The 72,089-nt window shown below is 45.5% G+C and overlaps 1 protein-coding gene across 2 annotated transcripts; it reads right to left on the reverse strand.

Annotated features, from left to right (window-relative positions):
• Positions 1-29,507: 29,507 nt before the first annotated feature.
• INSYN1 (inhibitory synaptic factor 1) lies at positions 29,508-50,499 on the reverse strand. Of its 2 annotated transcripts, XM_075345556.1 has the most exons (4): positions 50,159-50,499; positions 49,531-49,807; positions 38,227-38,668; positions 29,508-30,534 (listed from the first exon to the last, which is right to left on the reverse strand). In XM_075345556.1, the coding sequence occupies exons 3-4, from the start codon at positions 38,380-38,382 to the stop codon at positions 29,947-29,949; spliced, it is 744 nt and encodes a 247-aa protein (XP_075201671.1). In that variant the 5' UTR covers positions 38,383-38,668; positions 49,531-49,807; positions 50,159-50,499; the 3' UTR covers positions 29,508-29,946. The 2 variants fall into 2 exon arrangements, with proteins under 2 accessions (XP_075201671.1, XP_075201670.1); XM_075345555.1 differs by having other exon boundaries at positions 49,531-50,499.
• Positions 50,500-72,089: the final 21,590 nt, after the last annotated feature.

Below are 72,089 nucleotides of genomic sequence, written 5' to 3' on the forward strand. Positions count from 1 at the left end.
CTGATCCTCCTTCCTACCACCAGGCCGAGTACACGTCCACGGACATTACTGATCCCACACTTGTACACTCGGAAGAGCTGTTCGTTCACGTTTCCATTCACAAATTCTGGCCTCTCGCCAGCTCCTGTTGAAGTGGGCCATGACGAGATTGTATGTACAGATGCCCAAATATTTGAGCAGCCACGTTCTCACGAAGTTGGCAACGTGTCTCAACAAGGGGTGGACGATGATGAGACACAATTGTCAGGAAGTCAGGAGGAGGAGCAGGGTGCGGAAGAGGAAGACGACGTGGTGGATGATCCAGTAACTGACCCAACCTGGCAGGAGGATATGCAGAGCGAGGACAGCAGTGCACAGGGGGAGGGAGGCGTAGCATCCCAACAGGCAGTAAGAAGCAGAGTGGTGGCCCCAGGCAGACGTCAGGCAACTGTTCCCCGGAACAACACGACACAAGGTGCCTGTACAAATGTTAGGTCTTCCCGAGTCTGGCTGTAATACTATTGTATGTATTGAGGATTTCGATTGCGTTAGGGCAATGACAACCAGAGACGAGTTCTTGGTGCAAGACGTTTATAATATGCAACCAGCAAATATGTACATAAACGGAACAAAAACACAGTAGAACATAAATACAGGAAATACCTTCCAGGGACGGAGCGAAAGGGAATTCCCGGGACCGCGCACCGGACTCCCCCAGGGAGACCACCAAGAGCGAACCCCTATACAGGGACTGTCTGGCAATCACCCCAGAAGCCCTAAATGCGCAGCAGCCGGGACACAAAAGGGCAATAGGTAAGTCCAAAAATGTCCGTACGTGATGTGAGTCCAGAGTGGTATTAAACGGAAGGAACCGGGCAGAAGTACCGACCAAAGACGGCAAACGGAGTCCGGGCACAGCTAGATGATACCAGATGAAGTCCAGAGTCGGTGTCGGTTGTTTTCCAAGAGGATCCGAATAACAATCAGGAACCAAAAGCAGCAGGGCAGGAGCACACAGGAAGCAGTATACTCAGGCACTGGACTAAGCTTTAGGGGCGGCTTTTAAACAGATGGACAGGAAGTAGGGCAACAGAACAGAAAACTCCATGTTAACAAAGGGCAAGCTCTTTCAAAAGAAAACTGGAAAACCCGGAACTCTGACACTGGCAGTTTTTTAAGTTGGCTCCAGATGATTCTAAAAAGGCCATTTGCAACACCTGCCATGCCAGCATCAGCAGGGGTACCAAAACTAGCAGCCTGACCACCACCAGCATGATCAGGCACATGTCAGCCAAGCACCCGACTTTGTGGGAAGTACAACAGAGTCGAGGAGCAGTGCTTGCTGATGTCACTGCTACGTCTTCGCTGGTTGTGCATGCGAGCCAATCCCCTGTCCATGCTGCCTGCGAACAAGCCTCCTCCACTCCTGCACCTGCAGTTGCCTACGCAGAAAGAACACCATCATCAAGCACGTCCTTGTCCCAGCGCAACGTTCAGTTATCCATTCAGCAAACCTTTGAACGCAGGCGCAAATACACTGCCAACACCCCACATGCCACAGTTCTAAATGCTAACATTTCGCGACTGCTTGCGCTGGAAATGTTGCCTTTTAGGCTGGTTGAGACAGAAGCATTCCGCGACCTGATGGTGGCAGCTGTCCCACGTTACTCGGTCCACAGCCGCCACTATTTCTCCCGGTGTGCCGTCCCCGCATTGCATAACCACCACGTGTCACAAAACATCACACGTGCCCTGAACAACGCTGTTTCAGCCAAAGTCCACCTAACCACAGACACGTGGACAAGTGCATGTGGGCAAGGCCGCTACATCTCGTTGACGTCACACTGGGTTAATATTGTGCAAGCTGGGACCCAGTCTGAGCGAGGGACGGAACACGTCCTTCACACACCAAGTTTTGCAGGCCCTACCTCAGTCAGGGTTTCACACACACTCTACAGCTCCGGAATGTCATGCTCCTCAGCCTCCTCCTCCTCCTGCGCATCCTCATCCACTTTACCCTCCACACCAGTCCCAAGCTGGAAGTGTCGCGGGCGGAGGAGGGGACGGTGCGCTCTCCCACTGCTCGGGTCCGGCTGACGCTGCTCTACGGCTGCTGCTATCGCTCGTTGGCTCGAGCGATGGCCGGATCCCGGGGACTCGAGCGGCGCTACTCGCCCGTGAGTGAAAAGGGGTGGTTTGGGTTTTGGGGATATTGTCCGTGACGCCACCCACGGTTGTGGTGATTGTGTGGACACCACCGCTGCTCTGGACGGGGATCCCGGGAGCCTGTGACAGGGAGCAGCTTTGTTGTTATTTCTCCCCTCCGTGGGTAGGGGGGTTGGTTGTCCCGGGTGCTGGTGATGGGGTAGAGATGGATGACAGGCGGGTTGTGGGGCCTGATGAGGTGCAGGGTCGCAGGGGCAGCGCTGTGCCGCACGGCATGGAGGTACTCACTCAGCCCAATGATGATGACACAGTTCACGGTAAAACAAGTGGCTGGATGGACGGGTCACTCGTACGGCTGCGGTTGTTCCTCCCTGCAGGTTAGTGATGACTGTCTCTCCCTGCACCTAAGTTAAGTGTTGGTAGTGATGGTTTCCCAACGGTAACCCGCTCCCCGACCTGGATATGGGCCGGAGGAGCCCCTTTTGCCCACAGGCGCTGGCCCTGGGAGACGGTTGCCCTTGGCGGTGGCGGTGTCTCCCCTTCACGGTTGTACGGTTGCCTTCTATCTGGACTTGGCTGTTTGGAAACCCTGAGGTTCCCTTCACTAACGGATTTGGCAAATTCACGGCAACACCAAGCCTTGCCGGGATCCGAAAGTCCTCTGCCAATGGTGCTGGCTTCTCTTTGTATACCGGTCCGGTACGGCCGGGTCACCACCCGTCCACGGTCCTTACGGCAGACTCCAATCGGCCTCAACTGCAGACGGTCACCACATCCTGCCAACCTTGCTGTCCTGTCCGGTCCACACACCCGGACCAACTTCAGGCTCTTTGCTGTCACTTTTCTCCTCTCTACTACTTTCCTCCTTCCACTTCCTTAGCTTAACTCTCACTGCCTGTGTTTTCCCTCCTCCTCGGTGGGTGGAGACCAACCGCCTGGCTCCACACCCTGGTGTGGACAACAGCCCCTGGGGAAGGCAACTAGGATTTTGTGTTTTGACTATGATATGCCTGCAGGGAGTGTGGGGTGTTTAAGTGTTGTGCTCTGTGGCCCCTGGCTTGTCCAGGGCGACACAGAAGCACTGCAGCACTGCCTCGGCGAAGCGGCAACAGGCAGTGCTGAAGCTAATCTGCATAGGTGATAAACCCCACAATGCAGAAGAGGTGTGGACAGCTCTGAAACAGCAGGCAGATCACTGGCTCACAACTCTGAACCTAAAGCCAGGAAAGGTCGTGTGTGACAATGGCCGGAACCTGGTGGCGGCTTTGAGGCGAGGCCAGCTGACACATGTTCCATGCGTGGCCCATGTGCTCAACCTCGTGGTTCAGCGGTTTCTAAAGTCATACTCAGAGCTGTCTGATCTGCTGATAAAAGTTCGCCGCCTGTCTGCACATTTTCGAAAGTCACCTACTGCTTCAGCCGGCCTTGCCGGCTTAAGACGCCGTTTGCATCTTCCGGCACACAGACTGGTGTGTGATGTCCCCACGCTTTGGAATTCAACTCTGCACATGTTGGTCAGGATATGTGAGCAGAAGAGGGCAGTTGTTGAGTACCTGCATCACCTAAGCCGTCGGGAAATGGGTCAAACTCCACACATAACACCTGAGGAGTGGAGAGGGATGTCCGACCTATGCACCATCCGCCAAAACTTTGAGGACTCCACCAAGATGGTGAGCGGCGATGACGACATTATTAGCGTCACCATACCGCTTCTCTGCCTTCTAAAATGGTCTCTGCTCAAAAAACAACCATGATGCATTGCAGGCGGAGCGCGATGAGTTTGAGCAAGAAACAGTAGTGGGTGTGGGTGATGATAACACACAGCCCAGCCTCGTCTCATCACAACGTGCAGTGGAGGACTATGACGAGGAGGAGGATGAAGACATGGAGCAACTCTCTGGCCAAATTGAGGATATGACATGCAGTCATATCCTCGGTTCAGCGTGGCTGGCCAGAGGACAGGGTAGATGATGAGGAGGAGGAGGAGGAGGAGGACAGCATGTTCAGTCATCGTGTTGGTCAGGATACTGAAGTGATGGCTGTTAAGAGTCTGGCACACATGGCTGACTTTATGGTAAGCTGCCTGTCTCGTGACCCTCGCGTTAAGAACATCTTGGCCGACAATCATTACTGGTTGGTAACACTGTTAGACCCACGCTAAAAGGACAACTTTATGTCTCTTATTCCCGAGGCGGAGAGGTCAGGCAAAATGCAGCAGTTCCAGAAGGCCATAGTCACGGAAGTAGGCAAAGCATTCCCCTCACAAAACGCTAGCGGCATAGGTCAGGAATCAGTGGACAACCAAGGCGTACAGCCGAGAGGGGCACAAGTCCAATCCGCCAGAGGTAGGGGAACAGTCTTTAAGATGTGGGACAGTTTTCTCAGCCCCTCACATACCACAGCCCCTGAGGTGAGGGGTAGTGCCACAAGAAATCCTAAGTTTGCCCAGATGCTCAAGGAGTACCTTGCAGATCAAACAACTGTACTCCGACATTCCTCTGTGCCTTACAATTAATGTGTATCCAAGCTGGACACGTGGCATGAATTGGCTCTCTACGCCTTGGAAGTCCTGGCCTGCCCTGCCGCTAGTGTTTTGTCAGAGCGTGTTTTTAGTGCCGCAGGTGGAATCATTACAGATAAACGCACCCGCCTGTCAACTGTAAATGCTGACAGGCTGACTCTGATCAAGATGAACAAGGGTTGGATTTGGCCAGACTTCACCACACACACCAACAGCAAATTACAGCGGAATTTAAAGTTTGTAACGGGAATTTGCCATGTACCTCCACTCACCCATGGTAACACACTTCTGGACTTTGGCTAATCGCTGGACTGCTCCTCCTTCTCCTCATGCGCCATCATGGTGACCGTTACAATAGTTAAGCCGTTGTTTCAGGTATACCCCCAGTGGTAAATTTTTTCGCCCATTCTTTCTGAATGGGCATTACAACGACAGGAGACCCGCTCCTTTGCAATGGGAACAATGTTTTGAGGCCCTCATGCACATCTCTATCCAGGGACAATGTGGAGCCTCCCAATTTTTGGCTGCCCTGCCTAAGGGCTATACTACAAAAGACCCACTTCCTTCCAATGGGCACTTCATGTTTACAGGCCATCATGCACGTCTCTATCCAGGGACAATATGGAGCCTGACGCTGCCACCGACTGCCACACACGTGCTGTTTTTAAATGCAAGCACGGACGCAATAAGAACCTAACTGGTTTTTAGGAGCGACAATTACTGAGAAGTCTGACACTATCAGACACTGCTGACTGACGTGTATTATACACTAGACTTGTGCGTTATATAATAGTTTGTGCAAAACGCGCACCTGTACGCTGCCACCGACTGCCACACACGTGCTGTTTTTAAATGCAAGCACGGACGCAATAAGAACCTAACTGGTTTTTAGGAGCGACAATTACTGAGAAGTCTGACACTATCAGACACTGCTGACTGACGTGTATTATACACTAGACTTGTGCGTTATATAATAGTTTGTGCAAAACGCGCACCTGTACCCTGCCACCGACTGCCACACACGTGCTGTTTTTAAATGCAAGCACGGACGCAATAAGAACCTAACTGGTTTTTAGGAGCGACAATTACTGAGAAGTCTGACACTATCAGACACTGCTGACTGACGTGTATTATACACTAGACTTGTGCGTTATATAATAGTTTGTGCAAAACGCGCACCTGTACGCTGCCACCGACTGCCACACACGTGCTGTTTTTAAATGCAAGCACGGACGCAATAAGAACCTAACTGGTTTTTAGGAGCGACAATTACTGAGAAGTCTGACACTATCAGACACTGCTGACTGACGTGTATTATACACTAGACTTGTGCGTTATATAATAGTTTGTGCAAAACGCGCACCTGTACCCTGCCACCGACTGCCACACACGTGCTGTTTTTAAATGCAAGCACGGACGCAATAAGAACCTAACTGGTTTTTAGGAGCGACAATTACTGAGAAGTCTGACACTATCAGACACTGCTGACTGACGTGTATTATACACTAGACTTGTGCGTTATATAATAGTTTGTGCAAAACGCGCACCTGTACGCTGCCACCGACTGCCACACACGTGCTGTTTTTAAATGCAAGCACGGACGCAATAAGAACCTAACTGGTTTTTAGGAGCGACAATTACTGAGAAGTCTGACACTATCAGACACTGCTGACTGACGTGTATTATACACTAGACTTGTGCGTTATATAATAGTTTGTGCAAAACGCGCACCTGTACGCTGCCACCGACTGCCACACACGTGCTGTTTTTAAATGCAAGCACGGACGCAATAAGAACCTAACTGGTTTTTAGGAGCGACAATTACTGAGAAGTCTGACACTATCAGACACTGCTGACTGACGTGTATTATACACTAGACTTGTGCGTTATATAATAGTTTGTGCAAAACGCGCACCTGTACCCTGCCACCGACTGCCACACACGTGCTGTTTTTAAATGCAAGCACGGACGCAATAAGAACCTAACTGGTTTTTAGGAGCGACAATTACTGAGAAGTCTGACACTATCTGGACTGTTTTACACTGTGTACACCAGCCCCAGATATGATGAAGGCTGGTATACGGTCACCACTAGGAATGGCTATATACCCTGCCTGCCTGCCTGTATACTGCTACAATAGTCCTGACAAGGACTCTTCTGGTCACTAGCCTGTATTCCGACCTGGCTATACCCTGCCTGTATATAGCAACAATAGTCCTGAGAAGGACTCTGCTACTGTACTCCGACCTGGCTATACCCTGCCTGCCTGTATACAACTAGAATAGTCCTGAGAAGGACTTCTGGTCACACTGTTTGCAGCCCTGCTCCGGAACTAACTATAAAGGGCCGCAAAGCTTTCCCTGAATCAGCGACACTCTCCCTACACTGAATGTCTGAATAGCTGTGAGCAGAGCACAGCGCGCCGGCCGATATAAAGGCTCGGTCACGCTGTGCAGGCCGGCCAATCACTGCAATTCCACAACTAACAGGGCTGTGGCATTGCAGTGGTCTGCCAGCCAATCCCCGCATGAGGGCTGGCTCTCAAAAGAGCGCCAACATGCAGAAATGAAGACCACGAGTACAGCACGAGTATCGCGAGATTACTCGGTCCCCGCCGAGCAGCCCGAGTACAGCGATACTCGTGCGAGTACCGAGTAGTGACAAGCATGCTCGCTCATCACTAGTTAGAACACATAAATTACCTGACAGGTTCCCTTTAAATAACATGATCTGCTGAGATTTTTCTATCCCATGATTAGGGGGTGCCAACATATTTGTAGACTTCAAAAAGGGGTGCTACAGGTAAATTGTTCCATTTGGCATATTCTTTCATTGTTGAATGTAGAGATTAAGCCATTAGCGCATGGCAGTAAATCTGCCAAGAGAGGTAAACTGTTCAATAAGGAAGCTTCACAGCTGGGACCATTACAAGTTTTAGCATTAATATTTCAGATGGAAGAGACTTTGCATGTAACTATTTCCTGAAGGCTTCACCAGCTGCCTGTAGAAAACAGTGACAAAGAGAATGCAATTTTTGATAAAATAAACTTAGATGCTAAAATAATAAATACCAATTACACTACATCACCAAATAGAGAAAAAAAAATCAAAAGGATTTTAATAGCAGCATCAGGTTGTGAGGATGCTTTGATGTCAAATATGTGTGAAGCTAAAGGGTAAAATGCAGCATCCAGCAAAATCTGGAGATTCTGAACCCCCTCCCCCAAAATACTATAGTGTCAACATATGAAAACCACGTAGAAACCTATCACCTGTTTTTTTTTTTTTTTTCCAAAACGTTTTTTATTGATTTTTCAAATTTGTAAAAACATGACAAGTATCATTGCAAAAAAAGAACATTCGTCTGACAAAATGTGACATAGAGGTGGGTGATACCCCAATTTGGAGTTCCATGTTGCTGTTCGATTTAAGATAGTATACAGTAACATTAAACCAAAACAGAGGTAATGAAATATAATATAACATATGCAATACAATTCGTTAAATCTCTGTGTCGTCCCTGAATGATTTCAATTTTGCTAGCGTGTCTTGGTATTCCCAACCGTCTCGTCTCCCCCTCCCGCCAGAGCCCCCTCCTAGGTGATTCTCAGTTTACCCAGGCTGTCCTGGATATCGCTCAGGATATACCACTCCGAGTGAACAAAAGGTGCCATCAGGTTAATTATTTCTCCCTGTGTGAATTGGCTTTCAATAAAATGTCTCCATCTCACAAAAAACTTGGCTGTCAACCCATCTTTATCCCTCTCCGCTTCTAGTTTTTCCCACTTCAGAAGGTTGTGTAATTCGCCCACAACCTCCTTTATGGATGGGCCCTCCCTTTGAATCCAGTGTTTTAAGATGCAACGCTTAGCTATCATGACTATGTCATGCGTTATTGCGTATTTCCTCTTTTCCTGCGTGCTCGGTCCTCCTCCTACTCCTCCCTCAAAGGAGTGGAAAATCCACACCATTAAGTCTAGTTTGCTGAAAATTCCCCATGTTGACTGGGCAAATAGTCTGACTTGGTTCCAGAACCTAGCGATTGTCTCACATTCCCATAGCCCATGCAGCATATCCGTTTTTTCTTTTTGACACTTAGGACACCACCTATCCCTACCTGGTATGTTGAAACCTATAATGGCCCTATGTAGAATTCTGAATTGAGTGTCTCTCCATCTCTCATTGGTAATATGTTTCCGCACTTGTACCCATCCTCTCAGTATATCATCCACCACTTCTTCCCTTCCCAATTGTTTCCCCCACGCTTTTAAAGTCCGACTATCCTCCCGTGAGATAAGCACCCCCCTTAGCGATCGATAAATTTTAGAGACATTTATACTTGTTACATCACATTCCAGTAACTCATCAATCGAACTTCTGTTCAGCTCTCTTCCAACCACACCCAGGTCTCCTATTATTCCATGTTTCAATTGTTCATACTGGATGACATGTGAGCTATTAAGGTTGTACTTATCCAACACTTCCCGACCTGTCATCCACCTCCTGTCCTCCACATTCATAACATCTATCATTCTCCTGACTCCCCTCTCTTTCCATCTAGTAAATAGCTTGTTTTCTCGTCCCAGGGGAAAATTTGGGAATGCCCAGGGGTTCAAGTACTTGGACACTTTCCATGAGAGCCCCAGTTTTTTCCTTACCGACTTCCATGTTAGCATGGTGTCTCGGAATATAATTGAGTTCCTTATGTGCCCTTCAACCCTGGATAGTGGGGAGTGCAGAATGGACGTCAGATCCCACGGTGACGCATATTTAGTTTCCATCGCATGATCTGAGTGCCTACTCGTTCCTCTCACCCAATCAATTACATGCCTCATGATACATACAAGATTATACCCTTGGACATCTGGAAAGTTTAGACCTCCCTCCTCTGCTGACTTCATCAGCGTACGCAGCTTTATTCTGGGTTTCCTTCCCCTCCACAGAAATTCTGTATACGCGGAGTTGAGCTTATTCACATCCTATAGTTTTAGCAATAGCGGGATTGTCTGGAAGGGATACAGCAGCCTAGGAAAGCTCATCATTTTTATCAGGTGGCATCTTGCCAGTAATGGAAGTGGCAGACCTTTCCATCCCTTTAATTGAACTATAATTTTCCTGATTAGCGGTCCATAATTCAAGTTATAGATTGTTTCCACCGATCTTCCTATATGCACTCCCAGGTATTTAATTGAAGATTGTGCTATAAAAATTCCACATAGACAGCCATCCCTTATTTGTCCCCCCATTGTCCCATGATGCCCCTTTAGGAACATGATCTCGCATTTTTTTTTGTTCAGTTTGAAACCGGAGAATGAGCCAAATTTTTCAATCAAGGCAAGAGTCTGTGGCAAATCCGCACCGGGGTCCCCCATATAAAGTATGATGTCATCAGCAAAAAGCGCTGTCTTTACTTCTGAACCCCTTATCTTGATTCCTTTAAAGCTATTTTGTCCCTGTAGTATTCTTGACAACGGCTCGATTGCCAGGTTGAATAAAAGAGGAGATAATGGGCAGCCCTGTCTTGTTCCCTTCATCAAAGGGAACACGTCTGATAGAAAGCCCGGAGTGTGTACCCTAGCTCCCGAGTTGGCATAAAGGTTTCTAATGTAAAGTCTCATCTTGCCTACAATCCCTATGGCCTCCATTACCCTGTCTAACCACCCCCAATTTACATTATCAAACGCTTTTTCTGCGTCAAGTGTAACTAGGGCAGGTCTAGCCCCTCCCTCAGTGAGACCCAGTCTAACCGCGTCTACCACTAGAATTGTCTTTCGGATATTGGTAACGGCATTTCTCCCCTTAATAAACCCCACCTGGTGATTCGTAATGATCCTAGGTAAGATCTCGGCCAGTCTATTAGCCATGATCTTGGACATAATTTTTAAATCCTGATTTATGAGCGATATAGGTCTATAACTAGAGGGATCATCCAGGTCCTTGGTTCCCTTGGGGAGTAATTTAATATATGCTATGTTGGAATTTTTGGGTATTTCCGCCCCTCCCAGGAAAGCATTAAAGACTGAGGTTAGATCCGGCGAGATCAGATCCTTCAGAGCCTTATAGAATTCACTATTGAAACCGTCAGGTCCCGGTGCCTTGTTGGTGTTAAGCTCCCCAATTGTTCTCGTCACCTCCTCTACTGTGATATCTGCGTTTAAGGCACTCAAATCTTCCTCCGTCAAGCTAGGCATTTGGGCTTGTCTTAGCCACTCTGCCTCATCAGTCATGTCGTTATTCCCTGACCCATATAGTTTTCTATAGTAATCTCCCAACAGTTTATTAATGTCCTTAGGATCCGTAGTCACCTCTCCCCCCTTTGTTTTCAGTTTAGAGATCACTGTCATCTTTCTGCTGCCCCTTGCCAGATTGGCCAACATCCTTCCCGCCTTGTTGCCAAACCTATGTAAGTCAACCTCCTTGTGCGACCAGAATAGTTGTTCCTTTTTTTTGGCCCATTCGTCAAATCCCTCTTTTGCCTCCAGCCATCTGCCTTTTGTCATGGGAGATCTATTTGTCACATAATTTGTATATGCTACCCGTACTGCTTCACTATGGAAATTATAATTCTCATTGGTTTTCCGTTTGATCATTGCTGCGTACCCCACCAGACGGCCCCTTAGGACCGCTTTTGCCGTTTCCCAAAATATCACTGGGGACTCTCTATGTTCCTTATTGTCCTCTGCGAATTCTCCCCACCACTCCTGTAGCACCTTGTGGAAATTTTCTTGCCTGAGAAGGAACGATGGGAATCTCCATATGATATCTGTACCTCTCCTGAATTTCTCTCTAATGCCCAATCTCACCGGACTATGATCAGAGATCACCATATTCTCTATCACACAATCTTGCGTACCACTCAGTAAGTCTTGCGAGATCCAGAACTGATCAATACGTGACCAGCTATCATGAGGGTGAGAGAAGTGTGTATACTCTCTGTCATGTGGGTGAGTTAGTCTCCAGATGTCTTTCAGTCCTACGTCTTCTAATGTTACATCCCTATTGTCTAAACTCCTGCCCACATTAGCTGTCCCCTCCTCGCCCCTCCTCCTATCTTCAGCTGAGTCTGGGACGGTGTTAAAATCGCCTCCCACTATAATGTTAGCCTCCCCATCTGCTAATATGATGGCCTTTATGTCATCATGAAATGTGATTTGTTGTGAATTTGGGCCATAGACATTATAAATACTGAGTTTACCCGCTGGACTAACGATTGTTAAGTGCTGCCACCTTCCATGGTCGTCTGCCTCATGTGCCACTACCTCATGACTGAATTGTTTATTTATTAGAATCATAGTGCCCGCTTTTCTACCTTGTGCCGCTGCCCCGTAAACGGTGCCCACCCAATGTTTCTTCATGCGGAAAAAGTCCTCCCCCCCAAGTGGGTTTCCTGTAATAAGGCAATGTCTGTCTTTAGTCTTTTCAGATGTCTCAATATCATTGCTCGTTTGTTAGGTGATCTCAGCCCTTTAACATTCCACGTAGTTATCTGTATCATGTTTACCTGTGTATTCTGCTTTTACTACTCCCTCCCCTATGGGCCCCTGCATCAAGGAAGACGAGATGTTCGACACTAGAATCACAGTTGGTACCACAAAATCGACACTCCCTTTCCCCACCTTGCAAGTATAACAAATACAACAAAAAGCATGTAACTGTAAAACATATTTTCCCTTCCGAGAAATCCACGGCGCTTCCCGCCACGTTGGTGAGCTCCCCTATTCCTAGCCAAAATATGTAGCTCCCTAATCACCCCCCAAAAAATATATGTTCCATCCCCGGACTAACTTGAATAAGCCTTTGAAAATTATGCAAAAATTAGCACAGTATGTCAAAACCTCAGCAAGATTCTCCAGTCCTACTTATCTCTGACTCCAGGTAGCCATCAGTCCGCCCAGAACAGGCCCACTTCATTTGAATTTGGATGATGTTCCTGGACAAAGGAGAAAAAGAAAAAAAAAGACCAAGGGGAGAGAAGATGGAGAAAGAAAGAAGAAGAACAAAAAAAAAAAAAAAAAAGAGAGGGGGGGGAAGAGGACCCAGACTTTGGGATGTTTTCCTCTCTTTTCTCCCTTCCCCCTCCTCCTCTCACCTCCCCAACCCTCTCTCCGTAATGCATCCTCCTCAACGCCTCTCCCTGTTTGGGAAGAGAAAAAAAAACAGGCAAAAAAAGGAAAAACAATGAGCGAGTTCCAGTTCAGGTATCATGGTTTCTCTCCAAGGGTTGGTTCCTGTGTTCCAGGCGAGAATTATGCTGTCGACCCGGGCTTGGCCTCCTTTCCTCCCTGGTCTCGACTTGCTTTTGTCCCCCAAGACGTCCCACATCTCTTCCTGAGCTTGTGGGGGATCCTCTTCTATTATTCCCTTCTCCACTAGCTCCTTTTTCTTGCCTTTCTGACCTAGTCTTGTTGAGCTCTGCCATGAGAATGTTTTCTGCTTCTTTGTAGTCCTTGTAGTATACAAACGAGCCATTGGGGTTTCTAACTTTCAGTGTAGCAGGGTATAATAGCTGGCACTTTACTTTTTTGTTGTACAGAAATGAGCAAATTTTGGTAAATTCTTTTCTCCTTCTGGATACTTCCGCTGAATAATCCCCAAAAATTAGCAGTCTGTTGCCTTGATATTGTAGTGGACGCTTTCGTTCTCTAAAGGCCCTCAATATTTCCTCCTTATGCTTATAATCAAGGTACTTGACAATCACCTGCCTGGCTCTTATCGGGGTATTCTTGTTTGAGTTTTGGCCCTCTCCCTTATTCGCCTCCTGGTGTCTCAGTGGACCCACTCTGTGGGCTCTTTCAACTCTGAATTTCGCCTTTATGCCCAGGGCCTGCGGTAGCTCCAACTCGCATATATTATCCAACTGTCCAATCGACACAGACTCTGGCAACCCGACTATACGTAGGTTGTTTCGTCTCGATCTGTTTTCCAAATCGTCTGCTTTATCCTTCAAGTATTCATTAGATTTTGCTAGAGCTGCTATTTGTGCTTGCATAGCCAGTATTGTCTCCTCGGAGTCAGATATTCTCTGCTCTGATTCTGCCAGTCTAGAGGCATGGGCATTTATCTGTTTTTGCATATTAGCTAATGATGTTTGTATGGCTGCCTCAATAGCCACTTTAACCTCTTTTGACAAGTGTGATGTCACTTCTTCAGCCAGTTTTTTATAGTCCACATTAAGCTTTTGTGTGCACTTGTCTTGGCCTGCAGGTGGTGCTGTTTTCTTAGTTCTCTTTGTCTGGACTGGGCCACCACCTCCATCCCCCAATAACTTGCAGGCTTGTGATGTTGGTGTAGTAGGCTGCTTTTTGTTTCCTTTGGAAGGGGTACTATGAATTCTTGCATTTGACTTCCTGTGAGTCTGAGTGGGATTAATCTCCCTGTGCTGTTTGTCAGTTTCATCCTCCAACACTGCTGTGTCTTTGAGCTGCCCTGCTTTGCCTGCATCTTCTCTCCCCTCTGCCTCCATATCCCCTTCATCCTCCCATTGCGATCCACCGTCATCAGTCCCCTGCATCCACCTCTCTCCTGCTGTGTCCTCCTGTGACTCCTCGCTCATATCTTCCTTATCTCCTTTCTCCTCGCTCATATCTCCCTTATCTCTCCCCTTCCAGCTCTGTGTTTGCTTTTCTGTGTCTCTCACCATGCGTTCAGGCTCCTCCCCCATCAGGCTCGGCGCCATTATCTTATCTTCTCCCCTGTCCATATCAAAGCTTCTCCAGGCTGACTCACGGCTCCCAGAGCTTCTCAGGAGGTACCTTTCCATAGCTGTCTGCTTTAGGTAACCTCCTGTGCTGCTCTCTGTTTGGTGGCTCGTCCGGGGGGTCTGTTTTTAGTCGGTTTCTGTGAGGGGTGGCAGGAGATTCTCCTCTAAGCTTCCACCTCAGCCAGGACAGGAACCGGAAGTTCCAATCACCTGTTTTGATATTACTTTGACTGGACTTTATTACCCATTTAGAAAAGGCAAGACTGATTAAAGGGAATCTGTCAGCAGGTTTTTGCTGTGTACGTTGTAATGGTTAACACACAGATTTGAGCTATGCCTCTCTTATGACACTGTGTGCAGTTATTTACTTGCTATGTTTGTTTTAGCTTCAGAAGATTATCACTACTAGGTCAGCTAGAGGTCAGCTAGTCCAGCATGCCCCCTGTTGTGATTAGCAGATCACTGTCTATAGACATTGTATTTAGAAAGCTTGGTGTGGTGTGGATTAGCTTTCTCAACTTTGCTGTATTGCTAAATCTAAAAACTCTGATTGTATCAAAACCAATGTAAACTAAGGGGCACTTTGCACACTGCGACATCGCAGGTGCGATGTCGGTGGGGTCAAATTGAAAATGACGCACTTCCGGCATCGCATGCGACATCGCAGTGTGTAAAGGCTGGATGATACGATTAACGAGCGCAAAAGCGTCGTAATCGTATCATCGGTGCAGCGTCGGCGTAATCCATGATTACGCTGACGCGACGGTCCGATGTTGTTCCTCGCTCCTGCGGCATCACACATCGCTGTGTGTGAAGTCGCAGGAGCGAGGAACGTCTCCTACCGGCCTCACTGCGGCTTCCGTAGGATATGCGGAAGGAAGGAGGTGGGCAGGATGTTTACATCCTGCTCATCTCCGCCCCTCTGCTCTGATTGGCTGCCTGCCGTGTGACGTCGCAGTGACGCCGCACGACCCGCCCCCTTAACAAGGAGGCGGGTCGCCGGCCACAGGGACGTCGCACGGCAGGTGAGTGTGTGTGTGAAGCTGGCGTAGCGATAACTTTGCTACGCCAGCTATCACCACATATCGCTGCTGCGACGGGGGCAAGCACTATCGCACTCGGCATCGCAGCATCGGGCTGCGATGTCGTAGTGTGCAAAGTGCCCCTTAGTGATACATTGTTGGATTTAGGTTTTTTTTTGCCTACTTCATGCTGCTCTCAGATGAGGCAGCAAAAACCTGCTGACCAATTCCCTTTAAAGGGAAAGTGCCACCCAAAACAATTGTTTTCAACAAGTGTGACATACTGTTGTTTTATTTTTTTTTCAATAGACCATTTTTTAATGATATAAAATATCGAAAAATTAATCAAAAAGTTTTGATACTTTCCAATTTTATACACATTAGGTAGCAATTGCATGGAAACCTAACGTACTGCTAGCTCACCTTACAACTTCAGTTAGGCTATGTGCGCACATTGCATAATTTCATGCGTTTACGCTGCGTATTGCACTGCAACGTAAATGCATGCGACCTGCGTCGCCAGCACAATCTATGAAGATTGTGCATCATCCATCTGCTCGTTGCGTTTGAGAGCGCAGCGATTTGCATGCTGAAATTTTGATCCAAATCACTGCGCTCAAAAAAGTAACATGTCACTTATTTGGTGCGCTTTGGATGCTGCTCCCACTCTGTCTATGACCCCCTTCACACGCACGTGTCTCCGGTACGTGCTAGGTCCGTGACCGCATGTACTGGAGGCACAAGCACACGTAAACCCATTAAAATCAATTATTATTATTATTATTGTTTATTTATAGAGCACCATTGATTCCATGGTGCTGTACATGAGGGGGTTACATACAGAATACATATACACGTTACAATAGACAGACTATCACAGAGGGAAGAGGGCCCTGCCCTTGCGGGCTTACATCCTAAAGGATTTTGGGGAGGAGACAGTAGGTGGGGTGTAGGTTGGGCGGCAGCTCCGCACGGTGGTGGGGCGGCAGCTCCGCACGGTGGTGGGGCGGCAGCACCGCACGGTGGTGGGGCGGCAGCTCCGCACGGTGGTGGGGCGGCAGCTCCGCACGGTGGTGGGGCGGCAGCTCCGCACGGTGGTGGGGCAGTGAGGTCATTGTAGATTATAGGCGTTTCTGAACAGATGAGTTTTATGTGCACGCACGTGTGCAGCCATTGGCCCGTGCCTCTGTGAGGAGCAGACGTGAGCCCGTGTGCTCCACACGGATGCATGTCCGTTTTTCTCCTGCAGCACGGGTGTCACACGGCCCGCACCCGTACCACACGGATGTAGTGTGGATGCGGTCCCGTGTGACACGCGCCGGAGAAACACACGTATCAGGAGAAAAAAATAACAAAACTTTACTCACCTTCTCCTGCCCTGCTGTCTCTGCCGCTGCTGTCACTTGCTGCCGACTGCCACTCATTATGCTCATTTAATATTCACTTCACTGCAGCGGAAGCGGCAGCAGCGGGGAGTCTGTAGGGCTGGAGACCGAAGATCAGCACCACGGACAGCGACACCAGGGACAGGTGAGTTGAAAGTTCTCGTTCTCCGTGTGTTATCACGGATAACACACGGAGAACACACGTAGTGCCATAAACACGGGTCACGGAGGGGAAAACGCACCTTTGACACGTCCATGAAACACTTGCGTCATTTTCACGGACTTGTGAAGGGGGCCTATGGGAGAGGCAGCATCCAGAATGCATGAAATCGGCATCTATTCTGGAGACACACTGCATCTATTACGCAGTGTTTCTGCAGCGATTTGAAGCGCACATGCACTGACAAATCGCTGCAGATTTTTCAGCATGGACACTACGCAATGTGCGCACATGTTGGCAGGATCTGCTCATATGTGCCTGGCATCACTACTCCCCTCTCCTTTTGGGTGTTTGTGAAAGGATAAGTTTTGGATCACAGTGCAGAGACATTTTTGGTGACTGCAATGTGATGCTGAGATGTGGATAGTGGAATCGAAGAATGCTGTCAGCGCTGATTCTGGATTTTTTGGTAACTGAAGCAAAAATTTAAATGGTGTTCTTCCATGAAGTGCAATATAAACATGCTAGTAATAAATACAATTCCTTCCTTGTTTTTTGTGGTTATATTTTAACAGCATTCAATGTGTGGTAAAATGAGCTGGTAACACGATTCTCTATAGATTTTTTTATTGTTAAAATTCATAAAAAATAAAGAAATGTTTTTTTAAAAAATAAAATAAATGCTTTGCATTTGCATTTTCCAAGGCTCATAATGTTTTTTAATTTTCCATTGATGGAGCTGTGTGGGTGCATGTTTTTTGCATGCACAGCTGGTGTATTTATTGATACCTATTTGAGGTACACAAGTTGGTATGATCATTTTTTTATTGCATTTTGTTAAGCAGGTGAGATGATCGAAAAACTGCAAGTCTGGTATTTTCTGTGTATTGCATTTACTATACGGGTTAATTAATTTTAGATTTTGCTAGACCAGACTTGCATATGCTGCATTTACAAATACTGTATATTTATTATTTTTAATGGGTGATAAGTTGGGGGATTCCAATTAATTATTTTTATTTTTAGTTCAGTGATGACCAGGACTGGTGTTAGAAACATTGGGGTCTTCATTGCAGTGTTACTCATATGATGTCATGCCAGCTTGGTTAACCAAATGAGAAGCCAAGAATGCTGGGAGGTAAGGAGATGATTTGAAGGCCCAATATCCAATGGTCACAGATTACTGATCTGGCTGGTGGACCGGAGTCCTGTAAATCTGCAATAAATACCGTTCACAATCTACCCAGCAGTGGGATGTTCAAGGAAACTCCTCCCAAGGTGTTATTGTGCAATACTCAGAGAGGCTGAAAAATGTCTGCTCCGAATCTGACGGCCTCACTTAGCATGTTAAGTGTTCAAGTACATGACAGAACAATTAGAAAGAGACTGAACAAGTATGGCTTGTTTGAAGGATTGCCAGGAGAAAACGTCTTGCTAAAAAGAACATGGCTTCACGGCTGAACTTTGCAAAGACAAAACAAAAAAAGAGCATTTTTGACCATAATGACTTGTATAAACCAAACCCAGCATATCGGAAAGGGGGTAATCAGAACATGATTAAGACCTGAGGCGTCGAAACGCGTTGTTCTGCTGCCAACCGACTGATATGCTGTACCTGCTGGAATTTTAATATGCATTGGCACAATAAAATGGATTTTTAATTTTCTCATTCCTGGCGCTGGAACTCTTTTCCTTTTCTATTATTAAACCCAGCATATCAGCACAAGCATCTATATATATAATTGCCTTATTCTGTCTGTCTATCTGTCTGTCTTGCTCCAAAATTGTGTCCTTACGGTGACAACCAGCGGATTGGCCGCTGGCCTCGGCATGGCCCCGCCCCCCCAGCATGGATTGGCCGCTCGGCTCGCCCTGGCCCCGCCCCCCATGGATTGGCCGCTCGCCCCGGCACCCTGCACGCATTGGACGCTTGGCCAGGCCCCGCCCCCTCACGCATTGGATGCTCGCCCTGGCCCCGTCCCCCCACACGCATTCCCCGAACCCACATGGAGACGCCCGACACCCAGGTGACTGCTGCAGCGCCCGAAGCCCACACCGCAAGACAAAGTGGAGAAAAACCACTAGCACACGTGTGCCGGAGCCGGCGTAGGCTGGTATCCATAGTACATATCGGGTAACTATAGAAACCGCTTTCCTTAGTTACCGATGTGTAAGATGGTTACTAGCTTACCCCGGCTCCCGGCACACGTCAGCACTGTCGCTTACCTTTTCTCCACTTTGTCGCATCCGGCGCGCTCCCGTGCACTGTGTACACTACAGTTGCCGCGCGACAACCTCCGATCACGTGTTTTCATATGACCAGGAAGTTGCGGCGCAGCCACTGTCCTGTACAGTGTACAGTTACACACACACACACACACACACACACACATAGCAGACACACATGGATACACCGACGCATACACACATAGCACACATGCATGTATACACACACACTGAGCACATATACACACATAGCAGACACACATGGATACACTGGGCGCATACACACAGCGCACATGCATGTATATACACACACACACTGAGCACATATACACACCTAGCAGACACACATGGATACACTGGGCGCATACACACAGCGCACATGCATGTATATACACACACACTGAGCACATATACACACATAGCAGACACACATGGATACACTGGGCGCATACACACAGCGCACATGCATGTATATACACACACACACTGAGCACATATACACACATAGCAGACACACAAGGATACACTGGGCGCATACACACAGCGCACATGCATGTATATACACACACACTGAGCACATATACACACATAGCAGACACACATGGATACACTGGGCGCATACACACAGCACACATGCATGTATATACACACACACACTGAACACATATACACACATAGCAGACACACATGGATACACTGGGCGCATACACACAGCGCACATGCATGTATATACACACACACACTGAGCACATATACACACATAGCAGACACACATGGATACACTGGGCGCATACACACAGCGCACATGCATGTATATACACACACACACACTGAGCACATATACACACATAGCAGACACACATAGATACACCGAGCGCATACACACATAGCACACATGCATGTATACACACACACAGCAGACACACATGGATACACCGAGCGCATACACACAGCGCACATGCATGTATACACACACACACACTGAGCACATATACACACATAGCAGACACACATAGATACACCGAGCGCATACACACATAGCGCACATGCATGTATACACACACACAGCAGACACACATGGATACACCGTGCGCATACACACATAGCGCACATGCATGTACACACACACACACACACACACACACATACTCTGCTGTACACTCACCCAGCGATGCGATCCCCGGCACTGAAGTCCCCAGCGCTGTTCCTGCTTCCAGCTCCTCAGGGCACTGAATATTCAGTGAGTATAATGAGCGGCGATAAGGAGCGGGAGGCAGCAGAGCCGGAGACAACATCGCTGGAGAAAAGTAAATATAGAGAATATTTTTATTAAAAAGACCCATATTTTCTCTGGGGCGCGCAGCATCCGACAAAGTCAAGAAAAGCCGGATGTGTGAAACCACTAGCTTACCCCGGCTCCCGGCACACGTGTACCGGAGCCGGCGTACGCTGGTAACCATGGTACACATCGGGTAACTATAGAAACCGCTTTGCTTAGTTACCCAATGTGTAACATGGTTACTAGCTTACCCCGACTCTCGGCACACGTGTGCCGGAGCCGGTGTACGCTGTTAACCAGTGTACACATTGGGTAACTATGGAAACCACTTTGCATAGTTACCCGATGTGTACCATGGTTACTAGCTTACCCCGGCTCTCGGCCCATTCAGATCATTGGTCTCCCACTGTCAAACACGCCGATGCGTGCTGCACAGCAGGAGACCAACAAGCAAAAAATAAACCAGCACTGTCGCTTTGCATAGTTACCCAATGTGTACCATGATTATCAGCTTACCGACGTACGCTGGTAACAAATGGTACACAATCCTGTAACTATGGAAAGCGCTTTCATTAGTTACCCAATGTGTACCATGGTTACCACCTTACCCCCGGCTCCCGGCACATGTGTGCTTGAGCCAGCGTACGCTGGTAACCATGGTACACATTGGGTAACTGAGCAAAGCGCTTTGCATAGTTACCCAATTGTGTAACATGGTTACCAGTGTACGCCGGCTCCCTGCCCATTCAGATCGTTGGTCTCTCACTGTCAAATACGCCGATGCGTGCTGCACAGCGGGAGACCAACAAGCAAGAAATGAACCATCATTATTCAAGACTTGCTGATTATATTATTATTCAATCTGCTTCCCTACATACACATTCTAGACTACCCGATACGTTAGAATCGGGCAACCTTCTAGTCTCATAATAATTGTCAAGTAGACATTGGTAGGAGGGTTATGATTTGGGTTTCTTTTGTACCAATGGAATCATGTGCCTTTCAATCATTGAGTCCTCCATGAACGCCTCTGTATACCAAAGTGTTCTAGGCTTCAATGTGAGGCTGTGTATCCAAATCCTAAAGCTTGACTGAAACTGGGGCATGCAAAAGAACAATGATCCCAAGCACATTGGAAAATCTTCATCACAATAACTGAAAAATAAATAAAATACAGACCTCAACCCATTGAAAAGTTGTGGCAGAACTTTAAGACAGCTGTGCATAGACGAATGCCGACTATCCTTAATGAACTAAGTAATTTTGTAAACAAGAATGGCCTAAAATTCCTTCAAAACATTCTGAGACACCAGTCATACCACATATAAGTACTTCAAGTTGTTGATGCTAAAAGTGGTTCTACAAGCTAAACAAAAATTTTCATTAATAGGGTGTTCTTAATTTCCCACAGATTGCTTTTGCATTTTAGTCTAGTTTTTGGTAAATAAATAATGACGCTGTATAATTTGTCATGTTTTGTGCAGGGCTGTGGAGTCGGTAAGCTAAACCTTCGACTCCGACTCCTCAATTTCCCTTGCACCGACTCCGACTCCACGACTCCGACTCCGACTCCTACATATATTGCTTATAGTTAAGTGAAAAATTTATTGTAGTACATGAACATGTGTATGTGAACATCAGACATTTAATAATTTTTATGATACAATAATCAAGATATTTGGATAGAACATAAAATATATTTATTGGAATACAACTTTAGAACACAAAAAACTGTAATAAATTGTAAATATGTAATACACTATGTAATATACAGTAGATTACATATATATATATCTTGTGTCTGTATGTATATATATATATATATATATATATTACATATTGTATTACATATTTACAATTTATTAGTTTTTTGTGTTCTAAAGTTGTATTCCAATAAATATATTTTATGTTCTAACTAAATATCTTGATTATTGTATCATAAATATGATTAAATGTCTGATGTTCACATTCTACTACAATACATTTTTCACTTAAATATAAGCATTATACTAAATGTTATTATTTAGTATGTTTTTGTTGAAAACTGATTTTTGCCACTTATATAGTGTATTACATAGTGTATTACATAGTGTTATATATACCATAACACTATGTAAGTGGCAGAAAACTGTTTCAACAAAAACATACTAAATAACATTTGTGCAGTCTATGAATTTGTTCTAAGATTTGTTCTAAGAAATAGAATTGCTTCCATCAGATTCTCCTTCGCAGATGACCTCAAATCTGACCTAATAATTTTAAGGCTAGAGAACAACCTCTTACAGTACAGTACAGTACAGTAACTTGGGTTGGAGGCAAAGCTGTAACGACATGGGCAACATCTCTAACAATTTCTGGGTATAAAGGAATTGCCTCATGCACAGTCAGTTTTGATGAATGGTTGAATTTTTCTATTTCTTTGAGAGCAAGTGAAAAATGTTACTGAAATCTAGTCAATCTGCTGCTGTAGGAGGCGAGTGAAATCTTTTTCCTTGCGGCAATGCTTTGCCTGCTCCATGTCATCCAAATACTTCTCAAAGTTAAACTCCTCATCTGATGAGGATGAAGATATGACAGTAGCACTGTCAGGCCCCAAGTCCTCTTGCGCCTGGCAGTCCTGTATGCGCTCATCCTAACTGCTACCTCCCTCAAAGCTTATTTTCCTTGCCAGGAGTTAAATCCTCAGCTTGTAATTTTTTAGTCACGGTAAATGGGTGATTAAGCAATTCCTTCAATTCAGCCACCTGTGTCCATTGACCTTCATTTAATGTTACTTGAGGGTTCACCATATCTATAAGAAACGATTTTAGTTCAAGCAATCGCTCAGTCATTAAATAAGTGCTGCCTCACCGAGTGGCTTGATCAACAATTGCCCCTTTCCCAGCATGTCTCTTCAAGATGGAATCAAATTTAGGGGTTCTGGCAGCAATAACCAACTTCCTCACTTTTCCAATTAGATTTCCAGCATGTCCGCCCAGTTTCACACATGCGGCTTTTCGCCGGTTTGGCGGATGCGGCACACGCCAGTACAGTACGATACAGCACAGTGACAGCGCTGCAACTTCCGGGTCACATGCTTCGTTCACATGACAGCATGTGACCGGCGTTTGTCGCACTGCCACTGTACTGTATACACTGTACTGGAGTGCGCCGCATCCGCCAAACCGGCGAAAAGCCGGATGTGTGAAACCGGGGTCCCTCTTGCAGACTATCTCTTATTGCCAGCTGCAGCGTGTGCACAACACAGCGCATGTGATGAATATGAAAGTGTTTTGAAGCAGCTTCAACAAGATCATCTAATCCTAAAGTATCATTTTGCTGTTCTTCTATTGTAATATCTGTTTGTTCCTCAGTTACATGAACAGCACTGTGGCCTTCCATCTCTAACATACTAAATCCTAAATGTTCTTCTAGCTGTTGTTCATTACTCTCATTCATCAGTTTAATTGTACTTATCAAGTTTGAAGCATTGTTCGTTACAATGGCAAGAACCTGTTCTTTTTTGAGTTCGCAATCTTGCAGAACTTTTTCCACTAAGGACTGGAGAAACTGGCCGGTTTGATGAGCTTTAGTATCTTTTACTGCTAGTTGCTAACAATTTCTTTCTTGTTACAAACATATCGAACATTGATGGCAAAATAATTCAGTGAAATGCAGTGACTCTGGGCATCCCAGCAAAGGCAATAGGTTTCAAGATAGGACATTCAGACACATCGTTTTGTGAGGATCCAAATAATGAGCATGTCAGTTTGTGTGGCCTTTTTCTAATCTGCTTTTACTATTGAAAGCATTATTTATGAGCTCAAAAACCTTTCAGGTGATGCGGTTTTTTAAAAAGCTGATCTGCTTTTGCAGCTGACAAACGTATTCTCAAAAAACGCAGCAAAAACGCTGTGCGAGAATGTAGCCTTAGATCAGCAATAGAAGAGCCATTTATAGGACATTTCATAACTTTCCCAAATTCCTATGAAAAAATATTCAGCACATTCTGCATTGCACTACTGTCCCCAATTTATTATATATTTTAGGAGTCGTAGTCGGTGCATTTTATACCGACTTCGACTCCGACTCCACCAAAATGAGCTCCAACGCCGACTCCACGACTCCGACTCCACAGCCCTGGTTTTGTGGTTCATATTAGGTTGTATTTGCCTAATCTTAAGATTTTCTGAGGACTAGATTTTATTTATTTAAGACCAGATACCTAAAAACATAGAATTCAAAAAGGGTGCATTTGTGTTTTCTCATGATTGTATGTCGGCTAAGTAAGTTTGTATCCCACGTGACGTCTATAATTGTTGGAGTTGTTGGCAGTGTTAACACCGTGTGATGCCCTGGCAAAACCAGGTAGTCACAGATGACTGTACCCCCCACCTAGGGTACAGGAATCGCTTCCTCCTTGGGAATTAACACCACACATCCCACACATAGGAACATCAACCACAAATCCTAGTCGCCCCCCCATGGCAGCCAGGACACACCAGTGGGCGTGACCAGGCGGATGGGAACACCCACCTAGGGTTCTTGAGGTGACAAGGGGCGGGAACCAGTCAGTTGAAGTTTGAGTGGAGTTGGAGGAGAGCAGACAGAGTCAAACAGTGAGGGTCTGCAGTGTGGTCAAGGTTGGAGCCCTTGGACCACGGGAGAACCGACTAGGTGGCAGACGGCAGTGTAGGACCACAGGCGATGGAGATCCGGTTGCAGGAGACCTGAAGTGGACTGGGGCAGGGTTGTAGCCCACCGGCACCGACAACGGGAATCCGGTCCGGAGGCCGTGCACAGGCGGGGTACCTGGACCCTAGGACGAGGCAATCTTCAAGCCCCTTGTTAATTGACCAGCGGGACAAGGTACCAGGCCTTGTTTCCGAGGAGAGAAGCCCAGATAGAGAAAACCGGCAGCCCAACGTGGGGGATAGGGTGTCCGCCAAGAACCAATTAAATCCCACAGGTCAGAGTTTGTGGGCAACGGCTCCCTCTGTGCACAAAGCTGCCGGGGAGCGGATTTCTCCCGTTCCAAGCGGGTTTAATCAACACACAGCACGACACAAGTGCAGGAGGAAGGGTCCCTACCTTGTCAACCCATGTGCGAATCCTTCCTAATTGTGAGTACACTGGTGTCATCCGGTCCGACCTGCCGACGGCACCCCAGCACTGCTCCATACCTACACCCGGGCCCCCCAGGACTACACTTCCCCCTACCTGTGGAGGGGATACCACCTTGCTGCCCCCACACCATCGGTCCCGGACGCCGGCCCCGAGAGGCAGCGACGGTGCCACCATCCCATCACCGCAACCCATGGGTGGCGTCACAGACAATCTCACCTGTAAATACTCCCTTTTTCACTGTTGCGAGGACGGGCGGTTGCACGAGCCCCGGGTCCAGTCACCACTTGAGCCCCAGTCACGATCCCGGATCCTAGTGTCACTCGAGCAGCCCCAGTTGCCGCAGCAGAGGCGGCACCCGTCCGCGACAATAGTTGTGAATGACAAGGGTTTTTTAGGGCCTGGCTACTGGCCCCCTGGTAACGGAAGACCCGACTACCAGCCCCCAAGTAGTGGAGGACGCGGCTGCCAGAAACCCGGTAGCCGATGACACGGCTGCTGCAACATGGGCAGACTGTAACTTGGCTGCCTTTGACCTGGAGCCTAGATAAAAAGAACCTGCAGACAAAAAAGCGCAATAGGGTCTTACCCTGACAGACAGGGGGTGATAAAGGAGATGATCCTACTCACCAAAGATGGTTGTGAAAGGCACAACTCCTGTAACAGCATAAATCCGGATCAAAGGCAGCAGTACCCCAGGTGGCTAATAACAGAGAGAAATTGTAGAATGGGGCTTTGTAAACTGCGCCAAAGATCACTGATGAAATCTTGGATTAATGTAAACTTTTTATTCTTGCACAGGTCTACACGTTTCAGGAGACTCTGCTCCCTTCCTCAGGACCAAACAGGCATAAGTTACATCAAATCTGTAGAAGTGTATGTCTGCCTGTATATATACAGGTGTATATATGTCTGGCAGACATACACTTCTACAGATTTGATGTAACTTATGCCTGTTTGGTCCTGAGGAAGGGAGCAGAGTCTCCTGAAACGCGTAGACCTGTGCAAGAATAAAAAGTTTACATTAATCCAAGATTTCATCAGTGATCTTTGGCGCGGTTTACAAAGCCCCATTCTACAATTTGTTATTTGACCTGGAGCCAGGAGCGTAAACTCTGGACGGTGCTCTCCCAGGTTTGGCTTCGGGGGACTGCCCTGCTGAGCAGGAGGATCGAGAGTGGGCCATCTACCAAGCTACCGTCTCACAGCTGGCTGATGAGGATCAGCTGCGGCAGGAACGGCTTGCAGAAACAGAAACTCGCATCCTGGCTGCAAAGCAACGGCTTCGGAAGGCCAATCCATTGGCCCTGGGCCCGCTGCGGGTTAGAGTGGTCACCTGGTTTGACTTAGAGCTAGGGTGGGGCTTAATTTCGAAGTGGAGGCTTGCAAGGGAGATCTTTGAGTCCCGCCGAGATGTGGCCTCCCACCTCCACAAGGGTCACCTTGGATGTAACCTGTATCCTGGTGATCAGGTGACCTACACCCAGCACAAGGCAAAGCGGGGCTGGTATGCCCTGGATGTGGAACTGGGCCAACAGGAGAAGGCAGCTGCAGAGCTGGCATCCCTACCAGAGGTACATCCAGAACCAGTCCCCACTTCCCATCAGTCCCCAAAGAAACCCAGTAAGCGGGATATGTGCACCCAGACTTTGGGAGAGAACGTCCTGAGACCGGCTGGCCTGGACTTCCCCAGTCCCAAGTAACTTGCTATGGTTTATTTTTCCGAATGTAAATAACGGTTAATTTTTCCGCACTTGATTTTTTTGCGTTTATAAAGGACAACCAGGCCACAGGACTAATGGTGGTCGGAACTTATTGTATATAGTTGCACTAGTTGTGCACCCTACCAGAATTAGGGTGGCTTGTAAGTTTTATATCCTCAAGAAAGGTCTGATAACCGGAAGCGGTGCACTGACCAGTGGCACAAAAGGACTCCAGTGGTTTCCATTCATTATCGTGTTACAGAAAGAACGTTTTGTATCGCTGACAAAAAAATTTAAATGCTTAATATTTGCACTGTTTTTATAATGACAATGGTCTTCTGAAGTTGCATGCTGCTAATGATCAGTACTTGAAAATGTTTTGATATTGTTTTGATACTTTGACCTGTACAGAATTAACCTGTTAAGTAACGTTCATTGATAGTGCCTCCCATAAAGGGAAGATTATGTTATTTGTTATATTGCATATTGAAAAATTGTGGTGTACTGACTTTGTTTAGTTGCTGCCCGGGAGTGCTGTCATTTACTGTGGGGGAATGTGACGCCCCTGAGGCTTCAGTCGCCACAGAGTACTGCACCTGATTTAAGGTGTAGTGCTTAACCAGGATCCGGAGGAGGTCAGTACTGGTTTCACCACTTACACAACTCAAACACACAACCAGGTTGCCCTCCCCAATGGTGACTGGGCTAGGGTTGGGTCTTAATGTTGTCTTCAAACATGGGGGGTACCACCAACTAGTGACAGGGACCCAGGGGAGGGGTAGCCACAAGGGGGAGTCAGGAGCCAACACAACAGTTAGAGAGTTCTCCAGCAGGAGAGGAAAGGACCAGATGTGTCTTACTGGTGCTCCGGTGGGACACAGGAGTTGTTCTTGCGGTTGCCGAGGTGAGAGCCTAATCGCTCCCTCGGAACTGGTGCCACGCAGGGTGCAGGACCCTAGGGAAGATCACACTTCAAATTGGTTTTCCAGAATCTGGCTGGACGGGGAGATTGCAAGCTTCCGTGGCCACACAAAGCCTGATAGCACAGTGCCATATAGGATCCAGGGCCTTGGACAGAACCAGGCCCCATTGCGGAGCCATGGAGCCAGCAAATAGGGACAAGAGTACTACTTGAGACGGACCGGGGTCCCCAAGTAGCTTTAAGCCACGGGGATCCGACACACAGGGCGCTAGGAGGAAGGACCCACAATGCACCACATCGGACTGACCTCCGAAGAATTATTGGTTCGACGGGGCTCGTCACAGCGAGTGACTAGTATTACCCAGGCGGGTGGCACAAAAGAGTGAGTAAAGACACCTGGAACCGCAGCATCTGACTCGCCTCAGCATCACTACTCGCCTCATCTTCCGCTTATTACCATCCACCCCGGAGGACAGCGACAGCAGCGGCGGCTAATCTCTGGCCACGTACCACAGGTGGCATCACAACAATATTCCTACTACAGCCCCCATTATCCTCCCTCCTTATTGGTGTACACCTCGGATAACGAGACCGGGCAGGCCACCGCGACATCCCAGACCACCACACCGGCCCGGCGATGAGTAACTCAGGTACAAGACCCCGTGCCTGATTCCCCCTGCCCCCTGGGTGCTACACTTCCACTTTCCAATAATACCACTCATAGGTGATTATGGAATATTTAGGAGGGAAGCAGTTTCATCAACTGACTTGTTACAACGGTGGCTTCTTATTACAGGACCTCACTAATTCAGGCATTTCTCTAGAATGACCCATTTTTACACAAATGTCAGTAAAGGCAGACTACAACAATTTTTATACACCTGTGATAATAGAACTGAATGAAACAAATTCAATGATTAAGACATTTATCCTGATACACAACTGGTAACCTGGAGTAGGATCAATTACCCATTGATAGATAATGTGTGTACATGAGAACATAGCAATTCCACACATTTACTTGATTTCTACCACTAATCTCATTTTCTTGCATGCATCTTTACTTTCAATTTCTCTGGAGAAAAGCGCTTATATGGTAAGTGGATTGTTTGAAGGTTAATAGTCTGGAAATGCATTGCAGCTATGAAATTGGTAGGGTGCAGCAGAAAGTATAATGACCTTTGGAGAGCAATTACCCCAGATATTGGATATTTGTTTTGATGAGAACATTTTCCCGCTAATACAATGCGCTTGTGTTATTGCAGTAGCCCTTTATATATTGGTACTATGTGAATAGGGCTAACGATTTTCTATCCTGAAAAAGACAAAGACACATTACACTTTAAACTTGCTATTTATCCTCTTTAATTGTATACATGTGAGGTGAAGATTTGCTGGCGCAGGGACAGTAAGACGTGAGGTCACAGTAGGAGATGTGAGGTTACTGGATGGGTTCTGAAGGGCTCCTTCTTTAGTACCCTTTCCCCCCAGTTCATAAGAAAGGTTAAAAAGTGCACCATATATTGCCCATATTATATTAGTGTGCAGAGATGTCAACATGACACCTATTTAATCACTTTTTCACACTGCTGTCTTGCTATACATAAAAATCCTTCAGATCTTGTATTCTATCCATTCAAACATATCACTCATTCAACTACCAAAGAAATATATATATTGACATTTTCTATTATTCAGGTAAATTTATGTTCACTGCCCCAATGCCTCTTTAGTTATATTTCTTTTACTATTCACTACATTTTACATCCCTTGTCAATCTTCAACTCTGCTCCTTCTTTCCTTTTTTTGGCACATATGGTAGCACAGTCTGGGTGCTCTTGTCACACACAGTCTGTGTGCTGCAGTTCCTTGTGCCCCTCTTGACTCCGGTCATTCCTCCTTTACTGCTCCGTATAACATTACAAGGTACAGCAGGCCTAGGAGGTTCCCGTGGCGCGTCTTGACCATATGGAGGATCTTCACTGTCGTCACAACATAGTGCATGATACAGAACTTTATCACTGAACCTTACTCGGTCTCTGGAGCCAGGGGTCCTTGTTGGTAGGGGCTTCTCTGGTGGGACTGGAGTTTCTTCACTAGAAGAATCTGGACCATTGGGTGTAGCACCACCATTAAGTAGCCTAAAATCAGGAGGACGGTCTGAGCCATCTCCAGAGTCAGAAGGGGTGGAGGCTTCTAGAAAAGAACAGAATTCCCAGCTGTCTGAACTTAGGAAATCCAGCGGTCCCAGGTCACAGAGGGGACCTTTTTCACTGCTTGATGTGCTACTAACAGTTCCTGGGGTCCAATCATCGGCATCCAGCTCAAACTCAAAGTCCGAAGTAAGTCTGTCTATCTGCTCCACAACCTAAAACATATAAATACCGTGTTACATGGTTGATCTCATGAAGTCAAGTTTTTACAATAGAAAGAAGCAGTCTATAACATGTTGTTTAACTCTATTTATGTTACGGTATTAAGAACCTATGTTAGGCAAAGTTTTATAAGAAATATTTGTATATTTGTAACACTTAAATGTTTCAGATCATCACACTTTTCAGTTAAGACAATATTAGACATTACCCACACCCATAAAACCTATAACACAACCCATACAAAATGGCAGCATGCCGAAGAACAGCAAAACACCAAATAAGGATGCACGCCTATGCCAATCTCAATATAAAAATATAAACAAACAAGAAAGAATGGTCCTGCACAACTGCGTGTTACCTACGGTACTGCATGTGCCGGGAGGCGAGCCGTGATCTATCCAAATCCAGCGCTGGGTGCCCGTCCCAAGGCAAGATCCATGAAGGGGCAAGGTAATAAGAAAGGACCTCACTTCTCCACCAAAGGTGCCAGGTGTACCCCTTGTTTTTCCTGGCACTTGTTACAGTTTCATGCATTGATTGAACTTTTTAATTCATCTTTTGAATAAAATATATTTTTTTATATTGAGATTGGCATAGGCTTGCATCCTTTTTTGGTGTTATTACCCACACCCAGCCCTGATTACAGCCAGACCTGGTAAGCCTAAGCATAAAGGGAATCCGTCAGCCGGTGTTTGCTATGTACGGTAATCTGACAGCAGCTTGAAGTTTACAGAGACCCTGATTCCAGCGATGTGTCACTTAATTTACTGAGTGCAGCAGTTATGATAGAGTCACAGTTTTCTATGTTGAAGATTTAGCAGAGGTCACAAACACCACTGACTGTAAGGTTACTAAACAGGGGTGGAGGCTTGGTTGGGCCAGGAGGCACAAGGCTAGCTTGTCCTGAAGTGATAAACTCCTGTTGATAAAACATTGATTGTATTGAAACAGCAAAACAGCTCAGTAAATTACACATCACTGGAATAAAAGTCTCTGCCCCTACATCATGGTGCTCTAAATTACATAGCAAAAACCTGTTTACAGATTTCCTTTAAAAAAAACAGTCTAGCAATGTGAATCAGATAGAAGGTCTAAAAAATTAGCACACAATTACATCTTCTAAAGAGATTTACATACATATACCAGACAAAATAACTGAAATCTAAACCACACTATTGTGTACGGTGAAAAGAAAGTCAATGCTGCAAATATGTTAAAATGAACAAAAAAGTTGATGCTTTAGATTGTTAACTTATCTAGAGTCAATAACTATATTGCTGGATCTCACGAGTCATAAACATGGATCCAGACGTGGTCTGAAGCCGGCTTTGCAAAACCATTTTTAAGGCTCTGGGAATTCAGTGAACCACAAAATGATCAAATGGAGAAAACGTGAAGCAGTGGTAAAACTTCACAGGAGACTTACATAGACTACTTTTGAGCAAAAAGTACACAAAATCTCATGTCACCTTTGCCCCGTAAATTCTAGATGATCCATAACAACGTTTTGGAAGGCATAGGTCCTGATACATCTGATTTAAAGCTAATACCGCTTTCCTCTATAAATACATAACTCCAATACTCAAACATAATGGTGGTTTGGAGCTACTTAGCTTTTACAAGACCTGTATGATTTGTCATAACTAATGAAAATTATGAAGGAGACTGTTGACCCATAAGTTCATAAGCCTAGAATTCTAGCACACTTGGGTTTTGCAGGATATTAATCCGAGTGTGCAAGTGAGACCACTTTGAACCTCTTTAAGATGTTGCAACAAAATCCCTATTTTTCCAATACTGTGGTTCTCTTTAAGAGATCCTGTCAGCAAGATTTTGTAAGGGAAAGAAAGGACATGTCTGGAATGATGTTGTAATATTAATTAAATTGATACCTTTGGTGAAGAAATCTGCTAATTAGATAGCACAAGGGTCGGACTGTACACTTGGTCTTTTCCTACGTGTCTGTGATTCCCCAGCCCTTCTGCCTGCCTCCGGTGTATGAATGACTTGCCTCCTCTGTTTAAAATCTCAGCAGTTGCTTGTCATTTGCAGACCAGAGGAAGGCAGAGGGGTTGGAGAATCACAGATAGGGAGGAGAAGACCCAGTGTATGGGATCACAGACAGGGAGAAGATCCTGTGTACAGTCTGCCCCTGTGCACTGAAATCTAATCAGAAGAAAACTTCAAATGGTGAACAGCGCAAAGTGGATTTCTTCACCAAAGGTATCCATTTGTATTACAGAGTAATTAAACCATGTCTTTAGTTCATATTACAAAGTCGTGCATACAGGTTCTCTTTAAATGGGAAATTCATGCTTGAAACCCCTCAAATGTAAAAAAGTGTGAAAAACTAAATATATAAGAAATTGGCTGGAGTTAATTACTCCATCAAAGCTTGTATTTACCAGGACTAGTAGTTATTTTGGAATTCACTAAGTTATTATCACTAAGCAATAATACTAAATAATAGGGTAATTGTGTATCTTGTTATGTCCCTTTCATTTCTTGTGGATCTCGGTGCTTTTGTCTACCCATTTTCTTTCATTCAGAGCACTAACTAATAATAGGTTCTTGCAACGTTTAAGAATCTTCAGGAATTACATATGCTTTATATTCTACAATTCCTCGGCATGTGTGAATGAATTTATTATTAATAGTTAATCTGCTTCCACAATATATATTTAGCACTTCATAAACAAAGTCAAACTTGTATCTATAGCTCTGGGAACAACAGAATAACCATTTCCATGGAAACCATCCATATATATTAGTCAAGGGCTTTAGTCATCCCCTTGTCTTCATGTCATAAAAAAGTAAACAATTGCATTTTGAAGTTCGTATGTTCCAGCAATAGGAAGGTGAGCATACGAGAGCTTGAAGTTATACACAATCTGGCACTTCAGAATAAAACTGCAAATTAGTGGGAAGATCTATCAAGACTGGCATAGCACACGCTCACACGATTCCTACCTCCATTTAGTAGAAGAGGCGCCAAATTGTTTAAGAGGTGCACCCCACTTAATGAACTTGGTTCTTCTTCTGAGTGGCATGCACCTACAAGGACCATACTCCAAGGACTGACACTTTTCATTTATTGGTCAAAGCCCCATCCTGCCCCTTCCAGCTGCACCCATTTTGGTGGTGGAACTGATCCAAAATGGCATGAAAATGCAAAATATTTGCAACTTTCAAAGCTTTTAAGCCACTATATGTCCAATACGATTAAATATTAGACACCATATATATTAATATGCAATAGCTGTAGAAAAAGACATGAACCACACATCCAAAAATCATTAGTTGATCTAATGCCGCTAGGCAAAACTGTAAATACCTGAAAATTAGGTTCTTGGTTTAACATTCTCATTAGACTGTATGAAGCCCACTGCCACCTCTGAGTGGGTCCCTAACTTATTTTAAGCCTTAAAGGTTTTCTGCCGCGTTTCAACCACCGCCATAGCAACAGTTCACCAGCAGGGCAGGTGACCTGGTGCCTCACAATACTATGCTAGAAGGCTGAGCCCCCATGGTTCCAGGCCCCATCGACACAAAACCACCACAGCAATGGCCGCCACACAGCACCAGAAAAGAGCTGGCCGACTCACCTTCAACAAGCTCTCAGTATGTGAACTGAGAGCAAAAAGGCAGCCCTAATAAGCCCTAATGTATGCTCTTAGTGCTACATGTAGTAGAGCTTGCTCCCTGGCTTACATCACAGAAGATAACCTTAAAATAAGTTAGGGATCCATTCAGAGGTTCGCCATGACGTGGCAGTGGGCTTCATACAGTCTGATCAGAATGTTAAACCAAGAACCTCATGTTCAGGTATATTAATTTTTGCCTGGCGGCCTTAGATCAAAGTATGATTTTTGGATGTGGGGTTTCAGGTCTTTTTCTACAGCTACTGCATATATCTCAATATGTATTATTTATTAATTTTTCATACCCAGGTGGTAAAAAGGTTTTGTATGAGAGCATCAGAAATCAAAATGTAGTCTTCTAAAAAAATTAACCTCCCTAAGGTATACATAAATCTCATCAATCAGGCAAATAAAGATTTTATTGTAGCAATATATTCATGCAAATATCTCCTAAAGTCAAAATAGTTGCTAAACAAATATAAAATAATGAAAATAGTGATTATAAAAATAGTGCATCTATAGCTAATCCCAGTCTTAGGGTTCACATCCAGTAATCATCCTTTAGAATGGATTGTTTAGCAATCCGTTGGCAAAAAAGTTCTGCAAACACAGAAAAATGTTTTTTGCAGGATCTGTTTTTTTAACATGGGAGTCTATGGAAAACAGATCCGTTAACTGATTGCTATTTATCTTCCAATTGAAACTGATTAAATAAGCTGAAAATGGATCCTTTATAAATGAAAAGAAAAACAGATGGATACATAGCAATCAGTAAACAGATCCATTTTCCATAGACTGCCATGTTAAAAAAACGGATCCTGCAATAATTAAAGGGAACCTGTCAGCAGAAATTTCGCCCAAAACCTAAAAGATTCCCCCTCTGCAGCTCCTGGGCTGCATTCTAGAAAGGTCCCTGTTATTATTGTGCCCCATGTGAGACCAAAATAAAGACTTTATAAAGTGGTACCTTTTTGTATTCAGATACTGTAAATGTGACACGGGGGCGGGCTTTCTGGCGTCCGTTATTCTCTCTCCTGGTCCTGTATGCCGCCCCCATCGCTCCTTTCCATAGCTGATGCACTGCCCACTGCTCCAGCCATCCCCGCGCATGCCCAGTGCCAGTCTCACGGGACTGAGCAGTGTGACCGCTGGTGACGTGTGCGCAGGCAAGTGATTATGGGCGGGGCTGTGATTGTTATCAGCAAGTACCCGCCCATAATCTCGTGAGCGCGCAAACCTCACCAGCGGTCACACTGTGCTCAGGGTAGATGCTAGACTGTATGGGCTGCTTCCAGGGATGACGTCCCTTTTGTCACGTGATAGTATTTTGAACACGCCCCTATCACGTGACAAAAGGGACGTCATCCCTTTAAGCAGCCCATACAGTCTAGCATCTACCCTGAGCACAGTGTGACCGCTGGTGAGGTTTGCGCGCTCACGAGATTATGGGCGGGTACTTGCTGATAACAATCACAGCCCCGCCCATAATCACTTGTCTGCGCACACGTCAACAGCGGTCACACTGCTCAGTCCCGTGAGACTGGCACTGGGCATGCGCGGAGATGGCTGGAGCAGTGGGCGGTGCATCAGCTATGGAAAGGAGCGATGGGGGGCCGCATACAGGACCAGGAGGCAGAATAACGGACGCCAGAAAGCCCGCCCCCGTGTCACATTTACAGTATCTGAATACAAAAAGGTACCACTTTATAAAGTCTTTATTTTGGTCTCACATGGGGCACAATAATAACAGGGACCTTTCTAGAATGCAGCCCAGGAGCTGCAGAGGCGGAATCTTTTAGGTTTTGGGTGAAATTTCTGATGACAGGTTCCCTTTAATTGTTTCAAAATGGACAAAAAAGTTGTGTTAGCGCAACATATTTGCCAATGGATTGCTGCTGGATCTGTTCTAATGGATGATTACTGGACATGTGATCATTGCCTTAGGGGAACTTTGCACACTACGACATCGCAAGCCGATGCTGCGATGCCGAGCGCGATAGTCCCCGCCCCCGTCGCAACTGCGATATCCTTGTGATAGCTGCCGTAGCGAACATTATCACTACGGCAGCTTCACATGGACTCACCCGTCCTGCGACCGTCGCTCTGGCCGGCGACCCGCCTCCTTATTAAGGGGGCGGGTCGTATGGTGTCACTGCGACGTCACACGGCAGGCGGCCAATAGGAGCGGAGGGGCGGAGATGAGCGGGATGTAAACATCCCGCCCACCTCCTTCCTTCCGCATATCCTACGGAAGCCACAGTGACGCCGGTAGGAGATGTTCCTCGCTCCTGCGGCTTCACACACAGCGATGTGTAAAGCCGCAGAAGCGAGGAACAACATCGGACCGTCGCGTCAGCGTAATCATGGATTACGCCGACGCTGCACCAATGATACGATTATGACGCTTTTGCGCTCATTAATCGTATCATCGAGCCTTTACACACTACGATGTCGCATGCGATGCCGGAAGTACGTCATTTTCAATTTGACCCCACCGACATCGCACCTGCGATGTCGTAGTGTGCAAAGCCCGCCTCAGTCCAGGTCACTATATGCACATTGTGTGGCATGTACAGTTTCCCCTACATTTTTTCTGCAAATGGAGTGTTGTTTTGGCTGTTTATCCTAAAGGCCGCTTTACACGCAATAACATCGCTAACGAGATATCGTTGGGGTCACGGAATTTGTGACGCACCTATGAGCGACCACTAGCGTTCCGAAAAATGTCAAAAATCGTTGATTGTTGACACGTAGTTCCTTTCCCAAATATCGTTGCTCATTTTGGATCCAGGTTGTTCGTCATTCCTGAGGCAGCACACATCGCTACGTGTGACACCCCGGGAACGATGAACAACAGCGTTCCTGCGTCCTCCGTCAACGAGGTTGGAGTGACGTTAATTCGACTGCTCTCCGCCCCTCCTCTTCAATTGATGGCCCGCTGTGTGACGTCGCTGTGACGCCGCACGAACCTCCCCCTTAAAAAAGAGTTTGTTCGCCGTCCAAAGCGACGTCGTTAGGAAGGTATGTGTGTGTGACGCGTACTAGCGATATTGTTCGCCACGGGCAGCGATTTGCCAGTGACGCACGCACGACGGAGGCGGGTGCGATCGCTAGCGACATCGCACGTGTCAAGTGGCCTTAAGTCATGTGGCAAGAATCAATAAATGGTTGGTACTGACTTTTAAGATTGCTACCCTAAATAGGTGGCTCTAGAGTTATTCAACTTCCCAGTGGAGCATTGAATGGCATATAAGTCTCCTTGGCACACTCCACAAGGTGAAATGTTCCCCCATGGATCACATTTGGTGTTAAGCTTAGATCTTAACAATTTTTATTAGAGAAAAAATTACATACACGTGAAATATAGTAACAAAAAGGAGACAGTTGCACTCTGTAGTGCTAAGATATATGTAACAATGAATATGGGTATATAGACATGCCTTACTACTATGAAAAACTTGTAAAAATTGAGATACCTAGCACATAAAAATGGCCAGTTTTATGTGAGCCCAACAGCCAACGGCAAGGTGACCTCTTTTTGTTGGATCTCTATCAAACTAATGCTTTTCTTTTTTTTCTTAAAACACACGTGATATAGATATGAATGTATCAATATTACTACTAATATTATTACAATGAACGATTAATTTCTAAGATTGCTTTAGAACAACAGAATGAATAGCCCGTTGATTGTAAGTTTGTATACAGGGATTAGATACAGCTGTGTAGGGGTGTCGGTCACACTTGGGACCAATTTGTTGAGTAGTTGCAAAATCCTTTTTGACAAATTAAAAGATCAGTGTTATAAATAACACATATAAAGAAGTACTGTTTCATTTATTTATTGGGGTCTGAGAACCTAAAGTTACTCCTCTGTATCAATTCCTAGTGTTATATTTGTTTTATGATATCAAATGTGCTTACATATTGAAATAATTTTAGTTATTGCATTGTAGATTAATACATGAATAGATAAACAGAAGTAATGTGGAAGAAAGCACAGTATGATGAGCTCTCAGAATAAGAGACATTAATTATCCTCACCTCTCTCAGTTCTTTTGCCACTTCCTTGAGATCCCGTAAGATTCCTTCTAGTTGACCAATTACTGCCCGGACTCTCCCTCGAATTCTCTCCCTCTCCCCAGCTCTGCAGCTGCGTCCCCCTTGCTCCGTGGTCTTTCCCACCCCCCGAGAGCACATGATTCAGAGAGAGGCCTCCAGCCTCCTCTACAGCTTCTCTCCTCTGGGGGGAGCTCTGCATCTTAACGTTTAACCCCCCTCTTGCCCTGCACCCCCTCCCTATGCACAGCCACACACAATGCTCCCCAGCCTCCTTTTCAGGAGGATTAATAAATATCAGATAACTGTATTACAATAAAGTTGGTAGATTAGACCGGATAACAGAGAATAGGAGATAGAGAAAAGTTGGAATATTTGATAGTAGTTTAGGAGGCAAAGTTGTGCAAGTCATGAAGATCTGAGGTGCCTGTAAGAAGAACAGAAGAAGTTGGGGTTACATTGAGTGCAACTGTATGGATCAAGCAGAATTACAGTCAATGTTCAGCACATGGGACACTGTATATAACAGAAAATATAAAATACCATATATCATCTACATTACAAGTAAGGTTTGACATTCACTCTTAATAGAGAAAATACTTTTTTGGGTAGGTAAAGTATTTCCAGAGTAACATTATGTATACACTTTTATAACATATTATATTCACTTTACGCATAGCAAAATACTGCAGCCCACATGGTGTACTATATAAACATTACGAAAATTGGAAAAATGAGAATACAATAAATTTTTTAAAATGAGGGCTGCAGGGCACATGCATTTTTCCTTGTGTGCCACAAGCTCATGCTTTCCTTTCAGAAGAAACATAGCCCAGTTTTTACAGGGAATATAGTAACAGGCAGGAACATCACCTCAGGTTGTGGGTGGATGCCAGCATGACTTGAGTTAGGAGGGAGGGGGACTGGTTTAGAGAGGAGGGTTTTAGGCAAAGAGAGGGGTTATATAGGTTAATCAGGAAGTGGGGCCCCCTTTTCGGCCGCGCTTTCCAGGAGAGTGTTGCCCGCCCTCCCTAACGGTTTTTACGTGGTCATGGTGGCTTATGGCGGTTGGGATGGGTCTTCAAAGTTGGCTAAATTGTACCGTGGATTAATGGAAATATGGATCCCTTAATTGGTTGATTGGTTTACGGTCTGGGGATTTTGGGAGACCATCGGCAAGTGCATGTCGAGTCCTGTTGTTTGGTTGATTATACCCTTTCTTCTCCTCCCCCCTCTTCTGTGTTGGTGCTGTCGAATTGGTGTTTACAGCTGGGAGTAAAATGGGGAAGTTACTGTTATTACTGTTTGGTAATCACTGGATTTAGGAGCTTTGAGGACCTCACCCATTTATATATATATATATATATATATATATATATATATATATATATATATATATATATATATATATATAAAAGTTATTAATCAATGTTGTTTCTGTTAAATAAAGGCTGCTGTGGCCATTTGATCCAACTTGATGTCGTGTCATTTATCAAATTGACGGGGTTGCGGGAAGGTACGGGGCTTAGATGGGTTTAGGTATACAGGTTACAGGGAATTACACCCCGGCATTGACTATACCAAGTCAAGTATTTAGTGTTTATCTAACCAGGTTTTATTAAAAGATGAAACTCTTTATTACACCCTTTAAACTTTGACATCACATAAAGGGGTCACACACTATGAGCCAGAGAAAAAAAGACACTAAAAAAATCTTATGCCTCTCTGCCAGCTTTAAACTTGGTTTTCTGTAGTTTTTGACCTTTTCATTTGTTGTTTCTTTCATATTATTTTAGGACTCTTCACATTCTTAATTATTAGATAATGATGTAAATATGTAATACACAAGTAAAAAGCAAAAAGAAAGGATTGTAATGTATTCAGTGAGCACTATTAGTTATCCCATACTAATCATTATTAATCATTTAGTCATTAGATAAGTTTTTCAGAAAATGCTGTTCGATTAGAGGCAGGTATTTGTTATACTAATAAAGTATTATTTAGCTACTGCCATTCATAATTTCTGTATCATCGTTGGATCCTCTCAGTGAGTAGTAACCTCAACACTAATAATGCAATCTGAAGTCCTGACCATCTGAAATAAACTATCTGATGTAATTGGTCTCGCTCACTCGAGCATATAAATCGGACAAATGCAATGCAAGAAAATCTCACAATGCACTCGTACGAATGTTAGTCAATGAGGCAGAGCAGAGCTACAATTTTTTTTTCTCATGCTGATTCCGAATGAGAAAACTGTGCCTCAGGATGCTACGAATACCTCCCCAAATCGGATCACATGCACCCATACAAGTCTATGAGGGCTGTGAAACATCGAACTACACTGGAATGTAATCCAAGTGCAGCCCAATATATGCCGAGACAGGCACAGGAGAAGATGGTGAAATTCATTTTTCTCTTTTCTTCACACCTGTGCTCCGACTCTCAGATGCAATAGAATAGAAGCACAATGAATGACACTCATTTGAGCCGAGTGCCATTGGCATATTGCATCGGATGCTATACGCCAGTGTGAACTCGGTTTGAGGCTTATTCAGACAATTGTATTGTTTCAGCTGCAATTCCCAACCTGACAACATGTCTCCTGCCTTGAACTAACAGCCTCATAGTACCACGGGTGGTTAGGGTACACAGGGAGAGCTATGCTGGCCCTAAGACTGGGGTGTCTGTGCTCACTCTCAATCCGGTGGTACCCTTAAAGGTAGGGAGGTCTGGGCCCCCGACCTTCCCCTGTCTCCTTTCCGGCCCTGACCCAGTACCCTTGCATCCCCCACGCGGGGGTTGGCTGGATACAAAATAATAAACCTCCAACAAGACAAAGACAAGAGGATAAAACTGAAACTCAGGCATACTGCAAATATCCACAGAGGGGAGACAAAAAGACACCGGAGGGGATAAACCAATGGCGAAGGAGAAAGTCACACTAAGGAACTTTCACAGTGCAAACAACAAATTGCTGGTCACCAAAGGGAAGATCGCCATGGACACTGGCATATCACAACAGCTAAGCAGATGCTGTGACATAAGTAGAAGGAGACCAGCTAAAGGTGGTGATTTGCAACCTGGTTCTCTGAGAAGCCACACAGTGCTCCAGGAGGCATTAACTCCTAAAGTGCCTAAAGCAGTAGTAATAAAACAACCAATGCCCAGCAGAACAGAGCTCCTTAGTAAAAGTCAGGTTATTTGTTGGATTCTGAAGTGTGGAGAGTCCAACCTGATAGTAGCAAACCTTGGGTGCCGATCCGGGTAGCGCATGATAGGTTGTTTGTCAGACTCAGTAGTGAGGACAGAGTCTGACATGGTAGTAGCAATCCGACAACGCAAATCCAGGCCACGTATGACACATAGGCACACATGTTGCTGATAATTTGGGTCAGGAAACGTGATCAGGACAGAAGTTGCAACACTAAATATGGATCGGAAAATACAACCATTATTCGGTCATGTGAATAAAGGCCTTGTTACATGCTATTATTTATCTGACGATATGTCGTCGGGGTCACGGTTTTCGTGACGCACTTCCATCATCGTTAGTGACGTCGTTGCGTGTGACACCTACGTGCGACTCCGAACAATCGCAAATAGGCTGAAAATCGTTGATCGTTGACACGTCGTTCAGTTTCAAAATATTGTTTGTCGTTTGGAACGCAGCAGACATATTGCTACGTTTGACACCCTGCCAACGACGAACAACATCCACACGACCGCCTTGGTCAAACAATATATCGCTGAACGATGTAGCGTCATTTGTGAGATGTGTACGTGTGACCACTACAAATCGACCTATGAGCGATCTCGGCAAATCGTAACAACGATCTGGGCGTGTCACATCGCTAACGAGATCGCTAGCGATATCGTTGTGTGTAAAGCAGCCTTACGACCTTAAACTGAATCTCATTTCTTAGCATCTTAGATCTCTTTTCCATCCTGGAAATCAGATTTCTTCCACTTAAACAATTTATGGCTGTATAAGAACAATGGAACCAAACAGTTACTACCCGGTCTCCAATTGGTTTCAATGATCTGTTAACATAGGCTAAAATTCCTTTTTTAAAACTGCTTTTTTCCAAAACAAGATCTTATTGAAAACAATGAGATACGGTACATGTCTCTATCAATTACTGAAAATGTTTCATGGCAAAATGTGAAGTGAACCTATTGTAAGGACATAAAAATGTGAACTTGCATTTAAAAAGGAGAACATACTACTGTGTAATGATACACAGGAGGGATCATCCATCTACTGGGATTCAAATGCAGATTCAACCGTTAGATCCACTGCATCTCATGAGATATTATGATGCTGTGCCACAGGAAAAAATTCATGCCCAAATGATCTTCTTTTTGCCATGACCCTTGATTATACTCTGTCCTTTAAGCCCTGTTCCCAAGCCCCTACAACCTCTTGTCTCCTCCAGCTTGAAAGTATTTCCCAAACTCACTTTTTCCTCAATTGTGAGTAGCCCTATTCTCCCTTCTGACATTCTAGCACTACTCTAATTTGTTACCATCTTTGCTGTTTGGTTATGCCACAACCTCTTTTGGTCTTCTACTACCTCTTCTCTATGATCATCTGTGACGCCTTGGCAAAACCAGGTAGTCACAGAGGTTGTACAAATCTCTCAGGTACAAAACTCCATTCTCCTTTGCATGCCAACACAAAACCCACACCCAGGTGCACAACACCAGCCACAAAGCCTAGCCCCAATGACAATAGGGACACACCAGTGGGCGGGACCAGGTGGATGGGAGCGCCCACCTAGGGGTCCTGAGGTATCAGGGGTGGGAACACAACAGTTGAAGTTGAAGTCTAAGTTGAACAGTTGGAGTTGACAGTAGAGGAGTGTGGAGCGCAGTGGAGTCAGGGGTTGGGGCCCTGGACTACCGGACTAGATGGCAGATGGCAAGCAGGACCATAGGTGACGGAGATCCAGTCGCGGGAGACCTAAAGTGGATCGGGGCAGGGTTGCAGCCCGCCGGTGCCGACAGCGGGAATCCAGTCCGGAGGCCATGCACAGTCGGGGTACTTGGACCCTAGGACGAGCAAGGTTGCAAGCCCCAGCGGGCCACAGCTCCCAACATACACAGTACCAGGAGTAGACTTCCCCGTTCCATGCGGAGTCATGCAAACATTGAGTGCAGGAAGAAGGGACCCTTGTTTGCTACACCCGGGTGTGGGACCCGAAGACACCCACCGGAGGTGACCGGTCACTGGCAATTTGGTTTACCACTGGACTTTGTGTGCAATTCTTGGAACTATGAGTACACCATTTACCCCCCGGTCCAACCCTGCACGTCACCCCCAGCAGCCATTGCTCCCATACACCTTGGCCCCGGGACTACACCTCCCCTACCTGTGGAGGTGATTCCATCCTGCTGCCCCATTCCATCAGCCCCGGGTGTCCCGTCACCAGGCAGCGGCGGTGCTACCTACTCTCACCACAACCCAAGGGTGGCGTCACTGACAAAACCATCCCCTGTAAATACTCCCTTCCTACAGTTGTGAGGACGGTCGGCTGTACGAGCCCGGGTCCGGCCACCACTCGAGTCACAGCAACGAACCCGGATCCGGGCAGCCCCTGCAGCGGCCCGGCCCCCGTCCGCAACACATCCCTTCACTGGAAGCCCATAACCAATAAATTAATTTAAAAATTCAATGCCATTCAAGGCTGGGTATCACCTGTACCATGCATACATCCCCATCCTTGCCTAAATACTCAAGTACATCCTCACATGTAATCTCTGGTCCCTGCATAACCTTCTTTGCTTTGCCTATGTCTGCTCCTCAAATCATCATCTTCTCGACACCAAGTGCACAGGTAGTTTTTGAAGTTGATTCTATTGGAAGCAGGAAAAATTGACCAGTGTAATTATCTGAGCAACCTTAGTAAAGGCAATGAAGTGATAAGTAGATGATTAAGTGAGAGTAGTTCTCATATGGAATGTCTTCTGTGGTGTTTCTGCCTATCAGAAGTGCTCTAAGTAAGGACATATGCATGAGGATCATTCATGTGCATGGGGAACAAGGCCTATCCTATCTGGTTCGATCCCACAGAAGAGCTCTTCTAGCATAATTCCTAAAAACGTTAATGCTGGCTATGATAAAAGGTGCAAAGTGCCATAACACATAGTGCATTATAGTCTGCTTCATAGTAGCAAACCCTTGCCCATGTTGACCCCTGTCCACCACAGAAAGCACCTATAATGGGCACATTAACTGGACCATGGATGAATGAAAGAAGGCAGCTTAATCTGATAAATTACAGTATCAACATGCACTATAAAAAGAAGGAAAATGAGTTCAGGCAGAGTAGTGCTTTGGAATAAACCTGGGAAAATTACAGCCCACAGGCCACATACAGTTCTCTGGCTGTTGCTATCTGGCCTGTGGGCCGGGACAACAAAACAACTAGAAACAGTGGCCTGAGGGCTGCACCACATGACCACCCTCCCTACCACCTTTTGGCAAGTTTAATCGCAGTGGTATTTGCATCCAGAGGATGCAAATATCAGTAAATACAATGATGGAGGAGGGAGTCGTTAGCTTCCTCTTCCAAAATTCTGGCTGTGTGGTGTAAGTAAAACATGAATGCCGCGGAGACACCATCACATATTTCTCAACGCTGGCAGGTGTGGAGTAGGAAACTGGCTAGTGGAAGCGATGCCTAGTAGAAGACTACATAGGTAAGGATGATTGACCTCGGGGAGATCAACATCCAACACCGTGGAGACACCATCACGTGTTTCTCAACGCAGTGACACTAGATCTCACACTGATGAGGGGCAAATACCCCGAAACAGCTGTCTGCAGATGGATACCATGCTTTGGTATAGGCGGTTTCCTTGGCTGGAGACTGCCCTTCTCGTGGTTGTTCCTTCCCGGTGAAAGACCTGGCTAGTTTTCCTGCCAGCATTGAGAAACATGTGATGGTGTCTCCGCTGCATTCTTGTTTTGCATATTTTCCCAGGGGGCCTTGTTCTAGTGTCACTGCGTTGAGAAACACGTGATGATGTCTCCGCGGTGTTGGATGTTGATCTCCCCAACGTCAACCATCCTTACCTATGTGTGGTGTAAGTGTCCAAGCACAGCAGGCACAATGATGTCACTAGATCGCACTTACTATGGAGCCTTAAAGGCTGCTTTACACGCTACAATTTACCTGACGATCTCAGTAGCGATGTGACACGCCCAGATCGTAGTTACGATTTGCCGAGATCGCACATAAGTCGTTTATTAGCGGTCACAAGTACACATCTCACCAACGACGCAACAGCGATCAGCGATATATTGTTTGACCAAGGCGGTCGTGTGGATGTTGTTCGTCATTGGCAGGGTGTCAAACGTAGCAATATGTCTGCTGCGTTCCAAACGACAACCAATATTTTGAAACTGAACGACGTGTTAGCAATCAACGATTTTCAACCTATTTGCGATCGTTCGGAGTAGCACGTAGGTGTCACACGCAACAACGTCGCTAACGATGCCGGATGTGCATCACGGAATCCGTGACCCCGACGACATATCGTCAGATAAATCGTAGCATGTAACGCCGCCTTTAGTCTGCGCAGATCAAAGATCAGAGCAGTACACTGGGAAAACAGGGTAAGATGGGTAGCATTGTTTTTACTGTCATTCACCTGTGGGGGGAATATTTGAGGCCATCATACTGTATGTTGGTTTTTTTGGTGGTCATCATACTGGTGCTCTGGAGGGTCATACTGTGTAGGGGGCTATGGGTGCAATAATATTGTGTGGTGGACTGTGGGGATGATACTGTATTTGGGGCTGTGGAATTCATAATGTGTGGGTCATCATTGAGTCTACATGGAGTTAAAGGGAATCATGATGTGAGGTGGGTCATCATGCTGCATGGTAGGGCTGTGAGGGATCATACTGCCTCGTGGATTGTGGTGGTCATCATGCTTTGTATAGGGAATTATGGGAGCAATCATGCAGTATTTGAGCCATCATTCTGTCTATGAAATCATATTTTCTGGAGGCTTTGGGAGCCATCATACTGTATGGCATGCTGTTGGAGCCATCATACTGTATTGGGGGGAATGTGGGGATCAATATTGTGGGTGGCTGTGGGAGCATCATACTCTGTGTGGTGGGCTGTTGGATCAAGCACACTGTGTTGGGGACTTTGGGAGCCTCACACTGTATTTCAGGACATTATATTATGTGGAGGGAGCTCTTGACACATCATACTATTTTTGTGGAGCTGTTCATGATGATACAAGAGCTGAATAGCATTTCATACAAATTTATGGCAGATAACAGACCTTGACAACATTAAACCTATTTATGAATGTAAGTCTGTAAAGTCGGGCACATAACCTTGTGCAACCAAAATCATTCAGTAGCGGTGAATAGTCTAGTCATAGGGCTGCTAGTGATTGGAAAGGATTCACAGCAAGGTGTGATAGTAAGAGAGGAAAAAGGTCTCTTGTCATCAATGCCACTCCTATGGCTTTTTTTTATGGATTTTTTTTTTACTGCATTATTCTATGTCCTGTTGTGTATAAATATGTGACTCTTCAGATTTTGTGTTATACCATGCCTGATGAAGAGACCTGAGTAGTCTCGAAAGCTTGCTATTATTACCATCTTTTCAGTTAGCCATTAAAAGGTATCAACCACTGAGGACTTCAGTTCTTTTAAACAATTTTTTACTCCTATGGCTTGTGACTGACATAACAGCTTAGTCCTCTTCAATTGTGTGGTGCTGAGCTGCAATACCAGACAGTTCCTGGACAAGAGTGGAGCTATTTTTGGGAAAGAAGACTCTTTTACATAGGTCTAGAATTTAAAAAATGCTGTTATAGAGATTTTATCAAAAACAGTTAATGGCCAAAACAAGAAACAGCTGTAAGGATGGGCTCAAAGAAAAGGTAATATAAAATACAAATGGCCGCTGGGTAAAGGGGTTTTTAATAGACTCTAAGACCCACAACACACATCCGTTTTTTTTGTACGTGTGTGGTACGTGTTTGCACGTACCGGAGACACGTACAGACGGAGACCCATATTAATCAATGGTAGATAGCACACGCACGTAAATCACACGGAACGTGTGTCCATGTCATAAGTACGTGTGTGCGCTTTTGTACACGGACAACATGTCCGTTTTTGGCCGGCAGCACGCAGGCACGGACCCGCTTTAGTCTATGGGTCCCTGCCTGCACGGACCGCACACGGAGTATGTCCGTGTTCAGCACGTATCGTAAGTGTCCGTTTTTCATCACAAAATTTAAAACACTTGTTTCCAATCTATCAGGTCAATTGAAAGCAAACAACAACACCAGGATCTCATGATGAATGATTAAAATCGTTAATTGGGTAAGAATGCGGGCCTTTAAAAACGGACAGCACACGGACAGCACACGTACGTATTTTATCTCAATACGGACATTCCACACGCACACACGGCTCGCATACGCCATCACACGGATGCCATACGTACCGGAGAAACGCCCCAAAAAAACGGAACACGGACCCGAAAAACGGACCGTGTCACATGGACTTTTTTTTGCGAAAGTGTGTTTTAGGCCTTACAGGGACCTAGGAAGGCAGATAAGATACAGCTCCAGTAGGTAAAAAAAGATGTCTAGGTTTACTTTGTTAAGCCTATATACTCAGGAATTAATCACTGTCATTATAATTGTGCCATTAGGGCTATGTGTGCTAACAACTGATAGAAGAGGAAGAACAGTGAATTACTGGGGCTGGTTTAAGTTCTTTCTTAGCTGTCACAGTTTAAAACTTCAATCAAAATAGAAATAGATAGACAAGGCATTAAAATAACAAGATTTATATACCATAAATAATATTTCCCACCAGCATCTAATTTTTCAGTACAGAGATATCACACCCAATGGTGCTGCAGAATAAATATACTGTATCTGTAAAGTAAAAATGTTTAGACCGACTCCGCCACATCCACGGAGTCATGTACAAAATGATGAATTACCTAAAAGTGGCTGATACAGTAGCAAAAGAAACTACCCCGCTCTGATCATCCTCTGGTATTTGTAGTAATCAGTCTGAAATAGAATTTGTAATTCCTGTTCCTATAGATCTTCAGCTTTATCAGGATAAATGAACAGCAGAGAAGTCATTACCTAGAAAGCTGCAAACATTGGTAGAGAATGTGTCCAACCTCATCATAACGCCAGAACCAAGAATGAATGATTAGGATGTGCTGAATTATTAGTCTTTGATCGTTATTTTCTTAATCATTGCTAAAATATTAATTCCTATTTTGGGTTGATGTTAAAGGATTTCATTTTCTGATCACTTCTCAAAAGTAAAATGATATTAAAATATGTTCCACATTGTTTTTTTTTATAAGAAAAATAATAATCCTCTGCTTTTGCACCCATGTGCCCACTACCGTTATCTTTCAGACAGTTTGCCTATGGCTACTTCAAGCCTACTGAATACATATGAGCCACATGACACATGCATCTGCACATGCTCAGATTCAGTCATTAATAGTGGTCTGTACTGGGCATGTGTAGCCAACTTAGGAAGTTACGTAGCTGGTCAAAAAAGGAAAGGAAACGTACTTATAACAGCAAATCTATATTTGACACAAAGCAGTTTTTAATCTTTTGATATCAATTCCCTGTTTTGGGGCCTTAAATTATTAACTGACGATCAGTATGTTTAAAATAATTGAAATCACCTCTTTAAGAGATAAGGAACGATCTGTACATGAGCTAGATATCATGAGGTCAGGGTACTTACTATAGAAAATAAATATTTATGGACTGGATAGTTATGTGATATCTGGTAAACATCGTTCAGGGATAATCAATTGTATATTAACACTATTTTATGGGTATTTATGCATAATATAATCACGTTTCCTGACTGTTTATCATGTGCAGATACACAGTACCACCCCAAAAATATTGTCCCCTGGGAATGATCAAGGATAATGTGTCTTTTACAGAGCAAAAGATGTATTTCTATGGAGAGATTATTTATAGAAATAGGAGGACCTAGTGTGTGAGGTTAAGTAGAGCATGCATTGCCTGGGTAAAATAACAGGGGCATGACAAATGGTTGTCAGATGCAGAATATTATTATTATTATTATTGATTCTTTGGCCTCTTACCCTTTTTTGACATGTTTTGATTCCAATTTTGCCGTGACCCACACTGCCCACTTCTTCACACACCCCACCCACAATCCTCCATCTCCTTCACCACTTCACATTGTGCCAGAAGTGCCAGAGGCAGATTGTAGCTTCATCTTACCTGGTTGCTCAGATGGGTGATGTGACTATGGTTGTCGACTGCAAAGGACAGAGAGAGACTTTCCTGTGTTTTATTGTTCAGCTCTGATGACTGTAAAATGAAATCCAGGCAACCCCAGTGTACACACAATCCAGAACAGGGAGTTCTCCCTCCCAAGGATTCTCACAAGGCCACCAGAAGAAGAAATATTTCCGTCATGTTTCCAAATCCAGACCCCATATAAGACAGTGGGGATTGCCTACAGGGGCTCTGATAAGTAAAGAGCAGCTCCTCCAACCTATGTAGATAGATAGAATCTTAGTAATGGCACTTGCTGTTCCTCCAGCCTTTCTCCTCCACCATGTCTTTACATAGAAGTCGTAGCTTTTCACAGTCAATCTAGGGTATCATCTATTAGAGAACTCCCTCGATCCCTTCCTGCCCCAATTAGTGCCCTTTATTTTCCTCTTTCTTGACTTGCATGCTTAACATTACAGTCATGTATACGAGCCTGCAACATCTATACTGTATACAGTATGTGTTGTCATTTAGCCCTCTTCTCGCCCTCCGCATCCCTAGATATATTCCTTCATTTCTCTCCATTCCTTTCTGTCCTACCTTCCTATGTCCAATCTAAGCTCTGGCTCACCATGCAGTGTTGGAAGGGTCGATGTTCCCTTTATTCTGAATGTGCCTTTTTCTCTCCTCTGGAAGACAGGAGCAGACACACAGCTCAGGCCTCATCTCTCCCTCTCTGGTCCTGATGCTGTAACACAGTGCTGGATGCTTCAGCCCTCTGCGACATTCCTTCTTCTCTACCCTTCTCTTCTTCACAATTTCCTTTGCTGGCCTGTGGGAGGGGGCACTTTCACTCTCCTCTTTCTATCATGGGGGATGCACAGCTATCTTTTGCTGTGTTTCTGGATTCCCCCTTGTCAAGCACAGTGGCCAGAGCGTGTGCCCCAGCTCTGCCTAAAAGAAACAGGAGGGGGAGGGAGGAAGTGATGGAGGAGGGAAAGATACTGAACACTGTTTAGTAGGCACTTGCAGACCAATGCTCCAATGCCATATTTCTCATAGTCGCCTTTGTTGTACCATTAACTACACTAGGGCCATTTACTGAACTGTCACCTTGCTTGTAATGCACTGTGTACCAAAAACCTTGTCCCGGAGCAGTTGTGTAGGGGCACTGCTGCATTAACCCCTCCCCTGCTAGAGAACTGCAGTATGTTTATCTTAACTCATGTTCACATCAATAGTCAGGCCATGTAGCCTTACATTGGTTTTGTCAACCCCTATTCCTAGAACTGCAGAGCTTCTTTATTTTAAAGAGGGAATATTTATGTTAAATGCAGTTGGACCGTGGTTACAACTGAACAATATATCTGGTTTGTTTCTATACATTAAGATTTAGAAGACGAGCGCCCTGCTTAGTTATGTATAACAGGAATTCACTATGCTATAAAGTTAAAGGGTTTTAGAAGTCGGGGAAATATCATTGGAAAGCAGTCACCGAAAAGGGCATGAAATCCGAAAAATAAGGAATTGGAAGACACAATTACAAGCACATGTCACTGACTATAAACATCATGATTGGCTGCTAACATCTAAAGTCTGCTTTCTTAATTGAAAACACTGACATATATATATATATATATATATATATATATATATACACGGTACATCTAGATATAGATCTCAATAGGGGAAATCAGGACTGTCCCTGTTTCCTCACTAGTAATCCCAGGGAACACACCTGCCAACTTGATTTTTTTATGTTCTAGATAATTTGTCTTAATATCACGTTCCAACATTTTTACATACACATTGGAAAACCTTAATAAATGACTGGGATTTTAGAAGGAACCTGGCAGATCCAATGTCTGCCCCAAATCTTTACTATAGCAGATGTGTGCAGATTTCTTTATTCTAGTCATATCTCTTATGTAACTAACTATTGCTGCAGTATTTGAAGAATGTTGTTTTATTACGCAGCATTGCATATGTTAATGATGCAGGACTAGTCCCGCCTCAGATCTTTTAATCACGCCTTCCTAGGCATGATTGACAGTATATGACATGCCCACGGGGTCTGGAGTTACCCGTCACCGGGCTGCGGTGGCCTTGCCCGGTTCCGTGACCCTGACGGTGTCAATAAAGATGGGGATGGGGATGATGGAAGTAGATATTTGTGACGCCACCTGTGGTATGCAGCCAGTTATTAGTCGCCACTGCAGGAAGTCTCTTTTCTGGGGCAGATGGTGACGCAACTTGGGTATTGCAGCTCTCCACAGATAGAGCTGGACTCCAGGGAGGATGTTGGGAGTAGAAGTCACCTATGGTTCAGGGTCGCGATGTTGAGAGCGCCGGCAGTAAGGGGACGACACAGAGGGTGCAGTTCAAGGTCTTTACTCACTGGAAGCTCACCGCCATTGGAGGACCAGGCTGCGCTGTGATGAACTTCAGCCGATCCCAGATACTAAGGAGGTCATGACCGGTGTCTCCTTCTGTGCGTCACCTTTCGACAGTTTACCTCCACCCCAGCTCCTGGGCAGTGGAATGGGTCACGGGTGCCTGCTGCACTTCCCGCAAACCCTGGGATCCCCATTCTTACTAAGAACCCGGGTCGAACCTTCAGCTCCAGACCATGCGCCCCTGTCTGTCCTTGTCACTTCTGATGTTGTCTCTTCCTGAGTGCGACCTGGCGCTTTCTGCGCCCATAGCTAGCTAAATGCTGTATGAGATGGCTACTAACTACCCCTGTTGGTGCCCCGCCTCCCAGGTTCCTGAACTAGTGGGCAAGAGGTGTCATACCTCGTGACGGCCACCCCATCACCTACCCCAGCCCAGTCCCAGTGGAAGAGCTCTCGTTTTATGTGTTGGTTGAGTGTGTTGTTGGTGGTTTACTGGTGACAACCTCTTCCATATCTGAGATAAATACTGCACCTCGGGTGAGGTGCAGTACCCTGTGGCGTCTGAAGCCGCAGGGGCGCCACATATACATAACTTCATTTTTAGACAATAACCCATTACCCCTTACGGATAATAACTCTTTTATGGATACATGCTATATGTAATCTTTACATCCAGAATGCTGTTTGTTAGGTGAGGTTTTAAGAGATGTCTGCTAAGACTATGTTTAATTAAGTGCCATATCTACTTCTTGCCAGACTCTGCTTTCAAAACTTCTTATATCATAAGCATTCACAAACTGCTACTAATGAGGCACCCACAGGAGTCATTATTTATTGTTATTTTGTTAGTTTATAACTTTATGATTTTATGTTTTTTGCATTAAAGGGAACCAACCAGCATGTTTTTGCCCTATAAACTAGAGGCAGTGCCATAATGGTGCTAGGAAGCTGATTAAATTGATACCTTTAGTTGAGAAATCCAAGTCTTTATTGCAGAGTAGTCTTTGTCCAAAATAACGTAATTTGTGAACAGCCTTGAGCGTTGTGACGGGACTTTGTAGGTCGGGTTTATTCCTCCCCTTGCTGCCAGCCTTCCCTTTATTTAAATTTCGCCCCTTCACCGCAACTATTATTGCTACGGCCAGAGTGTGGAAAAGTGCAGCAACCAAAACAGTCTATAGCGCTGACCTACTGGCATGTGGGCATTAATATGAATGAAAGTTTCCATTTTAAAATTACTCTCCACTCCAAACACAACATTAGACTTTACATTACTAATGTATATTCACTAGATATGTTGCTTTCAATCTCTTGTCTGAAATTACAGCAGTGGTTGAAGTTGGAGTGTGGTATAGAAAGCCTGAACTGTGCCATCCCAGGCCCCTCCACTGCTGAAGAAGTAATAGGTACCAGTGGTATGCATGATAGTGACTGTAGTTCCTACTTGTGTAGTGGTAGTACTGTCGTACTGTCGTTGGGGCTAAAATGTTACAAATCTAGGACTCCAGAATGTGAGTTGGCTAAGACTAAACTGGGTTGTGGAATTTAATGCACTGTTTTCTATGGAGAGCCCAACAGCAGCATTGAGACAAGCATAGGATCATTGGTTGGTTGAGATCTAGTGTTTGAACAACCTGCAGATGGTCATGGATATATCAAGTAATTAACTCCAGAAATACATTTTTGATGAAGAGCTGTGAATCATTGTGCTGAAAGTTTTTTCTTGCTAAACAAGAAGGTTCAACCCATAAAAGATTCTCTCTGATTTTCCTCTTCTGAGCTTTATTCTCTGGTCCTGTCCAGCGCTTACAGAAAAGGAAATAATTATTTGATCCCTTGCTGATTTTGTAAGGTTGCCCACTGACAAAGACATGGACAGTCTATAATTTTAAGGGTAGGTTAATTTTATTTTAACAGTGAAAGATAGAATATCCAAAATAAAATCTAGAAAATCACATTGTATAAATTATATAAATGTATTTGCATTTTGCAGAAAGATATAAGTACGATACGTTACGATACGATACACTTTATTGATCCCGTGGGAAATTATAGTATCACAACTTAAATCATAACATGAATTACATAATTGACATAATAATTACATAATTGACAAGACAGTAGAGTTGACAGAAGAACATTATACATTAGATTAGGACATACACAGCGGGTGAACTGAAAGTAGAAAAACTAAAATAGACATTCACCTTGAAGATTTAACACTAACGTGATTGTTGTACATTCCCACATCCTACATTGTACAAGTATTTGATCCCCTACCAACCAACCAGAGTTCTGGCTCCTACAGACCACTTAGATGCTCCTAATCAACTTGTTACCTACATTAACACAGCTGTCTTAAATTGTCACCTGTATAAAAGACTCCTGTCTCCACACTCAATTAATCAGTCAGACTCTAACCTCTACAACATGGGCAAGACCAAACAGCTTTCTAAGGCTATGTGCACACGGTGCGTTTTTCTCGGCGTTTTTGCGCGTTTTTCGGGTGCGTTTTTGGCCTCAAAACTGCATGACTTTGCTTCCCCAGCAAAGTCTATGAGTTTTCATTTTTGCTGTCCCCACACAGCGTTTTTTTTCAGCTGCGTTTTTGTGGTGACCACAAAAACGCAGCATGTCAATTATTCCCGCGTTTTTCACTGCGCTTTTCATCCATTGAGTTCAATGGGATGTTGAAAGACGCAATGAGAAACGCAAATAGCTGCGTTTTGGTGCGTTTCTAAGACCAAAAACGCAGCTATAAGCGCAGGAGGTGGGTAGTAAAGTGACGTGTACAGGAAGAGGATTCCTTCTGTCAGTATATACAGAAGCGTGAATCCTCCCGGTACCGTCACCGCCGCGTCCATCTCCCGTCCTGTGCATGTATGCTGCCGTGCGGCGCCATGTACAGGCAGGAGGTGGAAGCGGCTGCGAAAACAAAAGTTAACAGTAGAATAAAAAAAAAAAAAGTTATACTCACCTGTCTGCAGCCTCGCGGTGCCATGCCCGCTCCCAGCTCCTGTCACGGTATCGCCGCTCCCGCTCCGGCTGTGTGCAGTCTCCCCGGGGCAGGACCTTGCTTGCAGGACCTGGCGATGGATCACCTGATGCAGTCACCTGACGCATCAGCTGATCGAGTCTCGGGCTGACGCGGGCGCCCGGCCGGTATCAGCGGATGCGTCAGGAGACTTCATCCCTGATTACCGGCAGCTGCTGCAGCGATCGGACAGGATCAGACTCCCGCCCCATCGCTCCGGGAGCTGCCGGTAATTCAGCACATAAGTGAGTATTATTTTTTTTTTTTTCTACTGATGCATCAGCTGATTGTATAATCGGCTTTTATACAATCAGCTGATGTGTGATGGGATTCACATCCTTTAACCTGACACATCATCTGATCGCTTTGCCTTCCAGCAAACCGATCAGATGATATTGGATCCTGATTGGACGGCGCGGGACCCTGACCCAGGATTACTGCGGAGGGGGGTTTATTTCAATAAAGATGGAGTCACTAATTGTGTTGTGTTTTATTTCTAATAAAAATATTTTTCTGTGTTGTGTTTTTTTTTTATCTTTACTAGAAATTCATGGTGGCCATGTCTAATATTGGCGTGACACCATGAATTTCGGGCTTAGGGCTAGCTGATAATATACAGCTAGCCCTAACTCCATTATTACCTGGCTAGCCACCCGGCATCAGGGCAGCCGGAAGAGTTGGATACAGCGCCAGAAGATGGCGCTTCTATGAAAGCGCCATTTTCTGGGGTGGCTGCGGGACTGCAATTCACAGCGGGGGTGCCCAGAAAGCATGGGCACCCTGCACTGTGGATTCCAATCCCCAGCTGCCTAGTTGTACCCGGCTGGACTCAAAAATGGGGCGAAGCTCACGTCATTTTTTTTTTTAAATTATTTCATGAAATTCATGAAATAATTTAAAAAAAAGGGCTTCCCTATATTTTTGGTTCCCAGCCGGGTACAAATAGGCAGCTGGGGGTTGGGGGCAGCCCGTACCTGCCTGCTGTACCCGGCTAGCATACAAAAATATGGCGAAGCCCACGTCATTTTTTTTTTTTGGGGGGGCAAAGAAATCCTGCATACAGTCCTGGAAGGAGGATGCTGAGCCTTGTAGTTCGACAGCTGCTGTCTGCTCTCCTGCATACACTATTGGATGGAGGATGCTGAGCCTTGTAGTTCGACAGCTGCTGTCTGCTGTCCTGCATACACTATTGGATCGAGGATGCTGAGCCTTGTAGTTCTGCAGCTGTCTGCTCTTCTGCATACACTAGTGGAGAATGAAGAACACATTGAAGAAGGAAATGACATCAGACCTTTTTTTTTTTTGTTCACTGATAAAAAACGCAGTGAGCAAAAACGCAGCAAAACGCAGCAAAAAAACGCACCAAATCGCGGCAAAACGCGTGCGTTTTTTGCCGCGTTTTTTCGACGCAGGTGCGTTTTTGTGCGTTTTTAGCGGCCAAAAACGCACAAAAACGCAGCGTCAAAAAAACGCAGCGTGTGCACATAGCTTAAGGATGTCAGGGACAAGATCATAGATATGCACAAGGCTGGAATGGGCTACAAAACCATAAATAAGACGCTGGGTGAGAAGGAGACAACTGTTGGTTCAATAGTAAGAAAATGGAAGAAATACAAAATGAGTGTCAATTGACATCGATCTGGGGTACCATCTCACCTCGTGGGGTATCCAGGATCATGAGGAAGGTGAAAGATCAGCCTAAAACTACATGGGGGAACTTGTTAATGATCTCAAGGCAGCTGGGACCACTGTCACCAAGAAAACCATTGGAACACGTTATGCCGTCATGACTTAAAATCCTACAGTGCCTGCAAAGTCCCACTGCTCAAGAAAGCAAATGTACAGCCCCATTTGAAGTTTGTCAATGAACACCTGGATGATTCTGAGAGTTATTAGGAGAAAGTGATGTGGTCAGATGAGAAAAAAATTTGAGCTCTTTAGCCATAACTCACCATGTTTGAAGGAAGAGAAACACTGCCTATGACTCAAAGAACATCGTCTCCACTGTCAACCATGTAGGTAGAAACATTATGTTTTGGGGGTGTTTCTCTGCTAAGGGAGCAGGACTACTTCACCGGATCAATGGGACAATGGATGGAGCAATGTACCGTAAAATCCTGAGTGACAACCTCCTTACATTCACCAGGACATTAAAAATGTGTCGAGGCTGGGTCTTACAGCACAACAATGCTCTAAAACATACAGCCAATGCAAAAAATGAGTGGCTCAAAAAGCACATTAAGGTCATGGAGTGGCCTAGCCAGTCTCGTCCAGACCTTAACCCATAGAAAACTTATGGAGGGAGCTGAAGCTCCGAGTTGCCAAGCGACAGCCCTAAAATCTTAATGATTTAGAGATGATCTGCAAAGAGGACTGGACCAAAATTCCTCCTGACATGTGTGGAAACTTCATCATCAACTACAAAAAAGTTTGACTGCTGTGCTTGCTAACAAGGGTTTTGCCATCAAGTATTAAGTCTTGTTTGCCAGAGGGATCAAATACTTAATTTTCTCTGCAAAATGTAAATAAATTTATATAATTTATACAATGTGATTTTCTGGATTTTAGTTTGGATATATTCTATCTCTCACTGTTAAAATGAACCTACCCTTAAAATTATAGGCTGTTCATGTCTTTGTCAGTGGCAAACTTACAGCAAGGGATCAAATAATTATTGTTTCACTGTATCATTTTCCATATTGCTAGTCTACTCATTTTTAACTAATAAATTACACAGACACATTGTATTTATTTTGGTTGCTTATATAGCACCATCATACAGTTAGGTCCAGAAATATTTGGACAGTGACACAAGTTTTGTTATTTTAGCTGTTTACAAAAACATGTTCAGAAATACAATTATATATATAATATGGGCTGAAAGTGCACACTCCCAGCTGCAATATGAGAGTTTTCACATCCAAATCGGAGAAAGGGTTTAGAAATCATAGCTCTGTAATGCATAGCGTCCTCTTTTTCAAGGGACCAAAAGTAATTGGACAAGGGACTCTAAGGGCTGCAATTAACTCTGAAGGCGTCTCCCTCGTTAACCTGTAATCAATGAAGTAGTTAAAAGGTCTGGGGTTGATTACAGGTGTGTGGTTTTGCATTTGGAAGCTGTTGCTGTGACCAGACAACATGCGGTCTAAGGAACTCTCAATTGAGGTGAAGCAGAACATCCTGAGGCTGAAAAAAAAGAAAAAATCCATCAGAGAGATTGGAGACATGCTTGGAGTAGCAAAATCAACAGTCGGGTACATTCTGAGAAAAAAGGAATTGACTGAGGAGCTTGGGAACTCAAAAAGGCCTGGGCGTCCACGGATGACAACAGTGGTGGATGATCGCCGCATACTTTCTTTGGTGAAGAAGAACCCGTTCACAACATCAACTGAAGTCCAGAACACTCTCAGTGAAGTAGGTGTATCTGTCTCTAAGTCAACAGTAAAGAGAAGACTCCATGAAAGTAAATACAAAGGGTTCACATCTAGATGCAAACCATTCATCAATTCAAAAAATAGACAGGCCAGAGTTAAATTTGCTGAAAAACACCTCATGAAGCCAGCTCAGTACTGGAAAAGTATTCTATGGACAGATGAGACAAAGATCAACCTGTACCAGAATGATGGGAAGAAAAAAGTTTGGAGAAGAAAGGGAACGGCACATGATCCAAGGCACACCACATCCTCTGTAAACACATGGTGGAGGCAACGTGATGGCATGGGCATGCATGGCTTTCAATGGCACTGGGTCACCTGTGTTTTTTGATGACATAACAGCAGACAAGAGTAGCCGGATGAATTGTGAAGTGTACCGGGATATACTTTCAGCCCAGATTCAGCCAAATGCCGCAAAGTTGATCGGACGGCGCTTCATAGTACAGATGGACAATGACCCCAAGCATACAGCCAAAGCTACCCAGGAGTTCATGAGTGCAAAAAAGTGGAACATTCTGCAATGGCCAAGTCAATCACCAGATCTTAACCCAATTGAGCATGCATTTCACTTGCTCAAATCCAGACTTAAGACGGAAAGACCCACAAACAAGCAAGACCTGAAGGCTGCGGCTGTAAAGGCCTGGCAAAGCATTAAGAAGGAGGAAACCCAGCGTTTGGTAATGTCCATGGGTTCCAGACTTAAGGCAGTGATTGCCTCCAAAGGATTCGCAACAAAATATTGAAAATAAAAATATTTTGTTTGGGTTTGGTCTATTTGTCCAATTACTTTTGACCTCCTAAAATGTGGAGTGTTTGTAAAGAAATGTGTACAATTCCTACAATTTCTATCAGATATTTTTGTTCAAACCTTCAAATTAAACGTTACAATCTGCACTTGAATTCTGTTGTAGAGGTTTCATTTCAAATCCAATGTGGTGGCATGTAGAGCCCAACTTGCGAAAATTGTGTCACTGTCCAAATATTTCTGGACCTAACTGTATGTCCCCGTTGGGGCTCACAATGTTAGTTCTTCATTAATATATCTTTAGAGTGTGGGAGAAAACCAATGCAAAGACAGGGACAACATATAAACTTCTCAAATTTCTTGCAGATGTTATTCTTGGTGGGATTTGAAAGTAATCATTAATAATCATGTAGTAGTAGGACCACTGTATATTTCATTGCTACCTCTTCCGTATCAAATGCACTGCCACTAATGGTTATAGACTTTCCTTATCATCTCTTATTTTGAAATATTTCCTGAATCTATTGCATTTAGCAAGATAGTGGCTAAATATAGGCCATTTCTACCATAATATCATCTCTACCTATGAAATAACCTGATTGGTTGCAAGTATGGGAGTTTACACTGACATTTTGGAATTTGGAGACACTTAGGCGGGCTTTGCACGCTGCGACATCGGTAACAATGTGTTACCGATGCTGCAGCGATAGTCCCGCCCCGTCGCACGTGCAATATCTAGTGAAAGCTGCCATAGCGATTATTATCGCTACAGCAGTTTCACACGCACATACCTGCCGTGCGACGTCCCTCTGGCCGGCGACCTGCCTCCTTCCTAAGGGGGCGGGTCGTGCGGCGTCACAGCGACGTCACACGGCAGGCGTCCAATTGAAGTGGAGGGGCGGAGATGATCAGGATGTAAACATCTCACCCACCTCCGTCCTTCTCATTGCAGCCCGGAAGCAGGTAAGGTGATGTTCCTTGCTCCTGTGGCTTCATACACAGCGATGTGTGCTGCCACAGGAGCGAGGAACAACATCGCACCTGTCGCTGTACCGGCATTATGGAAATGTCGGAGGCTGCAGCGATGATACGATAACGACGCTTTTGCGCTCGTTCATCGTATCAAAAAGGTTTTACACGTTGCGATATCGACTGCGACGCCGGATGTGCGTCACTTTCGATTTGACCCCATCGACATCGCACGTGCAATGTCGCAACGTGCAAAGCCGCCCATAGTATGGGTAGGTTCACATGACCATATTTTTTCCATCGAGAAAAACGGACCGATTATGCTATTCAGACTCTGATCAGAATTTTATCAGAGTGAGATCCATTTTTCTCAAATGTGGAGAAGGATAAAAAAACCTCTCTCCATCTTCTCCATTCTGTCAGTCCCTAAAAATCGGACATGTGCACTGACTCATGGGATATCATTAGTGCAAATGTGATTCAATTATTTGACGGATAGTACTCGGACCGAGAAAATGGTCATCTGCACAAGTGCTAATGCTACAAAGGAAACACATTATCTAAGGTGTAAAGTGTGGAAATAACCGACTGATAGTCGTATAAAAGGCATTATATGTGTTAATTTCTAGGTGTGTCTTTAATCAGGAATCCACTTCACTAATCCACATGCTAACATCTGAATTATGTAGTTATAGACAATTTGCAGCCAGCCATACCCAACTGTGCCCCATTACTATTACTAAAGAGTGTATACATTATGTTAATTGTTTATTAGACATTTCACTGATAAGACAGCATGAAAAGCTGCACTTACAGAGCTTAGAAATAACACTTACTTGGCATATCAGTGTGCTTTTTTCATGTCAGAAATAGATATACGCCCTTCAATTCTACACTCACTTCAGATAGCAAAGCATTTTTTGTTGCTCCACACAATAGGATTTTTTGTGTTGGGTGGTGGAACTGAAGGAAGATGTGGACACTGGCCATTAGGGCTCAATAGTCCTTTGCCAGATAGCACCAGTACTTTTAACCCGCTTTGGGTGGAGTGTGTGACACTTGCTATCTTCTTTATGGCAGCCTCCACCATCTCGCAGTCGGCCAACGTCGTAGACGTAGCACAGAGACGCAGGACACTGGAAAACTCTTTGCAATACAATAGTAAATGGTTTATTGGATCTCCCACCTTTATGACAGACATAGCCACACTTCTACATTCCTACTGACGCATTTTCCCGGGGTACTCCATCTGGCCTATCCCACTAAATGGGACTTTGTCCCAGCTGTCGGGCCTATGCCGCCATTTCCTCCTCTTCTCTTTTTGGATATCGGTGGTCCTCTCACTGCCTTGGGTGGCATCTCATCACTTGAATTCCTTTGGCTCTCCCTGCCTTGATGGCGGCCTAAACCTTGGACTCTTCTAAGCCCGTACCGAGGTGAGACATATGTTCTGGAACCTTAGAGAATACCTCCAAGTTCCGCTACGGGCCAAAGTTACTAAATCTGTGTCTTCACTCCAGGAACCCCACTGCAGAACTGCACCTACTAAGCCCTTTCTCATTAACCAACCCACTGGTCATTTGTCAATCCCGCCACCTTTACTCAAAGCTCCGTCTATAACTAGGAAATGTCTAAAGGCCCCGTTACACGCAGCGATATCGCTAGCGATATCGCTTAAGAGCGTACCCGCCCCCGTCGTTTGTGCGTCACGGTCAAATCGCTGCCCGTGGCGCACAATATCGTTAACAGCCGTCACATGAACTTACCTGCTTAGCAACGTCGCTGTGGCCGGTGAACCGCCTCCTTTCTAAGGAGACGGTTCGTTCGGCATCCCAGCGGGGTCACTAAGCGGCCGCCCAATAGAAGCGGAGGGGCGGAGATGAGCGGCCGTAACATCCCGCCCACCTCCTTCCTTACGCATTGCCGGCGGCCACAGGTAAGCTGTTGTTTGTCGTTTTCGGGGTGTCACACATAGCGATGTGTGCTGCCTCGGGAACAACGAACAACCTGCGTCCAAAACAATCAACAATTTTTTTAAAAGGAACGACATGTCAACGATGGACGATAAGGTGAGTATTTTCCATCATTAACGCTCGCTCGTTGGTGTCACATACAACGATGTCACTAACGATGCTGGATGTGTGTCACGGAATCCGTGACCCCGGCGATATATCGTTAGAAACGTCATTGCGGGTAACGGGGCCTTAACACTGCTACATCTGTACAGCCTACACCCATACACATTTTCTATAAGATTCAACACATATCAAGCATATTCAGGCTAAAGCACATAAAACAGCATAAAACACAATAGCACAATTTTTTGGGCTGATGTTGATGTCAGAAGAAGTTTGGATTTCTGTACTTATTTAGTCATCAGAGCAATAAAATGACTATGTGATGGTTGATGGTATGTGTCTGCCTAAGAACCTGCATTAATTCTCATAGCTATACAGCCTGTCTTGTGTAATGAGGATACTAGCATGGTTTTCTGGCTTTAGAGCAGACTGTATATTCCGATTATTAAAATTAGACAAGTATTACATTTTTCAAAGTGATTTTTTACCTTGTATTAGCATATTTAAAATATGTACTTTATTCTTGCCGTGCTTACTTTTTTCCTTGATCCTTAAAATCATGCATCTGATCTGTGTCATCTAAGCATTTCTTGTTACCTTAGGAACAAAATATCAGACATTTGTTTGCTGTACCTCTTGAAATCAACTAAAAGTTGAAGGAACAGGTACAATTGCTCCTAAATGTTTGTGAACCCTTCAAAATTTTCTATATTTCTTCAAAAATCTGAGCTAAAACTACATGAGATTTACACACAAGTCCTAAAAGTAGATAAAGAGAACCAAATCAAAAAATGTGAAAAAATATAGATATTATAATTTTTATAGACAATAGTCTGTAAATGGCAAACGTATGTGAACCTGATATCTACCCAATACAGTATGGTGCAGTCAGCTTCTGAGCCCCTTTATATGCAGAAATCCAACATAAGACGTAGAATTACGTCTTATGTTGGGTAAGGGTTAAATAAAACAGGTCACCCACTCACACCTGATGATTATCCCATTAATTGAAAACACTGTACTCTAATTTCACTTTCAAATTTACTATATATATTATTATTAATATTTGCTATTGCTAAAGGTTAACATGGATGTGATATTGGATCATTTTCCTCTATAAATAAATTACATTGTCCGATATTTTTGTCTCATATCTTTTTTTAGGTTCTACTGTATTTATTTACATTTAGGACTTTTGTGAAAATATGATGTGGTTTTAGGTCAAATTTCCGCAGAAATATTGAAAATTCTGAAAGGTAAAACAGCACTGTATATGATACCCTCAATTATTAGTTTGCAAAAGTCTTGACCGTTGAAGAAGGATTCTCCAGTCATAATGCTAGTATTACCCCCACCATTAACCGCTCGTAAATTAAACACAGACTGCTTGCGACTTGGTTCAAATTGGCCACAGCAGCCTTTATTACCTATTGTTTACATTCTAAGGCTATGTGCCCACGTAGTGTATTTTCATGCAGTTACGCTGTGTTCTGCACTGCAGCGTAATCTCATGCATCCTGTGTCCCCAGCACAATCTATGAAAACTATGCCTATTCCATGCCCACGTTGCGAATTAGAACGCAGCGCTTCGGCTGCTGCTGAAGCGCTGTGTTCTAAAAAGCAACATGTCACTTCTTTCGTGCGCTTTGCATGCTGTCTCCATTCTGTCTATAGAGAGAGGCAGCATCCAGCGCGCACGAAATCTGCAGTCACCAAAGTTTCAGAACAGAGCTTTTCAGCTGCGCTCTGAAGTGGACATACAGTGACGTTTACTCTGCGGTGCAGAGCGCACACACGTGGGCACATAGCCTAACACAAAGGGAGTAACACAGTAAATCCAATACCGTACACATAACCCTGGGTAGGCCCAGTCCAGAAAACCACTTCTTACCCCCAATATCCCTGGCTGCAACAGACCGACCCAGAGATGAGGTAATAATCACCCCACAGATTAATACCTCCTAACTTTTGCAGAAACCCGTGCCTGCAATTTCCCGGAACCCGGAGCCACCATACAAAGACAGTGTCTCTCGGTCCAGTTACCATTCCCTTCAAACCGCCTCTGGACCAGACCTACCCCCGCCACAGGACAGGACACGTGACTCCTTACGTGGCCTGGACCCGCCACACACCAAAAGCTCGCTCAACACCATCATGCAATCCTAATGCCCATAAATCCAAACCAATGTCGTTGAGGTTCACCTCGTCACCCCTTTGAAACAAATCCCTGTGCCGCACCGCAATGCCCCCATTTCTCATCCCAAATTGGGACACCACCCTATTCACCTTAGCCCTGGCTCGATTGATCCTGTCCACAGACCGAGCCCCTCTCAGCACCAACGTGGCCATGATATCAGTCCACACCACAATTAAACCCGGGTACAACCTCCATAAGCGCAATAAATCAATCTTAATATCCCTAATCAGCTCACAAAATGCCCGAACTCCCAAGTCGTTGCCTCCCACATGCAGCACTATCACATCAGGGGGTCTGTCCACTTGCAATAATACGCAAACTCCAGAAATACCCTGCTCCACTCCATTCTGCGCACACCGATCCACTTAACCGACGCCATCGACCTGTCCAGTCCCAGTTGGCGACCATTCGGACGAACATTGGCCCGGCGAGCCCCCCAGAAAATGAATGAGTGCCCTAAAATCCAAATTAGGCACACCCTTACAACAAAACAGAAGCAGGTTATAAGTACAAAGAAAATACTAACCAGTATTGCACCAACTATAACATGTACCTTTCCCGTAAACTCAATTTCCCCGACGTCCTTATTGTGACAACAGCTGAGGCCGAACATACCGACGAAAACGAGAGGACTCCCACCTTCCGATCCATCTCACCACCTCATCCCCAAGACCCCACAGAGAAGCCTCTGTAGCTGTCCAATGCTAAAGGAGTGCGACCCGTAATCCACCGCACGCTCCCCGACAACCTCAGGCAATTCCGCAGCTCTGCCACAAATTGATATCGCGACAAAAAGGATCCATCCTCATGACACAGTAATGTACCCGGGAGACCCGCACGAATGCTTAAAAACTTACCCACTACCTGCAGCGGGCATAACCTGCCAGCCGGAACTGCATACAACACCACCAACCTTCCATGACCCATCTGGTACGTCTCAAAGCGTTGAAGCTGACACTCAACCATCTGCCTCACTACATGCACATCCTCTGACAACAAACCACTGCCTCTAACCTTAGACGGACTAACCAATTCCCCAATTCGAAAAGCCCCATAAAAGGCTAACACAAAAGCTGTCTTGAAAAGAACTCGCTCATAAGCTGAAAAACAGATCGACCGCAAGCCGCCCACCAGCCTCTTTAGCAATACAAAGGATATCGTCCGCCTCGTATCCCGCCCCTTTGCTCCCTTGCAAAACCCCTACAAGGCCTGCTGCACACGGAAATCCTGTGAAACATCCTGCTCACCTCTAACCCTCAATGAGAACGCCACAGCCGCCACCCTAAGCGCTACTGCCGATGCTGACCGACCGGCCATAAAATTGTTACTCACAAGTGCAGGCAACATCACCAAATGATCCTCCTGCCCTTCTTCAAACATAGCTCCCAACAACGCCTGCCATTCAGCCCAAGCTTTAGCATACCGGCACCAAGTCACCTCAGTCACCGAATTCCTGATCAGTCCCGAAATTACAGTCTCACCAGACTCCACAAGCTCTCCGGACACACCGCTCCGACCTTGTCTGCTCATGGCATCAAAGCCCGGAACCTGCGGAACTGAAAACGACACAAAGCATCAGCCACCCTGCTGTTGACCCCCGGTACGTGCTTCGCCACCATATGAATGTTCAACTGGAGACATTTGAGCACCAAATGCCGCAAATATGCAACTACAGGCCCCGATTTAGCAGACAAACTGTTAATCGCATAAACTACTGCCTGATGGTCACAATGAAAGCAAACCTTATGCCCGGAAAGCTTCGGGCCCCATAGCTCAACCACCACAATAATTGGAAACAACTCCAGCAATGCCAAGTTTCTGACCAAGCCACCCTTTTGCCATTCTTCTGGACAGCTCCCTGCACACCAATGGCTCTGAAAAATTGCACCAAATCCCGCCGACCCAGCTGCAACGGTCCATTGGGCACAACTTTGTCCAACCACAACGCCCGGCCGTTAAACCGTCGCAAGACAACGCCCCACACCAGAATCTCCCTCATGACACGTACAAAATGAGCTGATGACTTCACGCCTGCCGTAGCCGTCGCCAACCGCCTAGCAAACACGCGCCCCATCGGCACAATTCTGCACGCAAAATTCAGCTTCCCCAGCAAAGATTGCACCACCTTAAGTCGCACATTCATTGCCAACATCATTGCCGCTACCGCGGCCCTTAAATCCAAAACCTTCTTTTCTGGAAGCCTACACTCCATTGCCATGGAATCTATTTCTATCCCTAAAAACCGCATCACTGACCCCGGACCCTCCATTTTGTCCCACGCCAAAGGGATACCAAAGCAGTCCACCACTTTCTGCAATGAAAACAACAATCCCATGCCAATTATTGAACCCGCCGGACCGACACAGAAAAAAATCGTCCAAATAATGAATGATAGATGTCAGCCCAGACACATCTTGCACAACCCTCTCAACAAATGAACTAAAGGCTTTGAAGTATGCACAAGAAATCGAACAACCCATCGGTAAGCAACGATCAACATAATACTTCCCATTCCACCAACAACCCAAGAGATGCTGGCTATCTGAGTGAACCGGCAACAACCAAAACGCCGACTCATCATCCGCTTTTGCCAACAATGCTCCACAACCAGCTGCCCTAACCAAATCCAGCGCTTTGTCAAACGATACATAGTACACCACCGAGAATTCTGGCGCAATGCCATCATTCACTGATGACCCCTCCCGGGTAAGATAAATGATGAAATTTATTCTTCTCCTTTTTTGGCACCACCCCTAACGGAAACACAACCAGATGGCGACATGGCGGGACCTCGAACGGCCCGCCCATCCTTCCTAATTCAACTTCCTTACCCAATTTCTCACACACAACATGAGGGTGCTCCCTTGCAGAGCACAAATTCCGATATGGTGGCAACGACAAACCGACAACCGACGGGATTTGAAAACCGTGGGAAAAAACAAACCGCAAAAGGGACGTCGCTTCCCCATCGGGGTACCTATTCAAAAACGGCACCATCGCCTCTATTTTTACTGGCATCCTCCCTCTTTCCAGCCCGTCCCTGGCCCTTCCTTTGCCCTTCTTGAAACATTTAACCAGACTATGCCCCCCTCCACAGCCTGAGCACTCATGCTTAAAACGACAGGCCGCTCCAAATTTGCACTGTCCTTCGTTATACTACCAGCAAAACCCCTTCTTCTGATTCGCCGAGGCCTCGACTCCTGATCCCCCAGCTCCCCCATGAAAGGGCTGACTAGGAGCCGCCATCAACCGCATCCATAAAGATATATCCTTATGATGCCACCACATGCCTGCCAGCAAAGCCTTCCTCTGCCTAAATTGCTTGTCGTACCGCAGCCACGCTTAGCCACCGTAAGTCCTGTAAGCTTCACCAATCGCATCCATATAACCAAACAACGCCGAACAATGCTCCAGTTCCTTCTCCCCAATAACACTCGCTAAAATCACAAACGCCTGTAGCCAGTTTGCAAATGTCCGAGGAATGAGCCTATAAAGGCACTTTTCTTACTTCTCTTTCTCCATCTTGGAATCACTCAGCTTCACCTTGTCTAAATTTAATTTTTCCAGAGGCAGTAAGGAAAATATTTCCACATACTCCCCTTTCTAAATCTTATCCCTCACGTCATTTTTAAGGTGAGGCCCCAGTGTGCCCTCAAAGCACACATACACCTCACTCTTAGCCCTGTCATCTAGACGCACCACCTCATCTTCCTTTTCCTTCTACTTTATTTTGCCTTCTCACCCCTGCCGCCTCTACCATGTCCCTCGCCACTGCAGCCTCAAGCACCCTCTCTCCACATGCCGACGCTGCGCCATCCGCCGCCACCCCCGTCCATGCTGCCGATGGCGCCCGCGCCCCCCGTGACCACATTAGCCATTACTAAGCCCTGCAAGAGCCCCAGTAATTGGTTCACAACTACCGACCCTTTTGGCGCTGCTATATTCGAAGCTGCCCCCCCGATATTACCACCCCACGCCGCCAATGGCAGCAACAACGCCGAATCCATGGCTATCTCACCCGGCCGCGACTCGGAATATGCTGGAATAGGTGCCACGCCATCTTCCGCCATCTGTTCATCCGAGTCTTCTTCCAAAGTTAGAGCTCCCTCCTCTTCTTCACTGAGACCATCCTCCACTGCTCCGCTTCCAGAAGCCGCACCCGATGTGCCCCCTCCACCACGGCCACTCTCCTGAGCCACCACGTGGGCATTGCTGTCCAGGGCTCGCTGCTTCCTATGGGGCGACACCCCGTGAGACCATCCTGTTCCACGGGCTGCCGCCACAGACCTCGTCCTCTTCTGGCTAGATCCTCCCCCTTGCCGATCACCAGTGGTCCTAGTCGCCCTTCCTCCCACTAGCTGGCTCTGACCACGAGCAGCCATTGCCTCCTACCCTCCGTGGCCAACGTATACCTCCACCCGATGGATCCTCCCCCCTGGGGGAGACTGCTGCTCCCGGGCGCTGCACCGTGGATCTGAGTAACCTGGCAGAAGCCTCAGAGTCCCCGCCGTCACTCCTGCTCACCGCTGCCTCCCGGGTATCCGACTCACCAGTCCTCCGCTCTCCTGCACTCCGACTCCCCGCTGGCTGCAGACCCCCAACACTGCCCGCCGCCCACGGGGGGTATCGCTGGCCTCCGTCATCCACTGGGCACACTCCCAGCCGGGAGCCGCCGCTGATCTCCGCACTCATGCCCGAGGCCCGAAACTGGAAGTAGGCCTTGGCCTGGACATTCCCCCTTCTCAACCGCCGCGGCCTTGCCGGAAATTCCTCCCGCCGGCCGGAGAAGGCCCTGGATGCTGCCGCTGCCTGCCCCTCCGTGAAGGGACCCTAGGGGGGCTCTCACTTCTCCCCCTCGCCCCCCCTGCACCCAGGGAATACCTGCGAGGGGGCCTGGACTGCCACCCGTGGCTGGAGGGAGAGCAAGGGGATGGTGCCGACGGGGTGACCCCGGCAGCCCTGATGTGGGACTGCACTGCCTGGGGCCTGTGCACCACCATCACCGCCCGAATCCTCCGTTCCGGGTCCTGCAGATCCACTATGCTGTCCATCCGTCCTGTTCAGACTCCGTCCAGAAATGACAAGGAAAGGTAAGACACCTTCCCTACCCCTTTTATACCCCCCCTCCTAAAACCCCCTTCTCTCCAGTTCCATTCTGCATCCTACAAATCCACCAATCCCCTTTTTCCCTTTTATTAACCCCATCACTCCTTCCCTTCCCTCTAGTCATGTTGCCCCTCCACCCTATGGATTCCATGGCTTTTTATTCTATGGGCCGAATTCATGTTTTGCAACTTTTTGAAGTCACTTCTCTTTATTTATCTAACACTATTTGATGAAGTTTTTGCGCTAAATCCTTCAAAGTGTAGCACGTTATTCATGAATTTGGCGCAAAATTAAAGAAATGCTCTTTTTTGTCTTTAACCAGTTGTGGCAACTTTTTAGTACTGAAAATCGCAAATCCTTACTGTTAAGGTGAACACTTTGAAATGTTCACTAGTTGCCTGCTCATGACCTAATTGGTGTGGATCAAGTGCATGCATGAAAGAATTGACACTAGACACACACAGTCAGAAGTGAATCTCTCCTTGACCAGAGTATGGCACAGCTCCGAGAGAAAGAGAGAGCATTGACTTATATATACTAGGAAAAGGGTCGTTGTCGGCTCTGCAGTGTGCATGCTCAGATGTGTCCATTGGTCACTGGGTTTGTCAGTGGGATAGTTCATGGGCTGATTCGTGGGCTGGTCAGTGGGTTGGTCTGTGAGGTCATCAGTGGGGTGGTCCTCTAGGTTGGCCAATGGGTCTTTTCCTTATATGGGGATCTTCTTACATTTGGACATTCCTTGCATACCAAAGCAGGTTGTGGAGAACAGGAAATGGCAGCCATCTTAAATGTGAGTCAGACGATGATATATCTGAACTGATTTATGTAAGGAGAAACGATTTCATTGGACATTTTACCACAATCCCCTATGTCTCAAGGTTAAGTATTTGATCCAATGGCTCTCCTCAGCAGTCCCCCTAAATACTTTATTAACCTTCTGACCAGGGCTGTATTGGGAGTTCATGCCGCCCTAGGCACTGTCAGTGGTGGCGCCCCATTCTGATCAGTCAGACTAAGGGTATGTGCACACAGCATTTTTTTTCAGACAGATCAACCCTGTAACCCGCTCAAAAAAAACAAACTATGAACTCTAAAAGGAATGAACTCATATACTGCAATGTAAAAATTACTTGCTGTTCAGTCTTTGGAGCTTTTTTAAGTGTGTCAAGTTTCCTCAGACATGAAGCGGCTGACAGTGACCGGTCCATTATACGGGTGGCTTGTGCTTGGATGCCGCTAAAAGATGTTGGAAAAAAACGACCAAGAAGCAACAGCAAGAAAAAGAAAATATTTGCTTCAGGATAAAATGATGACTGTGTCCTGAAGCATTTTCTGTCTGAATAACTCAAGGGGTTCACAGACATCTACAAGATGTGTGCACATATCCTGAGAGAGCCCAGAGCCTTTAGATAGTAGTTAAGACCTCTGTACACATTAACCTAAAGTTGTCTAAACCCACCAATATTGACAGGTTCTGCTGACAGTCCAGTGTGTATGGGTACTCTAACTTCTGATTGTCGGGGGGAATAAGGATCCAGAATGTCCGATTACAGAGTGATACAGGTAAAATATATCTTTTTACCGTGTTAGCCAGTAGAGATAAAAAATTGTTTAAAAGAACTGAAGTCCTCAGTGGTTGATACCTTTTAATGGCTAACTGAAAAGATGGTAATAATAGCAAGCTTTCGAGACTACTCAGGTCTCTTCATCAGGCATGGTACCATGCCTGATGAAGAGACCTGAGTAGTCTCGAAAGCTTGCTATTATTACCATCTTTTCAGTTAGCCATTAAAAGGTATCAACCACTGAGGACTTCAGTTCTTTTAAATAATTTTTTACGATTACAGATCATAGATCATATTATCCTCTAAATGATAAGCTGCTGCTGGAGACGTCTAGCAGCGGCATTAATAGAGAACATGGGAACACTTGGCAGAATGAGTGCTCCTGTATATGGGAGAGCCGAGCAAGATAGCTGCCAGCCAAAAGATCAGACTATAGTGTATGGGGGCTTTAGTCTCTTACTTATTTGGCTGACAGACATGCAGATAGCTGTATTTTTAGTACAGCACACTGACCCTATGTTTTAGGATCAAGACTGATAAGGTAAAGATTACAACATCCACATGACTATCACCAGAACCACCATTAGTACAGTAATACATCACTAAAACCACACTAAATACAATAATACATCACCAAAACCACCATCATTACAGTAATACATCATTAGAACCACTGTCAACACAGTAATATGTCACCAAAACCACCTTTAATACAATAATACATCACCAAAACCACCCTAAAGACAATAATACTCATGAATCGGTGCCGCCATAGCCGCAGGCAGCCTGCTACGGTTCCTGTTGCGCCCAGGCGCTGGCTGTCATTTTTAGCCGTGCTTCGGGTCGTCCAGCTGGCTGCTTCTTCCTCCACGTCTAAGTGTGGAGAGACGGCTAGTGTGCATGCATGTGCTGATTTACCCCAGCCAGAGCCTAAGTCCAGTGTTTCGCCTAGTGAGCATGCTCAGCCTGATGGTGCCATTTCTGAGGCCAAGTCCTCGGTTCAGGCTACTGAGCATGCTCCTACACTTAATGCGAAAA

This window comes from Anomaloglossus baeobatrachus, chromosome 4, assembly GCF_048569485.1.
Source record: "Anomaloglossus baeobatrachus isolate aAnoBae1 chromosome 4, aAnoBae1.hap1, whole genome shotgun sequence".
NCBI classification, from domain to species: Eukaryota; Metazoa; Chordata; class Amphibia; order Anura; family Aromobatidae; genus Anomaloglossus; species Anomaloglossus baeobatrachus.

What these genes read in the sequence shown, in the direction of transcription:
- INSYN1 (XM_075345556.1), bottom strand. Translation starts at nt 38,382, where the DNA reads ATGTGCTCTCGGGGGGTGGGAAAGACCACGGAGCAAGGGGGACGCAGC. An exon ending in TGGCAAAAGAACTGAGAGAG is followed by an intron (nt 30,535 to 38,226) that starts GTGAGGATAATT and finishes TATATGTTTTAG; the next exon opens with GTTGTGGAGCAGATAGACAG.